Consider the following 72089-nt stretch of genomic DNA (forward strand, 5'->3'; position numbering starts at 1 on the left):
AATCTGAGCCTGTCACTTATCCAATAGATTGGCCAAAAGGCTATGTCGACAGTAAAGATGGAAAGCGTGGATTTCGGTTGGTTAATGACACATTATTAAGAGTATCTCCAATGAAAATGACGTTTATCCTCAACATAGTGAACAATCATTAGAATTTTAAAAGTCACATTTTTATCATCTATTCTAATTGAAATCGTCAATTATGGCAAGAAAAAAAAAAAGGCATGAATGCATCTAACTTATAATGTTGCCATGAACAGAACTAAACTATACTTTATTAAAAAAAAAAATAGATATGTCCAATAAAAGTCCTAAAACTTATCACAAATGTGAAATTGAATCTTAAAACTTATAAAATGTGCAATTAAGTCTTAAAACTAGTCAGATCGGTGTAATCAAGTTATTCCATTAACTTATTATAATTTGATTAAGGGAAAACGCTGACATGGCTAAAACACGAAACATAAAGCTAAAACAATATTATTTTGGTCTAAATATGATTTTTAGTACAAATTTAATTTAAATTAAATAAAAGGTACGCTAAAGTTTTTTATGAAAAAGAAAGAAAAAAAGAAGAAGTAGGTGGTGAGGGCTGCCCTTGCCGCCGCCACCGCCCACAATTGCCGGCTCATTAAACTTTGTTTACTTCATCGCTAATGGGTACGTCACTACGTTTCCGTTAAACTTTGTTTACTTTCTTTCGACAAAATCTTACTATGGGTAAAAGAAAGACATTATATCGTTACCATAATCATCCTGAACTCTTGGGCGTAAAAAAACCCAGACAACCTATGTTCAAATATTCGCTGTATGTCCATATGTTTACCCTAGGAAAGTGCATGTGATTTCTCGATGTGATTATATTTCTTGTTTTTGCTGTCAGCTGTGCATGCGTGACAGCATTGAATAGGAAAGCGCTGGGCAAGACATTAATTCATCTCAATGCTGAAATTTGAAGAGTCTATGAAAATTGAAAAGGATGTAAGTACCCAACATTAATTCGTTAGCAAAGATATACTTCTTTAAGCTAAATAAGGCCCGCACGGAATGAATAGGAAATCAATGGCCAATGTGGGAAATAAGTAAGGAATGCCTTGGGTTGATGAGAACTCCGTTGGCACAAATGATAAGGTACTTGGCTCCCTCAAGAGCATTATGTCGCAAATCGAATTTTTCGTATTTGTTTCCTTTGGCCATCCATAGGACTCACAAACTCGTGCAATGCTATAATTATTTGATGTGGTGGAGATAGGTAGATTGCCATATTTGGGGATAAATTGACCAATTGATGATCACTAAATTTAGAGTGTACATGCAATCTAATCGGTGGACGCGCTGAACTTTTAGTCTTTTTCTTTTGCAAATGATGCACTTTTACCGGAAACTGGCCAATTCTTGGTCCAAACACTGATATGGCGGATGTGTGGTGCCGTCATGGTGTCCAGCTTCGGCACCGCGTAAGCACAAAGAAAAATGCTTAAGAACGTGGGAGGAAAAAAGAAAAGAAAAAAGCTAGGAGGGCCATCCGTCCTCTACCGACATTTCCCCGAATTTGCTGACGGCGACATGACCCTCTGTAATTGCAAGCCGCTGTCCTTGAGGGTTTACCATGTTCGGACTAGTTTCCTATGTTCTCGGTCGGGTCGTGTCGGGTCGAGCCCGTATTCATTGTTTAGGTTTGAGCTGTTTACTATTTTGTGTCTACTGAATTTATTCGAGGGTTCTAGTTGCACTAAGAAGATATATTTTTTGTTTCTGAAATTTAATAAAAGGGAGCATCAAAGACCTCTTGCTACGGCCTCATCGATCCACGAGTGGAATTGGGCGCACGTTGTTCGTTGGTTCCATAGCGAGCCTTCAAGAAACTAACAGTCACGGTTGTAATATTTGAGATAGCTAGTATAAGCACCTAGAGGGGGGTGAATAGGTGCAAAAATAATTTCTCGAGATACGGAAGCGATTCTAGGCAGACGATAGAAAGGGAGTTTTCTTTTGATTAACAAAATGAAGTATGATCAAAGTAAAGTAAAGAGTAGGGAAGAGGAAATTGAACACAAGGTTTATAGTGATTCGGCTTATTCCAAGCCTACGTCCACTCTTCCGCACTGACAACCCACTGGCTGGATTTCACTATAAACAAAAGAGAAGTTACAGCACAGATTTTCCTTGATTCCACAATGTAGATGTTCTATCACACTTCCTCAAGGTTTCTCATAAATATAGACTCTCTTTTGCATACAAGATTTCACTCAAAGGAATTGACTAAACAACAAGGAGCTTCAAACTTTGGAATTCTTCTATCGCGCATACACTCGAACAACTGGAACGTCTTCCTTATATACTCCTTCATGCCATCATATCCGTTGGCACTTACCAAAAGAATTCCTCCAATCTATCCGTTGGACGGAATCAATTAGGAAGATCATTCAAGCTATTAAAGGAACATGTCGATAGCCTATCAATCATGTTCGTCCATACAATCGGGATCTCGGTTTCCATAAGTAGAACCTTTCAAGAATATTTTGCCAATCATCGGATCCTTAATCTTCGAATCAATCATGATCAAATAAAGGATTCCGTTATGTCTTATCCAGCCAAGAGATCTTCTCCAGTCGATAAGGTCATATCCTTAATGAAACATCCAGTTCTGGATAGCCTTTCTTCAACGGATTAGAAACTGTCAATGAGGATAGACTTTGAGTCTTGAGTCTGGCTGTCCGAAGGTCTTCAGACTTTAAATAGCAGAGTCTGGAAATCTTCAGACTAGATTGATGGAAACGTTTTGTTAGCATCAAAACACTTCACGAAGATTTCTCCAACAATCTCCCCATTTTTTATGGTGACAAAACTTTCCTGCAGATTTGGATAACTTTGACTTGCAAAATGTTACTCAAACAAATATAGATATCTTAAAATAAATGACTTGATGAATGATAACGCTAGAATCTGCAACCACAGAAAATAGGTTAGTCTAATATGCGATAAAGCCATCCATAAGATATCAATAGTAGTTAATATAAGCAGTCAAGTCCAAATCCAAATTCAGTCCACACATCCAGACAAAACTAAAGTCAAACATCAAAACAATCTTCAAACAACAAACCAATCAAAGGTTGTAAAGTCAAAGTTTTGCAAATCTCATCTCTCCCCCTTTTTGTCAGCATAAAAAAGGTCGAGATGAAAATGGAATAGATTCAATAATGCTTGGGAACTCGGACAAGCTGGAAATCTCCCATTGACTGAACGATGCCTTCCAGCCTTTTCAAGTCTTCCTTTAGTTGTGCAACTTCCTCACCCTTAGCATTAGCTTGAATCTGAAGAGAAAGGGCTTGGATCTGACCATTCAATGAACCCGAAGAAGCTTGACCTGCATTTTGCAAATTCTAAACTTCGCATCCCAAAGCATATATCTGACCTCGCATTTCCAAGAGAATATCCATAATTCTGCGAAAATCTGCTGAATTATCGGTCTGCATACTGGCTTCGGCACGATCTGATGGAGTAAAGGTAGATGATGGCAGATCAGCATAATCACGCAAAGTTGGCGATGAAACATCATGTCCTTCCTCAGGAAATTGAGAGGCATAAATGTCCTCTGGATCTGCTGGAGAGCGACTGACTCCCTCACTGGTAGCAGGATATGAGGGCATTCCTCTTTTCTCTTGATCTCCCCCTGTTTTCATGCCTTCAGGTGGAGATGAGTGTCCCTCAGGTTCTCCTTCTTCTTGATCTCCTTTCTCTTCTTCTTCTTTCTCAACTCTTTCCTTCTTAGCATCTCTTTCTTCTTCTTCCTTCTCCTCTCCTTCTTTCTCTTCTGCTTCTTTCGTCCTCTGTTCTGATTCTTTCTCTGGAACAGAACGACTCAGATTCTTCAAAGCCATTGTAGAAATGGTGATGTTTTCCTCATCATCTTCATCTTCAACGATGAGAGCTCTTCTTTTCTTTGATGGAGAAACCATGGGCTCCTTCCCTTTTCTTTTTGCTGCAGAAGAGCTTTGATGAGTTTTGACTGGAGTCTTCTCCTTGAATTTCTCCAACGCCTTGCTTAGTTCCTTCAGACGCATTTTAGTCACCATTTTCAGTCCTACCACCATATGATCGCACGATCAAGCACAAAGAATTTGCGGAGGCTGAATATTTAGATGTTTGAATAACTTCGTCACAAGACCTGGATAAGGAAGTTGACCTCTGTCCTTCACCACTGCTCTATACATGTGGAACATAACAGTGTGAGGAAGAGAAAACTTTTTCCCAGTGATGATGGCATACATCAGCTTTGCCTCTGAACTTAAAACATCAGTCTTGGAAGTTGATTTCGGTCTGAGGCAATTGATCACAATCTTGTGAAGCATAATGTTGAACGCACTCATCCTTAAGTAGGAAATATTTTCCTCTGTTCTCCTGTCCTTAACAAGTTCCAATGTGGCACGAGCAATAGAAACTTTGATCGGTTGATATCTTCCTCTCTCAACCCCTAACACATCTGCCAGCATATCCATATCCACTACAAAGTCTTGATCTTTGACACCGAAAGAGAATCTATTCGCATCCAGGAAACTAAGATTCGAATAGAAATAAGCAGTTAATTCAGCATGAGCTTCTGTGGTGTCAGAACAGAACTGCTCAAGTTGAAGAAAACTAAACTTTTCTCTTAAGTTGACATTTACAGCATCAAGAAAATCAAAATCCACACTCCTAGGGTTTATCACCCCACGCTTCAGCAATTTTGAGTATAGATCATTCTGTTCCTTCTATCTAAACAACTCTCCCATTTTTCCTCGATTTTCCGCTGCAACACCCATTCTCGGTTGAAATTGGCTGAACAGTTTATCATCATCATTCCCATCTACAGGATTAAATCCCCAATCACGAGGATGACTTGGGATATTCGCAAGGGTTTCTTCTGCCACCCCTTTACGAGTAATTCCCAAACTTTTCATTTTTCGCAAAAAGATATATTCATTTCCATATCCTTTGTCCTTAAGAAAATCATCGACATAGTTCAATGGAGTACCAGTTCCTTTTAAAGCATGATATAGCTTATAAATAAAATAGGGCCTTTGAACTCTTACAGGATTTGCGTCTTCGATAATTTCTTCCTCTTGTTGATGATCAATACCTTGAGGACTAGATGGAGGAGAATGACGCTGCTGAGAATGTTGTGGGCTCTACTGCTGATTTGGAGACACTTCTTCCTTGGTGAGATCGAAGTGCGTAGGCTCCTCACTCATCCGCCGTGGTCCTCTACTTGCGATCCTCGAAGACTTTTTTGAAGACGACATCTTTCTCACTCTTTGAAAGATTCCTTGCTTGACTTTCCCAAGAAAGATGACAACTTTTTCGAAGATTAAACAATAGAAGAAAACAGGAATGGTAGATCTGTGCTTTTTAGGGTTTTGAAGTTAAAACGAAGAGAAACCGACTGTATATAACTTAGTCAAAAGGGTGGAATACAAAACGTCGTAAAGGAAAGTGAAAAGATGCCTTTTAAAAAATAACTGCCTTTTTCGGAAAAATGGTCATTTCAAAATAACTCATTTTTCAAAAGGAAACGTTGCAATAGTCATGTCAATTAAATATAGCAATAATCAAACACGGTTGACGATCGTACCTTTTCAAGATGAGATTCGAGAGAGAGAATAACTTACAGTCAAGGTCTTGTATGTCTGAGTCTGAGAGTCTCTAGACTTTGATTTCCTCATACCTCAAAATGTTGAGTCTGGAACGGATGGTTTCAAATTGATTTTTCTCCAAAGGCTTTGTGAATATATTCGCCAGTTGGGTCTTTGAATCAACAAACTGAATTGAAATTTCTCCATTTTGTACATGATCTCTAATGAAGTGATGTCGTATCTCTATATGCTTTGCTCTTGAGTGAAGAATTGGATTTTTGGTGAGATTGATTGCGCTGGTGTTATCGCAGTTAATCTCCGTGCATGAATCTTCAATTCCAAAGTCTCTTAGCTGTTGTTTTATCCACAGGATTTGTGAACAACAACTTCGAGAGCTACATACTACGCTTCTCTGTCAGAGAGAGCTTTCGTACTCTGCTTCCTTGAAAACCAAGACACTATCTTGCCTCCAAGCAGTTGACAGGTACCCGAGGTGCTCTTTCTATCAACTCTGCATCTGGCAAGGTCTATGTCTGAGTATCCAAGAAGAGTAAAGTCTCCCATTTTTGGATACCAGAGACCAAAGCTTGAAGTTGATGAAATATATTTGATAATACGCTTTGCAGCATTTAAATGAGATTCTTTAGGGTCTGCTTGGAATCTGGCACAAATACAAACACTAAACAAAATGTCAGGTCTAGAAGCTGTAAGATAAAGAAGTGAGCCAATGATACTCCTGTATAACTTCTGATCGACTTTCTTTCCTCCTTCATCTTTGTCTATCTTCAAGGAACTTGACATTGGTATATCAGCCTTTTTGCAATTGTCCAGTCCAAACTTTTTGACAAGATCTTTAGCATACTTTTCTTGATGAATAAAAGTTCATTCCTTTAATTGCTTTACTTGAAGCCCGAGAAAGAAGGTTAACTCACCCATCATGCTCATTTCAAATTCATCCTGCATAGTCTTAGATAATTTCTTGCACAGACTTTCATTAGAGGATCCAAAAATAATATCATCGACGTATATTTGAACAAGCAGAAAACTCTTGCTTTCTCTTTTAATAAAAAGAGTAGTGTCTACTTTACCTTTAACAAAACCATTTTGAATTAAAAACTTACTCAACCTGTCGTACCAAGCTCGAGGTGCTTGTTTTAAGCCATACAAGGCCTTTTTGAGTTTGAATACTGAGTCTGGTTTCCTTGGGTCTTCAAACCCAAGTGGTTGTTCCACATAAACTTCCTCATGGATGAATCCATTTAGGAAGGCACTTTTGACATCCAAATAACCTGAAATTTTTATGACAAGCAAATGCAAGTAATAAACGAATTGCTTCTAACCTTGCTACCGGTGCGTAAGTCTCGTCATAGTCTATCCCTTCTTCTTGCGTGTATCCCTTGGCCACGAGTCTTGCCTTGTTTCTTATGACTTTTCCTTTCTCGTCCATCTTGTTCCTGAAAACCCATTTAGCTCCAATAATAGATTTACCTTTTGGTTTAGGAGTCAACTCCAAAACATCATTAATTCTGAATTTTCTGAGTTCTTCTTGCATAGCTTCAATCCAGCTTTCATCAGATAAGGCTTCATCTATGCTTTTGGGTTCTATTTCAGAAATAAGAGCCACAGCATTAGACTCTTCGCGCCTTTTGGATCTTGTGCGAATTCCTTCATTAATGTCGCCAATAATAAGATCTTTGGGATGTCTGGACTTATGCTTCCAGTTGCTGCTTGATTTGTTAGGTTGGTGATTACTTCCTTTATTTGAATCTTCAACAGTTACTTGTTGCTGGTCCTTCAAAGTCTGAGCTGCTTCTTGCAATTTAGACTTTGTAGGATTTGGAGCTGATTCAGGTTCTTCAAGATGAGTTTGAATAGATTCATTTTGCATAGAATCCTGGAATTTGACATTCATTGATTCTTCCACAGTTTGAGTCTTCTTGTTGTAGACTCTGTACGTTTTGCTTGTGGTTGAATATCCAAGGAAGATACCTCCATCTGACTTTTCTTCAAACTTACCAACTCGATAATTTGCATTTTTCAGTATAAAACATTTGCATCCGAATACATGAAAATATGAAACAATAGGCTTCTTTTCTTTGAATAGTTCATAGGGGGTCTTTTCTAGAATAGGCCTTAGAAAAACTCTATTGATAATATAACATGATGTTGAAACTACTTCAGCCCAAAATCGTGAAGAGATATTGCTTTCAATTAAAAGAGTTCTAGCTATTTCTTGAAGAGATCTATTCTTCCTTTCCAAAACTCCGTTTTGCTCTGGAGTATATGGAGAAGAGAACAAATGCTGAAAACTAGATTCATTACAAAATTTTGTAAAATCTTGATTTTCAAATTTACCTCTATGGTCTGTTTTTATACTTGAAATAACTTACCCCTTTTCATTTTGAACCTTCTTAGCAAAATTTTCAAAGTAAGAGATTCAAACTTACTTGCCAAGAAATATACCCAAGTAAATCGTGAGTAGTCATCCACAATTACTAGGCAGTATTTCTTACCTCCAATGCTCTGTGTTCTGGTTGGTTCAAAGAGGTCCATATGCAAAAGCTGCAGTACACGGTTAGTGGAAACTTGATTTATTGGTTTAAAGGAATTTCTTACCTGTTTTCCCAATATACATGGTGTACATAGATTAGACTTTTGATATGATAAATTGGGTAGACCACGAACAAGCTTCTTTGCTGAGATTTTGGCTATCTGCTTCATGTTAATGTGCCCAAGCTTTCTGTGCCATAAGTTTGCTTCGTCTTGGATTGAAATTAAGCATTGCGATTCATCTGGTTTCACATCCAAGAGGTAGATATTTCCATGTCTTCGACCCATGAATGATTGAGTAGAATCTTTACTAATTCCTGAGCATATTCCCTCTTGAAAGTTGATTTTGAAACTGGTATCACACAGCTGACTGACACTGAGTAGATTGTAGTTGAGTCCTTCAACTAAAGAAACATTGCTTATTATGAGATTTCCAATCTTTACAGTTCCAAATCCCACAATTCTTCCTTTGGTGTTTCCTCCAAATAAGACTTTTCCACCATTTACTCGTACAAGCTTTATGAAACAATTTGAATCTCCTATCATGTGTCTTGAGCATCCACTATCCAGATACCATTTTACCTTTTTCTTGATAGTGACCTGCATTTAAAAGAGAAACTCAAACTTTCTTTGGTACCCAAATTTTCTTGGGTTTATTGGTGTTAGTATGATATGCGGTTTTTGCCCAAACTTTATTGACAGGTTTCCAAACATAGGACATTCTTTTTCGAAATGATCTGCACTATTACACTTTGAACATCTGAGAGCATTGCGACCTACTGGTTTTACAAAGATTCTTTTAAAATGATTTTTGTAGGCATCTCTTGTGGGTCTTTGCTTAATTCTTTCTTTCACTTTTGGAAAATCAATTAAAGGAATGGTTTCAGCAGTCATTCCCAAACCAGATTTATTGAAATAAGGTTTTGAACGAAAGAATTTTTTCCGTTTTCTCGAGCCTATAGAAAATCTTTTAGAAATGTTTGAGATATCATTTTCAAGAATGCATTTTCTTTTGAAAGATTATCTTCACTTTCTCTAAGAGAAGAAACATTCGTGTCTAAACATTTCACCTTTTCTTTCAAAACATTTTCCTGTTGTTTTAGAGCAGAATTTTGCTTTTTGAGTTCAGAAATCTTTTTAAGCGAAGTTTTCAGATTAAAACACAATTCATCAATGTATATTGAAACTTTAATAGGGATTTTGAAGTTACTTACGTCAAATTCACTTGTCAGAATCTGATTATGTCTTGGAGTTTGAATCTGAATCAGATTGTGCCATTAGACATATGTTGGCATAATCATCATCACTTTCTTCACACTCTGTATCACTCCAGGTTTCTGCTTTGAGAGCCTTTCGATACTTTTCAGTTTTTCCTTTCTTCTTCCTCAGAAGAGGACAATTGGGTCTGATGTGTCTCTTTTTCTTACATTCAAAGCAGACTACATCTTTGTTTGATTCATCATCTTCAGCGGACTTGGTGCATGTTGCTTTTGAAAACTTTATTTCTTTGAATTGAATCTTCTTCATTTTCTGTTCAGCTTTCTGAATCTTCTTATCATGAGAGCAAGCTCCTCATCATCCATATCGTCTTGAATCAGTAACATCAGAATCATCATTAGATTTTAATGCAATGGATTTCTTACCTTTAGGATCTTCGTCTTCATTGATTCGTTCCATTTCATAAGACTGAAGAGTCCCAACCAACTCATCAACAGATAGAGGCATGATTCTTTGGGTCTCTTTGATTGAGGTCTTTATGTGATTCCAATCCTTGGAGAGTCCACGCAAGTAGCTTGTTTACTTTCATGGGATCGAAATTGGTTGACCTTGATTTTCAAGACCATTCACGATTTCTGTAAAACGACTAAACATATCAGTTATAGATTCTCCTGATTTCATTTTGAAGGCTTCATATTGATCGAGAAGAATGTTGATTCTAGTCTCTTTCACTCGATCGGTTCCTTCATAGGTAATATGTAATCTATCCCAGACTTCTTTAGCTGTAACACAAGAAAATATTCTGTTATATTCAGTAGGTGATAAAGCACAATATAAAGAAGAAATTGCTTTTGCATCAAGAGCTTGTCTCTTGATTATCTCTTCTTGAGTCATTTCACTAGACTCAACAGTATATTTTCCTCTTTCTGAGACCGGTGCAGCTTTAGGAATGATTCCTTTTTCTACAACGTTCCATTCCAGGGGATTCTTTGATCTTAGGAATGCCTTCATCTTGTTTTTCCATATATTGTAATCATTTCCATCAAAGTAAGGTGGTCTGGTGTTGCTTTGCCCTTCTACCAGCCTTGGAGCCAACATACTAGCCATGGATCTTTAACTCTGAAGTAAAACACTTTAAACAAGGTGAGTACACAGGCTCTGATACCAATTGAGATAGCTAGTATAAGCACCTAGAAGGGGGGTGAATAGGTGCAAAAATAATTTCTCAAGATATGGAAGCGATTCCAGGCAGACGATAGAAAGGGAGTTCTCTTTTGATTAACAAAATGAAGTATGATCAAAGTAAAGTAAAGAGTAGGGAAGAGAAAATTGAACACAAGGTTTATAGTGGTTCGGCTTATTCCAAGCCTACGTCCACTCTTCCGCACTGATAGTCCACCGGCTGGATTTCACTATGAACAAAAGAGAAGTTACAGCATAGCTTTTCCTTGATTCCACAGTGTAGATGTTCTACCACACTTCCTCAAGGTTTCTCACAAATATAGACTCTCTTTTGCGTACAAGATTTCACTCAAAGGAATTGACTAAACAACAAGGAGCTTCAGATTTTGGAATTCTTCTATCGCGCACACACTCGAACAACTGGAACGTCTTCCTTATATACTCCTTCATGCCATCATACCCGTTGGCACTTACCAAAGGAATTCCTCCAATCTATCCGTTGGACGGAATCAATTAGGAAGATCGTTCGAGCTATTAAAGGAACATGTCGATAGCCCATCAATCCTGTTCGGTCATACAATCAGGATCTCGGTTTCCATAAGTAGAACCTTCCAAGAATATTTTGCCAATCATCGGATCCTTAATCTTGAATCAATCATGATCAAATAAAGGATTCCGTTATGTCTTATCCAGCCAAGAGATCTTCTCCAGTCGATAAGGTCATATCCTTAATGAAACATCCAGTTCTGGATAGCCTTTCTTCAACGGATTAGAAACTGTCAATGAGGATAGACTTTGAGTCTTGAGTCTGGCTGTCTGGAGGTCTTCAGACTTTAAATAGCAGAGTCTGGAGATCTTTAGACTAGACTGATGGAAACATTTTGTTAGCATCAAAACACTTCACGAAGATTTCTCCAACAGTAATGATTATCAATCTGGCCAATCCGGATCCCTTGCTTATCGAATAGATTGGCCAAGCTCTATTATATTGAGCAGATGATAAAAAAATTCATGGAATTCATCACTTAGATTTTACTTTTTAGAAAGGTTACACACACAAAACTCTAAGAAACTATGTGGTATATTAGTACTGCGTTTGGTCCTCAGGAAGAGATGTCGAATAGAAAACATAATCCAAACATTTTAAAGAGATGTTATGGAGCATGAGTGATAGACACGGGTAGACACGGGCGGATATAATTTTCAATTTTTATGCGAAAAAGGCATCTGTTCTAATATAAATCGTAATTTGTGGCCAAAAAAATCGTCTCACACATCTAATTTAAAGTGTTTCCTTCAACATAACTAATAATCTAAATCTGATCAAAATAAACTACATTGGCCCCATTAATGTATCTAAATAATGAAAAGATTAACCTAAATTAAATATTGTCGAAATATCACAATTCATAATCAAAAGTATGAATCCCGAAAACGGTGACTTCTTAATATCGTGCATACATTGTCGGTGATAGCTTTGTAGGTCTCATATTTGGACGCAAAATTGAGTTTTATCTCTAAATTGCCATCGGACCAAAGATAAAGTTGGGTAACTAAATATTAAATATTTAATGAAACTTGATCGGGGACTAAGTAGTACCGACATGCAATATAATGTAACATGACACGACATTTGTATCGGTTCCCACACAACTAGGGTATAGGACCGGGACTGAATAGTCTGGTTTTAAAATGGGCAAGGTTGGTTCCTGGTTCCACGTATTAGGAACCGACCGTGTCCGGTCCAATTTTCATTTTAAAGATGGGATTGACCCACCCTAAAATTCATTAGCTGATTGAAAGGTTCCTCCACGTCACTAAAATGGAAGAACAGCCAGAGAAATTCAGCACAGCCGAAGTCGCTCACAGTGAAAAGTCAGAATTGACCGAGAAATGCTCTTCATGGCTGAATATTCCTCCCACGTACCAACCAAAAAAGACAAAAAAAAAAGAAAAAAGAAATCCTCCCTCGCAAGTGCGAGCATGAGCTCAAATCCTCCGGCTTTGGGTCCCAGATACAACTTTATTTTATATCACTTGTAAGATATGCAGAAACCTTATGATGATAATATGAAAGGATTGTAATAAATAATCCTACTAAATTGCAATACAAGTGTGACCCTCAAAATAATCTCACAGCCATTAAAATATATTTTCTCTGGGCGCACTCAAAACACTTAAAATCGAGAAAATATTGGGTACCCTCAAAGTGCCACGTAATCGGTGCTCTGAACCATTCGGAGCGTGAAACCCGGGACAGGTGTCAGTCCACGTCATCCACTTCTCCGTTTCAAACCAGCGCGCGGGAGATTCTCTCTCTCCTCTTTGTCTCTCTCCCTGTTCTCCGTTCCGTTGCGGGGAGAACAAAATTGCGACGGTTCAGAGGAAAACATAAAGTCCACTCTACTCTCTCTCTCCCCCCTTCGACGGCCCCGCACCTCCGCCTCCGTCGTTACTTCCGACGCCCCCGCTCTGCTCTCTCTCTCCCCCCTTCGACAGCCCTCCACCTCCCCCTCCGTTGGTTGCCTCCGATGCCCCCGCTCGCTCTCTCTCTCCCCCTTCGATGGCCCTCCACCTTCGCCTTCGTCGGTTGCTTCCGACGCCCCCGACTCGACTCCGACTCCGACTCCGACGCCGACTCCGACGCCGACGCAGCCTCCGCCTCCCTCTCGTGACCTCTGGTCCGCTTTCTCTCTCTATTTCGTCCTCAAAGTCGCGCCTCTCTTCCAGCAAACAGCGCGCCGACGCCCCTCCGCCGGTTGCCTCGTCGCCCCCAAGTCCGATGCCTACTTCTCTGCCTCCGCCTCCGCCTACGCGCCCAGCGCCAACGCCGACGCCGATGCCCCTTCGCCTCCCTCTCACAACCTACGCTCCGCTCTCTCCCTCTTTTCTCGTGGAGCGCCCTTACGGGCCAACCCCGACGCTGTCGCCTCCCGCCGTCGCCTTCCCAAGCCCCATCAATAGGCGCCCCATTGGCGACTCTTGTACGTCCGAAGGTTCATTTTTTTTTTTTTTATGTATTCTACTTAGTAGAATTCGGTGCCATGTTAATGTTGAAGTTTAAATTTACATCTGCATTAGGTACTGCTGTTGCTGACTTGCCATGTTATTCAGATAAGTGAAACGGCGGTATCTCTTGAAATTGTTTGCATATAGTCCTCCTAAGAGATTACAGGCTTATAAGCCTTAATTGGTCGCTCCATGCTTTTATTTTCTCCCAAAATCACGTGTACGTTGGAGAAGTTGATCCTTCCGTGCTTCTGAATAGTCATTTGCGTTGCAATTCCAAAGGTATAACTCAGTTGTGAAGGATAAGATCAAAATTTCTCTCTAAGATCTACCTTCTTGGTCCACTGATCTATCAGAAAGAGGGAGTTTACTTAGGCAAATTCATTGTAGCTTGGGCTGTTTAAACCAACAAGTACGTCTTATTTTGTTCATGTGCCAACGAGAGATATGGTGGGACATCCTCACAAGCATGGAGCTAGAAGCTTATCTCTCTATTTGCTTTGCGAGAGAACCACTGAAAATTGCAGGTTTCTTGTGTTTAGCTGAATTTGACATACAGAGACTGACCAATTTGTGAAGATGAATAATTTCACATTTCTCCCTGTCTTTTGATGCATCTCCGTTCATAATCAAGTTTGGTGAAGTTGGATTGCTACATGAGGGTATTCTTCTTGGTGTATTGATGGACACGCAACCTCTACCCATTGTGCATCCTTTTGGGGAGTAAAATTGGTACTTCCCATCAAGCAAATGCAAATTGTGCAAATGGAGGAAGAGGCTTTAATTTTTACTGGTAGGATAGCGTGCCTTTTGGATGTCTAGGGAAAAAGATATCTGATTTCTAATCAACTGGGGTATAGAGTTAACAGTTATATTTCCTTCTCGGACCTTGAATCCCTGGCCTGCCATACAAATTAGGATGGAGTGTAAAATATGTTCTCTGCGATTATGTGTGCATTCTTAGAGTGCTGTTTTCTCACATTATTGCTATTGGTGGTTTGAAATTTTAGTTTGATGAAAGAGTTCCTTTCTAATTCCATTTTCTAGTATGTTCACATTAATAAGAATAATTGATTTTGCAATTGTTGATTTTTTGGTTGGATGACTTGGGCAGAAAAATATTTAAAGACTAAAAAAATCCGAGAAGCAGAAGAGGCAGCACGGCGCTCAAGAATAACAAAGGTGATTTAATATCTACTCTACTAGTGCCCCTTATGATTTTGTTTTCGATGCTCAATTTTTTCGTGTAGCTTGTAATCTCGATATATATCTTGTGTTATATTGGTTTCTTGTGCAACATACCCCTAAAATTCCTCTGCTTTGTGATGCAGACTGTTATAAGGGTATGGTTTCCTGATAATCATATGCTAGAGGCTACATTTCATCCGTCAGAGAAAATAGAGAGTTTGATTGTTCTCCTCGAGAGAGTGGTAGCTAAACCTGAACTGCCATTTTATATATGTACGGTTGCTCATGTGATGTAACTAATTTGCAATATTTCTATGATTTTGATATTCATGTCTCGAGAATGTGTTTTTGGAAGCTAAAGCATAACGCAAATATCTGATCATGTTTCATATACTGCTATGACATCCCGATTTTCCAATTCTGGTTTCAATTAAATAAGTCGGGCATTTCATCTTCGCGTCTATAGCTTTCTTCTCTGAGTTGGCCACTCACGAGATAACTAGTCTATCAGGTGAAGCCGTTAAGGAATCTAAACGCAATAGACTTGAGAATTCGACCAGGAAACGATTGCTCGACCGTACTAATCTGCAAGGGTCATTACGGCACAGACCGATTAGAGACCGGAGATAGGTCGATTCAACAGAACCATGTAATTCAGTATGGGTGATTCCACCTAATTGCACAATTCTTGTTGATCGGCACTAGATCGATTTCTCTGTCGTTTTGGTACCCTGTGTCCGTATTTGAAACCTTGAGATTTCTATGACAACCAAGAGTCGTCAATGTGTCGAAGATGCACTTTGTGGCTTGAGAATAATCAACCACGGGTCAATTGCACAGAAAATTCCTAAAAGCTACCCGGTAGATTAGGACGCGCTAAAGTCGCGCCAGATTGAATTTAACCGTGAAATTGAACCAGATTACAGAAATTGGAAGTTCTGTCAAGTCACAATTCATTTTAGGAATGTCGACTCATCTCCAGAAGATTTTTCTACAAACCGAGATTTTTGGCGGAAAAGCAAAGTAATGCCGTTTTTGTTCGGGATTGTCAGAGGGCCGTTTTTAATTGAATCTTCGGGATGCAAGTTGGATCATTTGATGGGAAAAAGTCATGAGACGGACGAGGATACCTTGATGGATTTAATTGGGCTTCAATTGGATGTGTTTGGTTGAGAATTGGATGAAATTGATTGAGATTGAAGAGGGAAATGTAACAAATTCGTATGCCATGGGGGAGAGCTATTTTGCACCTATTGGCAAGGTTGTGGAGGAAGCTTGAGGAGAGAGAGTGGCTGAGGTCATGTGATGTCATGGTGGGGGCAAAGCCAATGAGAGAATGGCAAGTGTTGAGCTCTAAAGAGCCCAAGGAGACCCCCTTGCTCAGCAGCCTTCTTCTCCCTTAATTTGTGGCTTTCTCCATTATTTTTGAAGGAGAGAAGCTCAGCAAAAACCAGAGAAACCGAGCAGCAACAGCCCTCCACCGTCGCATGCCCATCGGACTCCATTTCTTCCTCTGTTTTCTCCTCGTTTCAGTTTCTGCTCCAGCTGACCTTTCGCCAGAGATTCGAGTTAAAAGTCGACTTCCCGGATGAATCAGCGAACGCTCCACCCACTTCCGTGACGAGGACATCCAGCCCGTTCCGGAGCATTCCGCCGCTTTCCGGAAAGATTCTACGGTTGTCCCGAAATCCTGAGAGAAGCTGCCGCTCGCCGGACCGTCTGGTTCCACCCTGCTCCGCCTGTTCTGCGTTTTCTTGCTGTTTCGCCCCTTTCCGACCCTTCCTTTGCCCATCCCAACCTCCTACAAGATCCCCAAGACCCCCGGGAGCCATTGGTTGCCAACCACCCGCTTGCCGGAGCTCCAATCGACCCGTTTTCGCCGTTGAAGTTGCTGGTTTCTTCTCTGCAGTTCAGTCCAGATCATAAGCAGAAGACAGCAAGGTTTTGGAGACTTTGTGGCCCGTTTTCAAGCCCTTCCCGGCCTCCGTTGGTGTCACCGCTTTGGGGTTTATCGACCGCCTTGGCGTCGTGGTCGCCGTGAACTCACCGGCGCGCAAAACCGGTGAGTTTATCCTCTAATTCTTGCTTAGTGAGTTAATGATGCTTAAGGGGTGTTTAGATTAGTCTAATTAGGTTTAGGTGGTTAGATTAGATTATTTTAATGTAAATTAGATTAGTTGTGTGATTAGTTTAATGGATGTTTAATTAGGGCTAATTGTATGTTTAAATTAGTGTAATCTAGTTTAAGCCCTAATTAATTATTTTTAATTAAATAATTATTTCGAATTTATAAATATTATTTTATTAAATTATATTATTATAAAATAATATTTAATTATTAAATTTTCGGAATTAAATTTAATTATTTAATAATTTCGAAAATTATGCCGGGATGGCCGGTCGTTAGAATTTCGCGATCGCAGCGGTGCGATCGGTTTGTGTTAATTGTATGTTTAAATTGAGAAATTGAGTGATTGATGATTATGGTGAATAATTCCAAAAGTGTGGAATTGTGTGAAATTCATGAAGTTGTGGTATTTAACTTGAAAATACCCGGTGTTAGCTTTTAGCACCGTAATTGGTTTGTATGACCGTTTGAATCGATTGGATTGATTGATTGATTGAATTGAGATAGGAATTGGTTTATATATATGTATCAGCTTGGGCGAGCAATTATGATGTACACATATACATACATACACATATATATATATATATATATATATATATATATATATGGCGCTTACGGTGAGCTAAGATCGTTTTATCAGCTTGTGCGAGCACGATCTATATATATATATATCAGCTTGTGAGAGCAATGATCGTTTATCAGCTTGTGAGAGCAACGATCCATATATCAGCTTGTGCGAGCTATCATCTATGTATATATCAGCTTGTGCGAGCTACCATCTATATCAGCTTATGAGAGCATTGCATCCATTTCAGCTTGTGCGAGCCATAATTGTATTGATGGATGAATAGATGGTATGGTTTAATAGATGATATGAATTGATAGATGTGTGGATCGTATGATATCAATTGGATTGACTGAATTGATAGACCGATGGGTATGTCGGTAGTTTCAGCTTGTGCGAGCATTGTTGAATATGAATTGTGCGACGTGCGGGAAAGGGGCGAGGCGAGGTAAGCCCACTATCCTATTTGTGTGGCTAGAGCGCCCGAGGCGTATTTTCTCCCTAATTGAGTTTTAGAGGGTAGGACTCGGCGAGACGTAGTCTCATCCCGGTTGTGGGATAATATTTCAGGTCCCTAGATGATGGTCGTGGAGGACCGGAAGTCCTGGAGTTCGGAAGGTGGAGGCTGAAGAATCGGCGAACGTGTCTGACAAGTTGGTCATAGGACAGTTCCCTAGTTGTTGAGCCTATCTATTTTGTAGACCATCCAGTGTTGTATATAAACCTATGTGTTTATAGAAAGCTTGTTTGGTTGTGATTGATTGCCTGCTTTTCTATCCCAAGTTAATTGTTGTCGGGGATTTGTTTCGCTTCCGCATGCATAATAAAAATTGAATGGGTCGGCGACGTGTCCTGGGAAGTCGCATTTGTATCGACCAGAGTGGGATGTTCGCGCGCTCGGAGGATCGGGGCGTGACAACTGCTCCACCCAAGAAGCAAATAAAAGACTTGTCTTAGGTCATTACAAATGGTATCGCCGACTCTCAACCGCATGTGGGGCCACAGCGAGGACGCTGTTCCTTAAGGGGGGGGGGAGAATGTGACGACCCAGACCTAGGGCAGTACGGAGGTAGTCCTGGAGCTAGTTTATAAGACTTAGGTCCCTCTAATCTGTATAACGCATTTTAAAACTGTGAGGACTCAGTGTCCAAAGCGAACAATATTATACAGTGGGACCCAGGTCATTACAAGAAGGCCAACTTTGCACTAATGGAGTTTGTAAATTTTTTCCCAAATATCCAAATATTGGCCAAATGGGTTTTGGGTGTCCAAAGTCCATTCCTAGTGCAAATCCCAAATTTAGCCTTAACCTGTTGTGTACAAGCATTTAGGAAACACTTGAATTCATTCGGGTTTTGAAATATAGGAAAATTTTATGTATTGCTAAAAGAGAGAAATTGAGTAAATTTTACGCAATTCTGTAAGGAAATTTTTGCTAACTCGAAATTGTGTGTGAGTGTGTGGTTTCTTTCTTTATTTATTTTATTTTAAATTGCATATAACATAGACATTAGTGCTTGATTGATAAAATTTGGGATTTTGATGGTGCTGGCAAAGTGTTAGTAGAGTCATAGATAAGTGCTATCATGACCAAATCTGAGTTATAATTTTCTCGAAGCACTTCTTTTGAAGAATGATTCGCTTCCTCTGCTTAAAATATAATTGATTCTAATTATTCCCTTATGCAAATTTTTTTCATTTCATATTATCCATGAGGATGCTTAACTGGAAGAACAATTGCTTCAACCAACCCATATGTTCTCTTTAGAAAATTCCTTAGGTTTAGCTATCTCAGTCCCTTATCAATTCTTTTCATGGTAAATCATTAGTATTTTTTTTTGATCAACTGCTATATTTTCTTCACAAGATTCCCTAGCTATCTTGGATTCCTTAAACAGATTTACATGTCAAACTTGACCAAGTGCAAAATATCAATCAAATTCATTATGTCTGGAAAAATCATGTTATGATTTTATGTTATGTTCATTCAAGCGTCAGAATATAGCAATTGAGGCCCAAAATGTATGTGAAGTTCAAGTCGAGGCACCGGACCAAGGTAAGTGCACACAAGCCCCCCAAACAATCACTGTGTAGATAGGTTTTTTGATGGTTCACATTCCTTGACCCCAATCGGAAGAAAGATCTCGATATGGTCCACAAAACACGTATGATGGTCAAGCCATGATGTAGATAGGTTTTTTGATGGTTCACATTCCTTGACCCCAATCGAAAGAAAGATCTCGAGATGGTCCACAAAACACGTATGATGGTCAAGCCATGATGTAGACAAAGCAAAGTGGGTCCCCCCTTTTCATAATCCCCATTAATTCTTTGCTTACATTGCTTTTCCAACGCGTGTTTGTACTCCATCCATGCGAGCCACAGACCGAGCTTCCATGGACATTGCGCGTCAGCCCATCCATATGAATGCATTACACATTTTCGCAATGACTCCAAATAGCAAATCTCATGAAAGCTTCCAATAATTTCAGTAGTAGTGCCATATTGCTACTATTGCATCACGCGTCACTTTCAAAAACAATCTTGAGAGGATATAACAATTTTATCAACTTAATCATATAAACGTTTATGGGAAATATCAATGTAACCTTTGTGGCCAATTTCTATTGAGAATTATTGTTGCGGCGACTTAATTATCTTGGATTGTCCAGTGGTTTCCATAAAAAATTGGTCACAAAAACTATATTAAAATATTGCATAAAGGTTTAGAAAAGTAAGTAAGAACATGATTGTCTGATAGTTATGTTTATTATCTTTTGTCATTTGCTGAACTTCATAAGTTAATTAAAAGTAAATTTTGTTGATGTGCTTGGAGAGAGAGAGAGAGAGAGAGAGAGAGAGAGAGAGAGAGAGAGAGAGAGAGAGAGAGAGAGAGAGAGAGAGAGAGAGAGAGAGAGAGAGAGAGAGAGAGCATAATTTCTTAGAGATGTGAATTAAGCTTACAAAATTAAATATGTTTCATACATAAATCTAAAATAGATACATTGGATATGTCTTATTAGATAAATGTAAAAGTAATTCTCCAGATACTTACTTTCAATGGGTAATTAATAGGCGACACTTTCCATGAGGGATGTCTATCTTAACTTATTTTTGAACGATTTTCCTTTTATTTTTCCACTTTAATCAAACTAAATATTTTTTTGGCCTCTATTCAATTAACACTTGGTGATCAACAATTTCATGCCAAAGAACAATTTTGTTGCAGCCGGTGACTATTTCAACCTTGGCAAGGGTTTGCCTCATCAATTTCAAATTTGGGTTTGTTTCTCTTGCGTAAATTCAATCTTTCCAAGATCCCCCTTCCCTTTTGCAATGCCAATGGCTCCTTTCAATAATCCATAGTTTGGAGACACCCACTCACACTCTGGCCATTCTCATCGACACAGCTCTTCTCCTTAATCGACACCCCATCTTGACATTGATCATTAGTCGTATCTGACATCATTAACTGTAGAAACTATTGTACTTCGTTGCCCCATTGCTGCCATTGACAAGTCCTATTTGAGCTCTCGACCTCATCGACCACTACCCCTAATAGAAAATCTAGCATCGTCGTCGTTAGATGGAGGTCAATCTGAGCTTTAGGCTAAGCACAAGCAAGCCGAGATTTGATGCATCTTGAGGAACTGAGGATTTTAGCATCCGAAAAGGTGACCGGTAGCAAATAACTCCAATCCGACTTCCTGTCACTAGGACCAACTACGTGATGACATGAAGCTCACGAGGTCATTGGTAGGGGCCCTGATTATGATGTTGAAGGAGGCAATGGAGAGCGAAGGAAGAGGTGTGAGGAAGATGAAGAAAGAAAAAAAATTAAAGAAAAAATGTTCTTGGACAAAACTACCCCAAGATATAAATAAGATTGAAAGTTTGGGTCCTTATTTGAGACAAAATTAGGCACTTTAGGTCTTTATTTGATACAATGTCCACTTTGAGTCCTTTTTTGAAAAAATGAACCCACTTCAGGCCCTTATTTGAGATTTTCCCAAGATAAATCATATTTCTTGAATAATTTATTCTTGTGATCACGGTAATATAATTATAGTGGCAACACAGCTAGTATGTTCTTTTCTTTCATTTTTTTTTTATATATATAATAGGGGTGGTTGTTAAGGCCAGTAGGGAGCAGACGTTAAGGGCGAGGAGTAAGGAGACCACAAGAATTGCTTTTAGTCAATTAATAATTAAATTTTTTAGTCAAAATTAGAACGCGTCTCTGGATCCCAATATGAACACATGAAGTATATGAAACGGCAATGCTGCTTCGTCTTCCTGCTTTGCCTCCTGCTTTGCCTCCTTCCTCTTCACTGGCTCGAGTACGCTTCCCAGCTCAGGCCCTACCAGCCGAACGGAGGCATCTTCTCGGTTGACATTCTTCCAGTACCTCAAAAACTATCCACAACAGTTGAGTTTCACAGAGAGAGAGAGAGAGAGAGAGAGAGAGAGAGAGAGAGAGAGAGAGAGAGAGAGAGAGAGAGAGAGACAGAGAGAGAGCTGCAATGGAAGATCATTGCTCAAAGCAACAGTTGAGTCTCAGCGAGAGCGAATCGCCTCATCTTCTTCCCTCTTCGGACTCTTTGGAGAAGATCGATGTGCCGTTGGCGTCCGGATCGAATTCTGACCCATCTGCTTCATCCACCCCTGTGAATAGAAACAATTACTATGTATTCTTGAGCTTTAGAGGCCTTGATACTCGCAAAGGCTTCGTTGATCACCTCTACCGTCAACTCGCACGTGGGCCTACATCATCCAAACTTCGTGTTTAGAGATGATGAGAACCTCCGCTTTGGCGAGCCAATTGCTGAAAATCTTCTCAATGCAATCAAGTGCTCTAAGGTTTCAATCCCAGTCATCTCGGAAAATTATGCTGCTAGCGAATGGTGCCTTCGCAAACTCATTCATATTATGGAGTGCAAGGAAACTGGAGGACAAATAGTCTTGCCTGTGCTGTACAAGGTGAAACCCAAGGATGTGAAACACATGCCAGGGAAATTTGGAGAGGCCTTCAAATCTGGTATGCATCGTTTCAAGGAGGATGTCAAGCAACAAGGGCCGGAAGCGCTCAAAAAAGCACTTACTCTTCGAGTATACGAATCAGAGGTGTTTGCTAGTGGGTATGTCGTTTAACTTGTTTGAAGAGATCCTTGTCAAAAGAAGAATTTTTTCTATTTATCATCTATAATCCTTGTTTTGTGAGCCATGAATAAGTTCTCATGTGTTGTGTTGTTTGATAGGCATGAAGGGGAATTGGTAAATGAACTCGTAGAAACAATATTGTGTGAGCAGCAATATGATCTCCAACCACATCTTCCCATAAACTTGGTTGCAATCAAGGATCGTGTGGCTGAGGTTATGGAATTGGTGGATCTTGCTTGCCCGGACACTCGAATTATTGGGATTTGGGGGATGGGCGGCATCGGTAAGACAACCCTAGCTACGATCATCTATAAAAAGCTTTTTGACAAGTTTTGGTACTGCAGCTCTCTCAAGGATATTAGAGAAGAAATTAATCGCAAGGGTGTCGAGCATGTCCAATCTCTACTCATCTCAGAGATAACAACAAACCCTCTCCGTAGCGTGCATAAGTTTGATATAGGGATTGCAATGATTCAATTAAGTTGTGAAAATAAGAAAGTACTTATTCTTCTTGATGATGTGGGTCATCAAGACCACCTCGATAAATGATTAGAGGTTGTAATTTTGGGTTAGGAAGTCGAATCATTATTACATGTCAAGATAAGGCCCTCTGGAAGTCTGAATATAAAAGGTACGAACTCAAAGCTCTGAATCCCGAGGACTCTTTGATTCTATTTAATAGGTGTGCATTTGAAGGGGAACAATGTCCCACAGGACTCACAGATCTTTCTCGTGATATTGTTGCCACCACGGGAGGACTTCCCTTAGCTCTCAAGGTTATAGGTTCACTTCTCAATGGAGAAAAAGATCAAATGGTGTGGAGAGAGAGGCTGGAGAAATTGAGGAATGTACCTACTGAGGATGTACAAGAAAAGTTGAGGATAAGTTATGATACATTAAAGCATGAAGAGAAACGGATGTTTCTAGATATTGCATGTTTTTTCATTGGAACTGACAAAAGAATTGCCACCTACTTTTGGGCAGATCTCAAATTCTTCCCAAGAATTGGATTGCAAATATTGATTAACCGATCATTAATAAAAATTGATGATATGAATCGGTTTACAATGCATGATCAACTAAGAGATTTAGGTAGGGCTCTCACCTATCCAGTAGAGAAGAAGCCTTGGGAATGGAGCAGACTACGGGATGAGGAAGTCATGAGAGTTCTACGACGCAAGGTAACAATGATGTCTACTTTTGGCCTCTCACATGTTCTCCAATGGTAGTCCCTTAAATTATTATGATTATTGTTCTTTTGCTCTGACTCATTGATCATTCTCAACATGTTGTTAGCATTTTCTTGGTAAAAGATACATCCAATTTTGGCCTTTTGTTCATAAAAACTTTGCACTTGTGACTATAAGGCTAAAAAAATATTCACATCTTTTTTTAGCAAATATGTTACTGCTTCTACCATATTACTTGTTGAAGCACATAGGTTCGAAACACCTTGAAATATATCAATTTTCGGAATAATCTAGAAATGCATAATTAGGTTAGTTGATTTCCTAAAACAACACTACAAAATTTGATGACTCTTACTAGATAATTATTAGAAAATCATTACTTATCTTGTCAGTTAAAGCACTAGTAAAATTTTAAAAAAATTAAATTCAAATTTTTCAGTTGTGGATTTAGCTTTTCTTCTAGTGTCACTTTTAGTCAAATTAACAAATTATATAAATTAAGGATGGAAGATTGTTCAAGATACATTAATTTATAAAGGATGTGGCATAGTTGAGGATTTTTTAGTTTTGTTATGAGCTCTACGAGTGTATCATGGAACAATCATGTTCTGATACATGATGTAAAAACATAAGGCTATTCTACCCAATATTCATAATGATATCCTAGTGTTCATACTGGTACTATGCATGGATCTAGTTATAGGTATTTTGGGCACATAATTCAACATTGTGCAAATCTAAGGAACGGTAAATTACAACAAAAGAAACTAAGTAATTACTGACATATGATTTTGTACATATTCTTACAAAGTAATTTTCAACCAAAAACTGAAAAGCAAGATTGAATTCAAGAAAATAAATGATTGTAGGAAATAAGTGACAGAATAGTGAAAGGTGAAAGAAATAGTATTCTCCTCAATATATTTGCCTTTGGTGTAATACAATATCCACCTCTATTCTGTAATGAGCAAGCCTTTCCTGGTAGGGATTAGTTGAGCCTTAACGCACCCACACAAACCAAGAGGAGAATAAAATCTATCATTAGGTATTAGCAGAGAAAAAATAGATAATTAATCTATCAAATAAGATAACTAGAGGAGCAAGAAATAAATGATGGAATGCAAAAAGAGGAAAATGATAATATTCCCTATCCTTTATTTACTAATTCATATATTTTTATATGAATGGGCAAATGCAAAAATGCACCAACAAATTCTTAAGACGAGGTCGAATTTTATGACTAAATAGGGCAAATTCAATGATGACTAATTGAGTAGTGAGCTCATCTTAGAGGAAAACTATCCAATCAATCCCAAATCTACCATATGGATGTCAATTCAGTGATAAATTTACCGATTTAGTTCTAAATCTTGGCACGAAATTCCAATGTAGTCATTCTGATTGATTTTTGTCGCAAATCGTTGGAATTGAGGCCCAATCATTTTCGGCTATCTTACATGGCACACCGCCACTTCAAAGATTTCATGCGAAAATTGATCAGAATGACTATATTGAAATTTCATGCAAATTTCTAAAACTAAATCAACGAAATTGATAAGTTTTGGGTTGATTAGACAATTTCTCCCTTGTCTTAGGATTAGTTGTTGAGCTTTGAGCTTGAATATCCAAAAATGAGAAGTCAAGTTCAATAGACCAAATTCTTGTTTCCATCCAGCCATATGCCAAAACCAAAAATTTATGAATAGGAAGGGAATGAGTTGTTCTCCTTTATGAATGCAAAAGTCTGATTAGGTATTTTTGTTTTTGAAATGTACGACATTTCTCATATATGTCAAACGGACATCGGTTGTCAATACTATGTATGTTACAAAATTTAATTTCAAAATCTATAAGAAAACTACACTAATTTTATATAGGAGTTTCACATAAAACATAAAAAATTAGGGCATATGAGTGAAGATCGACGTATTATATGATCATGTAATTGTAAAATATCAGATATATTTCTATTTTTCCATAAGTGTAGACAAAATGCATCAGCCACAATATCATGCAAAGTATACTAACAAAAGGAGGTTGGATGGTATTTACAATCCTCAATTTTATTTTATATTTTTGTAGGAGGAAAATGAAAATATTGAGGCGCTATGTCTAGACCAAAGGGGCTCGAGAGAGTTCATGGAGCAAAAAAGCTTCAAAAAAATGCCTAACTTGAAGTTTCTTAATGTGAAGGATGTGGATTTTGATGGAGATTTCAAAGGATCATTCGTTGAATTAAGATGGTTAAAGTGGGAGGGATGTCGTGACTCTTTTGAGGCGACTGACTTTCATTTGGAGAAATTAGTCGTACTTGATTTATCAGATGATCATTCTTATTATAGTGGGAACAATATTAGTGAAAATTGGAGAGGATGGAGTTCAATTAAGGTAAAGATGAAAAAGGCTTTTTCTTTTATTACATTTGATTTTAAATCATTATATTTCTAATTGCTAATCTTGGAACATGTTTCTTTCTTGTAGATGGAGAACTTGAAAGTTCTCAATCTTTCGCGGTGCACAGAATTAAAGAGCACCCCTAATCTCTCTGTATTTAAAAATTTAGAGATGCTAATCCTCAAAAGCTGTGTTTGTTTGGAGGAAATTGACCCTTCCATTAGAGATGTCAAGCGCCTCATTTCCTTGAACTTGAGTCGCTGTGACAGATTTAAGAAATTACTTGAACAACTTGGCGAACTAGAAAATTTGGAGGAACTTGTCGTAGATTACATTTCGATAAAAGAAATCCCTTCATGTATAGGATCTCTGAAGCAACTGAAGAGGTTTAGTGCTGGTGGATTTTCGCCACTTACTGAAGTTCCCATGTTAGGGGATTATGACAAGTTGCCACCAATCCCTCCTTCAATTGGGAAGTTGGGAGAGTTGGTTGTGTTGAAGTTGCTAAATGCATCGATTACGGGATTGCCCGAATCTATTGGGGAATTAAACAAATTGAAAATTTTGTGGCTTCATGGTAGCAAGATAGAAAGGTCACCGAGCTCTATTGGAAAATTGCAAAGCCTCGAAGAGCTGGATGCCTCCCATTGCTATAACCTTGAAGGACAAATTCATGTCGATAAAGGTGGATTGTCTTCTCTAAAGACCCTAAATTTATTCAGAATAAATATTTCTGGCTTGCCGGAAAACTTAGACCAACTTTCTTCTCTCGAGCGCCTCAATTCAAGTGGCTGTGAAGAGCTTGAGTCACTCCCAAAACCTCCTTGTAGCTTATCATCCCTCTATCTCACCTGTCAGAGCAATGAGCTGGCATCGCTCTCTCACCTCAAGCATCTACAGGTGCTCTTTATTGAAAAATGCATGTCTCTTCAAAGCATCCCAAAGCTTCCCTCCTGCATACGGAGGCTTAGCGTTTGGGTATGTCCCAAATTGGAAAGGTTGCCAAAGCTTTTTGATTTGGAATTTTTGTCGTATTTACGGCTCGAGGATTGCTATGGACAGAAGAAATTGGATGGACTGGAAGCTTTAAAATCCCTAAGAGAGTTGAACCTATCCATACACCCAGAGTCCTCCGCCGGCTACGGCGTTGATGTAGAGGATGCAAAGGTAGATAATCTCCATGCGATACGAGGCCTCGAAAAATTGGGATCCCTTGAAGTTGTAAATATCTCTGGGCGCAAGCACATTCAAGTACTGGACCTTTCAAAGTCGGAGCATCTGAAGGAGTTGATTGTTAATTATTGCGAAAGCTTAGTTGAAATTCGCTACCCTAGTAAATTCCTGAAGACCTTTTATAGGTCTGGGCGCAAGTCACTCGAGAAATTACCGGACTTTTTACCACACAAAGAGCTATGGTCGGATCTTGATGAAGAAGATGACTGAGGTTTGCAGGAGTATAGTCGGATTTTCATGAGGAAGCCAACGAGGTTGCGGAAGACTTGGTGCGATTCTGGGCATTGGGGTAAGAAGCAAAGGAGGGTGGAAATCGAGCACAGAGAGAAGAGGAAGAGATTGAGGGGTCCACCATCATCTGGTGGTCTGTTTCTGTCCTACTTCCGGTGGATGACGATGGGATTGACTGATTCGAAAGTGAGATTCATGCTCACATTCTTTGCTAGCTGAGAACTGGAATTCGACTTCTAACCTCATTGAGTCATTGATTGCTTTGACCCTTGTGCTCCAGCTTGAATGGAAGCATCTTCATGTTGGGTCTTCATTGCTTCCGGTTGCCATATCTTTGGAGTCCAGGTGATTAGACCCCTTTTCTTAACGTTAATCCATTCTTGTCGCCGATCGATCGGTTTATTCATTGGTTAATTCTTGGCGTGATCGATGCATGCGCATTCTGGTGATTCGAGGTCTTGAGTCGCTATTGTTGGTCTGATTTTGGACGTTCAATGTCTGCACACAGAGGAAATGAAATGAAACTAATTCGAGCTTTTCTACATGTTCAGCGAATAATGTTTAGTTCTCCTGTTATATTTATCAACTTGCGATTCCTGTTAGGTGCAGAGATCTGCTCGGTTATTCTCTTTTACCAGTCAGATAACTCTAGCAGCTTTTGATTAGGTTTCATTTCAATGGTAGTGAATTTTCCTTATGTTATCTTAGCAGTCATAGAGCATGTATAGTAGGATTATCAAAATTTATGAGCCTATTACAGGTTTATGTTGATTTTATCACCTTGTCTAGGTAGTGTGGAAATTGACTGCAGAGTTGTTGGAACTAATGTGAACTAACTTCAGGTTGCACAAGAAGATTACCTTGATTGATGAGGTTCTACTTTCATAGCCATTTCTTTCCCATTCTCGGATTTTGAAGCACCATGAGGGGTGATGAGAAGTGACAAGATGAACAATCTCCTTTGAACCATTTGTTTGTACACATGATCCAAAGTAGCATTTTCTCCATGAGTATGTGGAAATTCCTTATCATAAGGTTCTTCGAGGATGTCCTCACTCATACCAGTTGGCTAATAATGTAGTACAATGGTGTTGAAGGCTACTAATTTCACACAGAAAAGGATGCTAGTGTTCGAATTGTTGTGATGATGATATGGCTTGTTCATTTTCTCGTTACTTTTTCTTTGCTAGCTTTTAGTTGAATGGAATTGCTCCTTATCTCCTTTTGACTCTGGGAAAATGTAAAAGCTTGAGCTGCGATAATAGAAGTCCATTGATTTCTTCTTTCACTGGGAGTTGTCAGGCTCTGACATTGTGGTGTGTTTGGAAGAACTTTTGCTTTAAACTTTCATCTATACTATTGTTTTTAGCTTTTGCAACATGTCTTTTGTTCTATACTCAGTGCTTCAAACCTTTGAAAAACATAAAACTTTGCATTTTATGGCAAATTATAGCAAAATAATTCATGTCTTGCCGACATTAGGAAGTACATTTTGATTTCTAATGTTGAAACAAATGCGCCACTAAATTTGTTTCCATTTCCATGGTTAGTGTTCATTCTGTCATCCTCTATATGAATCCTCCGTAATGTGATGGTCTTGCTTTTTGAAGATTACAAACTCTATACTAGTTGACTGTTGCCCCCACCGATGTGAAATTCAAAGTACAGAGCTGACTGAGTCTGATAGTAAGTGGCTTTTCTTTTAAGTTACTTGAAGATTTCAGCTCACAAAAATGTGTGGAAGAATGACGTTGAGTCATGCTTGAGAAATATCTGGTCGTTGGCTGGTTCAACTATGAATTTGGGGATTGCATCTCTAGGGGGTATGGGTTATGTTTGATGCAGGGGTGGAGACTGCTTTGGTCAACTTATTGTCTGTTCCCTAGCCTTTCAACGTTTTTCTTTTCTCATGTTAGGCAAGAAGGTTGGTCCACGATTGAGCCGTGCCCTCAATCGCTAGTGCTGCATTGTTCCGTCATGGAGTCTCTCCCCGATTTGCCTGCTAAAACTCCATATGTGCTGTTTGGGAAGCTTTATTGTGGAATAAGGAAGAAGATCAATCTTTGGAGCTTAGTTTGGAGGCTTTAGACGTTGCCACCATAAAATAAGCGACATTTGTTTTGTCCAATTTGATTGTTGCAGAGAATTATGTGTCACTGTTCAAATCCGCTTTTGTTGAACCAGTGTACTCTATTTTTACATTAATACAAAAAAGGTTGTTTGGGGTGTTCATCAGCACGTTTAAAAGTTGAAGCACGCGGGTTGGTAGATGAGTTACTGATTTGATGTTAACTTTTATCCCTAGTAGTTTGGTGCAATATGTTGTGATTGACTTAACATGATGAAGTTACTGTAATATTTGAGATTTGGCCCAGTATAAAAGAAATCTTGGGGCCCATTTAAAGAGAGAGAGAGAGAGAGAGAGAGAGAGAGAGAGAGAGAGAGAGAAGGTTGAAAAGCCAACTAAACAAGGGAAGTGGACGTCGGCTTAAGGGGAGAAAAAGAGACGCTCGGCTCCCTCTTAAATTGAAAGCTCATATAGAAAGAAAATGGAGGCAAGGGAGAAAGAAAAAGATCGACTGGAGATCGCTAACATCTCCTACTAAACAAAAAATATAACAGGCATAGTGCCGTTTTCTGTAAGATTACCTGCTTTCATTAGTATTTTCAGTTTGGATAGGGCTTTTCTTTGACACGTTATAATCTTCTTGTCTTAATTCTAAAAACTGGAGGAAGTTGTTTGAGCAAAGTAATTGTAATGCTTCAGTTTTATCTAGCTTGTGATCATGATATGAATGAAAAATATCATATTACCTCCAAAAGGATATTTGATGTCTTCAGTCAAATAGCATGAGATTCTTCATTCTCGACGTGGTATCAGTCTGCACTTGTTTAAATAATGTAATACTTTTCTCCACCTTTTATAAAATAGAGAAATTCACTATCTGATGGATTCTGGAAACTGCTCACACATATGTGATCTTGATTGCATTTTATTAATTCGTTCTTTGGCCATGGAAGTAGGCAGTGAAGGTACCATAAACGTGTTCTGCATTTTCTCAAAGCCAGGGCACTAATATCAAGATGATAATCTCCATGGATCTAACTCAAACTTCGTTCATCGCTTAATATGCCAATGTGAAGATTGCTCTCTCTGAAGGCAGATATATGGCCTTGATCAGGCTGAAAGTATTATCATCAACGGTGGAATCCCAGTACAAATCATGTCGCCACTCTTTCCATGTTTTACTTCATGCCTTTATTAATCATCTCCCAAATTCGTACCTTAACATCATTCGCAATTTATTACTTTCAGTTTGGTCATTGTTTGGTGATGACAATGTCTACACTCCAGAGGCTTAAAAGGAACAGAGGATTTCCGCCGTATTGTGGATAATAGGGTGAGATCCAAACCAGAAGTATGGAGGAAGTCCTTAAATCAACCATATTGCTTTCGTGTTTTTTGGATAAATATGACAAGTAATCAATGGGTAGCTAGAAATGTGATTTGCTTTAAGTCCTTTAATGTTTGAGAGTTGATCTAGACCTCTTAATGCTATCTTTTATTGAACTATAGCTCAAATCAGAATGTTTTGTTACAGCTGCCACAGAACGGAATTGGAAAGCAGCCTGCAATAACTGTGATTTCAGCCATAAATTTGCACCATTTTTGGCTAGGTTGATGACAGGAACAAAAAATCTGCAGAGCTTGGTATAACCTAGCTATTCATGGCACTGAAAGGAAGTGGGAGGAGCTATGCATATGATCGTTAATTTTCTAGACAGCTTAGTTGGTACTGCATCAGAAGCGAGGACTTCCAACTATAACTGTAATCTTGACATTGGAATAGCTCTTTGGCAATATTAGGAGTGCAAATTGACTTGGAAGATACTAGTCATGTTCTTTTATTGTCATTTTCACAACAGTTTGATGCATGTCTCTGAATCCTTATGAAAGAAATCATGTTCTTTCATTATCATTTACGCAAAAAGAATTCGAGAATGATGGAGAACACATATGCCCCATGTAGAATCATGAAGAATATTTGCATGACAGCAGCACAACAGAGAGCTGGTTTTGGAGATCATCTGTGTTTCCTAGTAATTGTAAATAGAGCAGGTAAAGTATCATATTCTGTTAAGAGTACCTACTTCACATTAGTAATTTCAGCTTGGCATGGGGTTGCGTCAATGTCTTATTGTTTCCCATGTTATTTTAAGTAATCTCGCGGTTGACTAAGTGAATGCAATGCTTCAACATCATCTGGCTTGTGATCCTAGTAGGATGAAAATAGATAAGAATGCCTTTGAAGCACATTGGATGTCATTATACGTCATCAGTCACAGAGTAAGACTCTTTATCCTTGACATGACATGAATATGTTCTTATACGAACATAGAATATTACATTTTTTCAAGTTATGTTAAAGTTGGTTTCCTAGAGCATAGAATGTTTATTATGCGATTCTTTCATTTATTCATGCATAATAAAACAAAACTTCATTCATTGATGGCAAAAGTTCCACCCAAAAGCTTAAAGTATTAGTTAGAGGTAGACCGGATGTATGTAACCCCTATTGATACCCTTTATTCAACCAATGTGGAATGACACTTCTAAGGATTGATTGATCATAGCAAGTACTCATGTTTATGTGGTTTGGATTGCATTTTTAGTGGCTTATGTCCACTTATTCTGTCATGGTTTAATAAGCCATTGGAGGTACCATCATAAGATTATTACTTTTCTCTAATACGGGACACCGATGTTGAGATGATGAATATCCATGGATCTATATTCCACTTTGTTTGTCAATTGAAGTGCTAATAGATTGCTTAATCTGATGATGGATTCATGGCCTTAATCCAAAAGTAACATCTTGTATGGTGGAAAAACTGGTAGGAATCATGTTGCACTCTTTCTTGTATTTCATCAATGCCTCTATCCGTCTCACATGTTCGGACCATCAGTCAGTGTCTTTAATGTATTCGTTCTTTATTTGGTGATGACAATTTCCCATGCCCTTGAAGCTTTAAATGACCAGGAGCTTCACTGTAATTTTGGCAATGATGCGAGATCCGAACCAAACATTTGGGGTATGGATGCAACAAAGACATTCTTTAAGCTGATTGCATTGTGTCATGTTTTATGAATGGGAGTTGTCCGTCATAGTAATTAAAACAGGTGCTTTACTTTACTCCAGGAAGGTTTGAGAGCTGATCTAGATCCATGAATGTCTATTTTTCTTGAATTTAGTAACTTAGGCCTTGTTTAGTAACCATCCAGACAGGGCTAAATTCTGATTTTTTGTTTCTAGAATCAGTTTGGGCCCATAATTGCATTTGGTAAAATTTTTGTTCCTGGGAACAAATTGGGAGTAGAATCAAGGATAAAAAAAAAAAAAAAAATGTGATTCTTGTTCCAGAATCAGAAAAAAGAATCAAAACTAACTATTTTCTTCTCTTTTCTTCTTCTTCAATCGCGTGGTTGCCGTCCGCCACCGTCCGCTACCATCGCCCTTGGTCACCACCGCCGATCGCCGGCAATCGGTCCGGCGTGCTCGCCAAAGGCTTGCTAAGCCAGGGCGAAGTCTGACGAGCTCGCCGATGGCCAGGCGAGCCTCGCCGGGGCTAGGTGAGCCCTACCTAGCCCTGGCAAGGCTCGCCCAACCCTGCCGGTGGCCAGGTGGGCCTCGCCTAGCCCCGGCGAGGCTCAGCCTTGCCAGGAGTGCACCGCACTGACCGATTGACCAATGGGGGAGAGGGGGAATTTGGCAAGGTCGAGCCTCGACGGGGTTGGGTGAGCCTCGCCCAACTACCGGCGAGGCTCCGCCGACGAGGGCCAACCTCACAAGGGTGGGTGACGCTCCGGTGAGGTCATCGGCCCTCGTCTGGCCGGTCGCCGGTCTGGCGACTGGCCTGAAGAAGAAGAAGAATAGGAGAAAAAAGACAAAAAAGGAAAAAATGTATAAAAATTATTCAAAAATTAAAAGAAATTAATTTGGAGCAGAATCAATTAGCATGGTACCAAATGCAATTCTATTCCAAAATCAGAAATTTTAGACAATTATGAAACGACTTAAAATGCTTAGAATCTATTCCCCGAAACAGAATAAAAAAATAATCATTTCTGATCAAAATCTATTTCCGGGAACATAATCATTACCAAACATGCCGTTAGTAACTACTTTCTCTCTTCTTCTTTTTTTGGACAATAATTTTCCCTTAATATTTACACTGAAAATACTTCTTCTGTACATGGTAGTGAAAGAAAAAGGATTATTGTGCCTATGAATGAGGTGCTAATGATTGATCTCGTTGGGTATATATGGTTGACTGAGGAGGATTAGGATCTTAAGGAACATTACAAACAGGTATTCTTAGTTGTACAGGAGATTGATTGCAATCTTTATATGAATGTTTATAAATAAATTTAAGTACAATTTAAGAGTCAAAATCATGATATTTATGGAAAATCTATAAGTAACTGGTAGGGTTGCTCGTCCTTCAGGTGACCCATATTCCTATCCGATGACAAAGTATATTCTTTGATCGGGGAGAACAGGGTACTAGATAGCCGCCTTGATCGAAGCATCGATATGGGAATAAGAACTTGAAGCATCAAAATCAGTAGACAAAAGACTGCTGCTCCTGCCGCTCGGTTCACAGGGTTTTTAGCCTACCGAGAACTTGCCTGCTCCTCCTGCCGCTCACCAAGCGGGTGGAGCATTTGTTATCCTTATTGTTTTCTCTGCTGGGGCCCACTCCTTTTGCTTTAGCCATAAGCTATGGCAACTCCAGCTCGCAACCACAAGGGTTCGCCCTTCGAGGCCAAAGTGGGCTCCTCAGTTAGTCCTCATTTAAATTACGTTAGGGGCTCTTTGGCTTTTGCTAGATCTAGAGAGATACTACGAGTCCTCCGCTTTATTAAAAGCGAGGATCACTACAGGAGGTCAAATCAAGGACCTATGGAAGTTAGAGCCCCGGTCAATATTGGATCAAACAATAGGGGGCCGTAGCATTGACCTCTTTTTTTATTGATTAAATGTCTTTGAGTAGTTCCAAGGAATGGAGATGCTGGTTGTGGAAGTTGGCCAAGATGCTTCAGAGGGGTATCAAGCTTTGGACCATGGGGCAGGTAATAGTAACTTTACAAGGAAAAGTAGAAGAATTTAGTAATGTTTTAATAAATCAATAGATCACCAATATTTTTCAATTTTTATAAGTGTGATTAGTGAAATACAAACCTTAAAATGAATTTTACCAATGTCTCATAAATTAGTTAGGGACCAACTTTTCTCAAAATTTGTAGGTGTTGCACTATAATATATTTACAGAAATATTAATAAAATTAGTAAGTTACAAGCTTCTTTCCTTACGAAATATATTTTCGTCAACTGAAAATTTTCTATTGTTAGTATATTGACAATTTGATATTAGCAACATACGTAGGAGGGGGTTTAATATTTAATCACTGAATAAAAAAAATGGATTATTAGTTAAAAAATGTACAAAATGATGGATTGAAAACGTTAGTTTTACAAAGCACGCATATTTTCAACAAAACGAAAGAGAAATATTTTTCTTTACACGGAAACTTTTTAATGAACCGGGTTTGCTAGTTCTTTTCTTTCATGTGTATGTTTTATTTTGGGCCTGTAATTACCTAATATCCCAATTTTCAAATTTTCTGATGAAAGAGGTTAGGAAAAGGCCAATTACATTTTTCTTTCCGTCTCCTTTCCTTTTACGTAAAATAATTAGGTCAAATTTAATCATATTCAATGACACAAGAACGGGAAGTTGGTCCAAGGTTTTGACGTAATGCTTCAGAGAAATCATTCTATTGATAACTTTCCCATGCAAATGTGATAAGCTATCAATGACTTTCCCATGCAAATGTGAGTTATAAAATTATTCTATCCTGTCTTGAGAGAGGTGAGAGTCGACTCGATTTCTTTAGCTCTTGCTTTTGTTGGACCTGAATGAGTTGTTTTTTTGTTGATTCCAAATGTTGCTCGTTGATTAATTTTGAGTTTGGGTGTGCTCTCGAGTTCCGAACAGGTCAATATTTGCTCCCCAACTCACTCCTCACCATGTGTTCAAAGAAATGCTTGAACCAGATTTCACTTAGGCCTCCTCTGATTTTGGGCTGATTCTGGGCGTTTGTTGGTCCTTAGACGCGGCTTATAGTTTTTCTCTGACTCGTTGCGTGATGTGTCTTTTCTATGTGCGGATTGTGTCTTTTCCGTAAAATGCGATTACTGGCTGGAGCGACGACAGCCGTCAGGAGTAGATTTGCTTTTGCAATGGCAAGTCGAGGTGGAGGCTGGCCGGGACGTGGGACGTTGGTTGCTGATTTTCTATGGGTGTTAATCGGCTGGCGTTAGAGGCAAAAAATTGATGGTCAATCGGTCTGGCGATGGGCGCATAATGATTCATTCACTGTGAAGCTTGGCGCTTGTATTCTAGCGCTTCAGTTTTCGGTCTTGACTAAACTTTCTCTCAAATTTATTGTGCTCCTCTGATGCCTTGGTGTGATGTGAAGGGATCCCGCTGTTGATGTTCCGGCATGGTGAGCTTCGGTCATGTTTGAGCGTGCTCTCTCTCTTCCATCGTTATGCTGAAAAAGAAGAGAGAAGGGGTGAGGGAGGATAACGTAGGCTTAAGTGGGCTTGCTATGAATTGGGCTTGGTTTAGGTCAAATGACCACTGGCTTATGTCAGTTTGGGCTGGGTTTGGATTTTTAACTGGTTTATTTGGGGTTGAGAACCCAATTTTGTGTCCATGGCCCAACCCGAAGACCCTATTTTCTGAAAAATATTTTTTTGCAAAAGAAATACTTTAAAATTTTCAAAATTGCGACAAATTCTATTTTGTTCTCAAAATTAGGAAAAACGCTTAAAAATTAGTCTTCAGTTATCTCAGTTCCTTAACGATTCTTTTCATGTTAAATCATTAACATGTTTTTGATACATAGATATACTTCTTCACAAGATTCCCCCGCCATTTTGAATTCCTTGATCAAATTGACATGTCAAATTTGACCAAGGGCTAAAATGTTGATCAAATTCATCCTATCTAGAAAAATTATCTTCTGATTTTATGTTATGTTCATTCAAGCATCGGATTTTCACACCATGAAAGGTGTTGGTGCTTGTTCTGGACCTTTGAAATGGCAAGACACACTATATCATGCTAACTAGAATAAAAGAAGGGATGGCATTTTGATATGGAGCATTTAAACTAAAGAGAACCACATGTGCATGTGGTTTTGATGTAAGATATGAATGAAGTGACCGTGTAAAATGGACAATTTGTTTTGTCACTAGGATGATTGTAGAGTTGGACGTTTTGATTGCTTTGTGAGAGTTTTGGTGTCAAGACAACTCTGGAAAGATGGAGATTCCTCACTGGCACATTATGGCATGATTCGGTACTAATTGACTCAATGGACAACAAAGTCGATCTAATGATGTAGCATTGATATGCAGGAGCTGTTAATGCCTTTCTTAGTGATGGTTTTTCAATTTGTTGAAGCAACATTTTGAATTGATGCAATTCATGAAGGTTGCAATTCCGTAATGTTTGTTCTTGACAATTCAGGCAGCTTGAGACTCTGTAATTATATTTATCCAACTCCTGATTTGTTGAATGATTGGCACTTCATATCATAGCAATTTTCTTATGAACTTGAGGAAAATATCAACATAAATTATGTGATTCCTTACATCAAAAATTGAACATTGTTACACAAGAAACAGAGGGCACACTTGCGGAGTTTCAGGATTTGGCGTAAACTAAGTCCATATTCAATGATTTTGAAATTCTCTTGTTCTAGAGAGAATGTATTTGATAGCTACTATAGCAAAAAGCTATTTGTCATCGGTTCAAAGGTCTTTTCTCATCACCCTTATGATGAAATTAAATTCCTTCACCTTAATCGTGAGATTGTTAGCATTAGTTAATTAAGTACAAAAGTATAGACTAGTATGTTTAATTTGCATTATTTGGCATTCTAAATTTGTGCGCGGGTCTTTAGTTTTGAAGTTGGTGGCCACTTTAGGTTCTTGTTTTTGCAATTTAAATAGAACTCCGTGCTCAGTGTCCATTGCTCTTCCAATTCTATAGGAAAGGAAAACAAAGGCGCTTTACATTTTTCTTTTTACTGTTTCCCATTTGTTGCAATAGAATTAAAACAGATAGACCAACAGGTGGAAGGGAAAAAAATCAAAGAAGAAAGGGATGATCACGAAGTGAATGCAGGGATCCGAGTTGACATGTCCGTTGAACGTGGACAGAGAGATTCAGGGCTTGTGGAGGTATCTCCCGGCAAGCAACGCAGCTTCCATGACAACAGAGAGGACGTCGATGACATCCTCAACTTGGCATTTGCTTCCTTTAAATGTTCTCCCTCTGGAGTTTTTGAAGTTCGTCATGCGGTTCAGTAAGTTTTGGCTGCACTCCTGGCTCAAGTAGTCATCTGCACAACACCCTGTCAGGTCTCAGTGTCACAATTCTCATATTTCTATGTGGACGACATGACCTGCTCTATGAATAAAAGATCAAATTGAACAATCACACGATATGATTTCATCAACGTCACTTAGCACATTTGACGAGCCAGTGTATTAGTTGAAGTTATTGTCCCAAACCGGTCCATGAGAAAGAGAAAATCTAGACATGCACTTTTTGTAATAAAAGCAAATGTTGATGTCATTGCCCTCACAAGAGCATTTACTCCCTCACATTCTCCTCCCCCAGACCTCAAAATAATGATTAAAGTTAGCTCATGAATGAGAGATAGTTTAGTGACATTGTGGAACAATAGAGCCCTCACAACCACGTTAATCTTAGTCATGTCTCTTCTTTCTTTTGACCCATTAGTCCCCTACGCCATTTTTTCTATCTCCGCTCCATAATATACTTTTACAGGAACATGAATCCATGCATGTATAGACGAGTAAAGCTGTTGTTCAACAATGAAAATGGCTTCCACAATCGTCCTCATAAAATTCGTCCATGCAAACACGTGGGCCAACGACTAGTTATATCAGTCAATTCGATGAAGAAAAGTTGAAGGAATCGATGCTGAAACTCACTATTTTGACTAGAATGCAGGCCTCGTGCTTCACACAGCAAGCGTCGAGGTCGTCGCAGGGCCTCTCCTCCGGACATCTACTGTACAGGAGCCTACAATACCTGCCCACTGGAATTTATGAATGCATGTTTCCAAAATCAGCCTATGACCCAGAAAAGTGAGACTCATCATCTTCCCCCATCAAAGAAATGCCATAACTCCCAAGATGGCATGGATAGTTGATCAGATCTTAAGAGGGGCGAATTATGTCAACATGATTTTAACTGAAACATTCTTGTCCTTTAATCGTCTTAAAGACAACTCGGAGAAAATCATGCGAGCCTCTCCTGAAATTTTACAAGTCTGGTTCTTTTATCACCTAAGCGAATTTAAAGACAACTCGGAGAAAATCATGCGAGCCTCTCCTGAAATTTTACAAGTCTGGTTCTTTTCTCACCTAAGCGAATTTCGAAACTTTATGCGATCATCTGAAACAAATGCTTTTGAAAATCCATTACAAAAATTTATGGTTTTAGGACCGTACATTCCCAATCAAAGCTGTTTAAATTAGGTAAGCTCCTTAAGAGACCCAGCTCCTGAGGCATTCCAATGGTGTGCTGGTTGGTTCCATGAAAAGAGAGCTCTCTTCGCTTATAAGCGTGATCTCCCAATTCCGTTGCTTGGCCTCACCTGCGCCATTCTCTATCACCCTTATCGGGTGGCACGACAATATGGAGCCCTTCAGGAGATCCCATCGCCTTCCATCAAGGAGATCTCTTCAGTTCTTTTCAATACAAGCCATGACTACGCATTCGAAGTTTCTACCGCTCAGAAACCCGGGACAAGTGCCATCGCAAAGGATCGTGGTACTGAAGGGCTTGAGGGAGAAGAAAATCCCACCACGCCTCCATGTCCTACATCCACAACCATGGTATCCCGACAAAATGGAAGCCATCAGTCCCTCACTCAATCAGAGAGAGCAGCCCGCACGAGCAAGCAGAGCTCATGGAGAGGGATTTGGGAATGGACTGGATGCACACCTCAGAGCCAGCCCAAGGAAGCAGGCATCCTCGCAAGAACAAGGCACCCCATCGCATATAAATTAGCAATCATGTGCCCCTTAGTGTTAATCTTGTGAAAGTTTTGTCCCATTGTTTAGGGACTTTTGTTTAATGTCTAGTATTTCATTCTGTCTTTTCAATTGCAAGTTCTAGATGTCAGAAGTCTGCGGTCTATAAAATCCTCTTTTGATAAATAAGAAAGCAGTTAGACCATTGCCATGGGTCAATCTTTATTTACTTTCATGCTCATTCATTGTTTTCACCACGAACAGGTAATTATGAATCGCCGGCCACCAATAGCTCGCGAATGGCCTCATGCACTAGGGCTCGATCAGAATGATGTACAAAATCGCCTCATTAACATTGAAGATGGCGTAGGACAGATGTCCATTGTCCTTCAACAACTCTCAAGACAAATGAAATTCACTCAAGCTGAGCCCAACTCTATGGTTACCTCAAACACCGTCATGACACCTGCAAATTTGCCAGAAAATAGCCAGTACCATAGACAGTTTGAAAGGATCATGAAAAAGTTAAGCCAGCTACAGGAGTAGAATCCCATTGACCTATCCAATTACACCGGCATTGAGATTCCTGAAGAGCTCAAAGCACTTGAATGCGAAAGGTATGCTGATACCTCCCGCCCAGAGACCTACTTGCAGGCCTACCTGGTCCGAAGGATGATTCAATCATACCAATCGAGCTTGACCGGCCCTGCCTTGCGATGGTACATTGTCAGGAAGATTAGTCCCCTTAAAACCTGGAGGGAACTAATTCATGTTTTTCCACCAAGAATATGATATTAACATCAGCCCTGACATAGCCTTGCCCTACTAAGAACTGATGATCGCGGAGCACGAGGAACCGTTAGTCGCCGAGATAGGAGAAGAGCATGTCAATGAAGCCTTACATGATAAATGGGCAGCCGAGCAACACCCTGTTAATGGAAAATTTCCCACTATAAAAGGTAAGGAGCCTTTGTACGAGATCAAAGACACAGAGCCTGTTCAAGACCGGGGCACGACTGGACAACTCCCTAAGCTTACTCCAAGAGCTAGGGTCCAAAGAATACCGACCCCTATCAACTTGGAAAGCGAATCAGACAGTTAAACTCTAATGTCTCTCACTTCCCTTGACAGAATTGAGCTGGCAAAACGAAGGGCCTTACTCAAAAGATCTGGACCAGGGGCTAAGAAAAGAAAGCCTAAGCAGATCAATGCAAAGCATTCGCCGGAACCACCACACCAAAGCTTCGAGCATTCCCAAGAATACAGCTTTGAAGGCTACCATCCCCTAGATACAACCCCGAAGACTTCCCGGCTCCGAATATAATCCCAAGGACTTCCAGCGTTATTTCGATAATGAAACTGACGATTCATCGTATAACTGTTTCCTACTCTCATCCGGGGATGAAGGCCCGTCAGAAGAGGAAGCATACGTCTTTATTCGCTACGATCCTAACAAAGTACTAAGCCCGTCCTTTGACCATGAGGATAGCTTCAATACTTCATCCTCATTCGGAAATTTTGACCAAGAAGAAAGCAATGGGGTAATCTCGGTAGAATCCAACTTCCCTAAAACAGAAAAATTCACCACTACAGCAGATATGCAGTGGGAAAACCAGTGGCCTAACCAAGACATACTAGGCTCGTCTTGCCCTCGTAGGATCATGACCCCCATAGAAGTGTGGATACCCAATCTCCGCAAGTATAACGGCACGACTTGCCCCGTGGCCCACTTGCAGTATCTCCATGCTGAAATGAGTCGGTACTATGGCCTGATGTCATTCACAACTTAGGCCTTCCAAGAAAGTCTTACGGGGTCTGCATTACAATGGTTCATCACAGCAGATATCTACCTCATGAGAGATTGGAATGAGCTGTCTTCTGCATTCCTACTTCAGTATCAAAGCTAGATTGGGACTGAAGTGCCTTGTCAGAACTTGGTTCACTTCAGAAGAAGACCAATGGAGGATTTTCAAGCGTACGCAAGGAGGTGGGAGGCTTTTATGATGCAAACTTACCCTCAGCTGGCCGAAGAAGAAATGATAAAGCTATTCATAGGGGCTTTACCTCGCAAGCATCGTTGTTGGTTGCATGGGTTGTATTTCCATAGCTTCAATGAAGTGGTCCTCTCATGCGAATACTTCGAGTCTACTATCAAAGCACGATTTACACAGGAGTTTTCATGGGCTTTACTTGTTTCATGTTTCTTATCTTGTCTAGTGTACTACTGTTGTATTTTCCATTCCAAGTACTCTATTGTACAGTTTTAATATTTTGTTTTGAGAGCATGAGGCGGTACTCCAAACCTGCCGGTGATGCTATCCAACCATGAAAAAATTATCATCCAAGAAGAATACTGAAGGCCGGGCTTCCTCATGCTTCCCCCCCAAAAGATATATACTTTTGAAAACAAAAAATGTTTTATTGCCAAAAGCTTTTGTCAAAACAAAATTATTAAATCATGTTTGTCTTTCTAACTCACTCACTTCATGTCTCAGAAGATCATTCCCATCCCCTTTGACTTAGTGTGACAGGGGGGCATTTGAAACAAGTGCATCATGTGGGCTCGCCAAATTCACATTGCCAAGAAAACAGGGACAAACAGAAAGAATCATCCCATTTCAAAAATGGTGAGTCTTATCCTCTGAATATAATTTTGGAAATGATGTCCTCTCTCTTCTATTTACAGGAAACGAAAGATAGGATGTAATATGTACAGGCATACGGTTGAAATCAAGCCGTCCCTAGGAGCTCTGTGCACTCCATCTCGCTCCTGCCCAGCTCTTTCTCAAGCCGGAGCAGTATCTTCTTCCCTCAACGTGCTCGAGCAACTAAATGCTACGACGCATGCTCTCCCAAGAAGTAATTGCCATAAGAGAATTGGAGGTTTTGATTGTCCATCTCAGATTCCATAGAAGCTTGATGTACATGACTTTTGCCCAATGATGCTATAGTTGAAGACAGAAGGAGAAATTCCACAGAAGGAAGGCATTGAAGATGAATCAACGACCAGCAATCATACATACATGGTCACAAGTGAGGAAGGGCAATCGAAAGAAATGTCAATTTATGCCAAGACGAAAAGGCTATCATCGACATTCAAACATCATCAGGAGTCAGAAAATATAAACTTTGGAGAAGAGTAATTTGGTATCGTTTCCAATACTCCCCCCTCTTTGAATTCACTTTTGACATATTCCCCCTATTGGTAGGAAGCATCAGGATTCAAGAGCCAACTTGATGGTTAGGTTTGGCAAATCAATATTGGCCAAGCTAGTACGTGGAAATGACCCACATCAAATTCACCTGGCTTCGTGTAAAAAGACATGTCATCCAGGGGCCAATTCAGAGAATAATTGACCTAACGAAGCAAGGGACATAGGACTTCGTGTCCCCCTCTCACTTCAGGTTCACCCAATCATCTGCAAACCAGTGAAGGGTAAAGTTGTATTGATTCCAGTTATTCGACTCTTGAAAGAGTTCATGACTAACACATTCCCTCTTGATTATTGCAGGAGCACCTAACTGTCAAAAGCAATGATAACAAATCAATGAGAGGCATGACAAACTCTCCTAAACGAAATGACGTCCTGAGTAATCGCCAAAGCAAATGACAGAAAATCTTCAGGCCTCAACTCACATTTGATTTTGGCTAGACTAATTGATCTACTTGTACATCTTCTCTTCTACAGGGGCAAAAGCAGAGATGCCCGATCAAATTCCTAATCCTTGGCTGATCATTCATATGTCATATCCCTAATCAATAGGGACGACCACTGACACCCATTTGTGAACACCCCTTTGTGAATAGCCCTTTTGATACCCAAGATTTAACATATTTGGAAACACCATTATGCTAATCCTTAAAGCTGTCAACAAGGTCCTTTTGAGCAAAAACCATTCATTTGTTTTGAGAGTACAAACTCCCCCATGTTTAAAATGCTGCATGCCTTTTCCAAATGGATTTTTGCATGATGATTTTGTCTGTCTAAATCTCTGATTCCATTGAGAATTATTAGAATAGACAGTTAAATGAAGAATACAAGATTAATCGAGCATGCTGGATGAGGCGCGTCAGAATGATGAAAGGCAAGCCATATCCTACACACAATCCCCCCCATCTATACACTTATGAGATGAGTGCAAAAGATTACATGGCTGCAGGGTAAAGAGTTCTCTCGCAAATGGTACGATAACCAAAATAGTGAGAGGCATTCCATCGCTTAGCCCATTGAGCCCCATACATTGGTGAAGCTTCTCTCATACCCTCGTCAAGAACCACCCCACATTGGGGCAGAGCGAAGGCAAAGCAACATTACAAGGTGAGAAGAGAGATATAAATTTTCTTGCTCACACTTGCATCAATCTTCGGGTGTCTTTATTGCATATGAACACTCGCATTAATTTAAGTGACCTAGAATGACGAAGAGCAATTCTTTCTCTATGCACTTGTATTCATTGTACAACCCAATTGAGTCTGTAATTTCACCCTCACATGGAGGCAAAGCAGAAGCTACTGCCGTTTGAGCAGCATAATCAAAAGCGCCGGCAAAAGATGAAGACTCAATAGTCTAACAAAGGCGTTTGCTTGAACTTGTCAAGATCAGCTCTCAAGCAACAAGAATGAAAAAACATGGGCATAAAAAAGCAGTGTACCTGGTAAAAGTAAGGTCAATGCCCATAAATGAAGAACTTGAATAAAATAGGGGCATGAAAAAGCAGTATGCTTGGTAAAAGCAAGGCCAATCTCCCTCAGTAAAAAATACAACCATGAAAATGTTGCTGTTGTGGTCCATAGAACCTCCATTTGGCAGTGAGAAGAAAAACTGGTGACAAATGCCAAGGCAATCACCAGCTCTCACCTTTTTACACACGAATCAAGCCTACATTGTATCCCATTGTAAAAGTCTCTTCAGACTAAGGGCACTTCAATTAACGTAAGATTTCATATGTGCATAAGCATCACTCGAAGAAGTACGAGCAAGATTACTCTATCTCTTTTCACAGGGTTCTTGACTTGTAAACCCGGAGATGATCGTGCGGCACTTCATTCATAAGCCTTGACCTCGACGGTCCCATTTGATGAGCCACTGACCAAGACTTCATCACAGTTTCAACAAAAACCTCTCACATTGGTAAAGTCGTACCGTTTGCGAGAATACTCAAACCCCTGTTGATATGATGATAGTGAGAAGAGTGGTCCTTATAAATCCTGCATCAATGGTCAGGATAGCCTTTTCCATGAGAGTGAGCGAAAAGTCCTTTCAGACTGAAAGTCCCTCATCTGGCATGCTCAAGACATCTACATTCTAAATGAAGATTGTCTTTCAAAATCTTCCCCGGTGAAAATCAGATGATGTAAAACTGACAAAATTATCATGCATGAATCTCATTTGAACTCATGAATTTACAATGTATACAATCATGTGTGCATATTGTGCAAATAGCAGACATACTCTCAGAGATCAGAGATATTGCCAGGTAAGCATATCTCTATCCCCATTTGTCTTAAAGTACCTACCACTGTCCAGGTGCTCTCTTCTTAACACTCGACCTATTCGAGTCGTCCCTTGAGTTTGGGTGCTTGCAACTGTCTAAGTATCCCCTTGTCTTTGAGTATCCACCACTTGTCGGATACTCTCCTCTTGACACTCGACTTATTTGAGTCGTCCCTTGAGTTTGGGTGCTTGCGGCTGTCTAAGTATCCCATTGTCTTTGAGTACCGGCCACCGTTCGGATACTCCATTTTTCTAACACTCGACCTATCCGAGTTGTCCCCAGAGTATTGATACTTGTGACTGACTAAGTATCTCTTGGAATACCTACTGCTGTCTAGGTATCCCCATATCGTCAAGTACCCACCGTTGTCCAGGTACTTCCTTTTCATGACACTCAACATGCCCGAGTTGTCCCCAAATAATATAGCAGCTGTTCAAGCATTCCATTGCTTGGCTTGGCACCGCCGCCCAGGTATGCTTTCTTACACTTGGACCTGCTGAGTGGTCCCAAATCATGTCATTAAATACTTGTGTTCATCCAAGTATTCCGATACTTTGTACTCCTGCGGCTACTCAGGTGTTTCAGCCCTTTTGAGTGCCTGCGGCCATCCAGGTAAGCCTTGTGCTACATTCAAGTTTATGTTGCCAGGAGGTGGGAGACCTTCACGAATATGCGAGGCACGCCCTCGATATTCCCAATTACCAGGAGGTAAGAGACCTTCATGAATATCCAAGGTACATCCTTGATATTCCAACTACCAGCAGGTGAGAGACCTTCACGTATATGCAAGACCCATCCTCGATATTTCCACACGAACATCTCAGGTATGCCTCGATTCTTCCTTTAGATTTTGTACCTGTGATCGTCCAGGTACCCCTTCGATGCTTGTGATCATCTAGGTATCCCCAAAAAGTTTGTACCTGTGATCGTCCAGGTACCCTTTCGATACTTATGATCATTCAGGTATCCCCCAAAGAGTTTGTACCTGTGATTGTCCAGGTACCCCTTCGATACTTGTGATCATCCAGGTATCCCCAAAGAGTTTGTACTGTGATCGTCCAGTACCCCTTTGATACTTGTGATCATCCGGTATCCCCCAAGAGTTTGTACTTGTGATCGTCCAGGTACCCCTTTCGATACTTGTGATCATCTAGGCATCCCCAAAGAGTTTGTACCTGTGATCGTCCAGGTACCCCTTCGATACTTGCAAACGTCCAGGTATCCTCCAAGAGTTTGCACTTGTGATCATCCAAGTACCCGTCCATTGCCTATGATCAGCCAAATGCCCCTTTTTGATGCCGGCAAAGGCCCAAATATCATTCGGGTTAGTACTTGTGAATATCCAGGTACTCATTGATATGCCTGTGAATGTCTAGGTATCTTCCAGAATCGATGCCCTGAGATAGGTCGGCGCATCCTCCCGAGAAAGGTCGGGTTCCAACTGGTGTCTTCGACAGAAGTCAGACACCCCATAAATCGATGCCCTGAGAAAGGTCGGCGCATCCTCTCGAGAAAGGTCTGGTTCCAACGGGTGTCTTCGATGAAGTCGACACCCCACAAATTGATGCCCCGAGAAAGGTCGGCGCATCCTCCCGAGAAAGGTCGGGTTCCAACCGGTGTCTTCAACAAAAGTCGACACCCCACAAATCGATGCCCCGAGAAAGGTCGGCGCATCCTCCCGAGAAAGGTCGGGTTCCAACCGGTGTCTTCGCGTAAGTCGACACCCCACAAATCGATGCCCTGAGAAAGGTCGGCGCATCCTCCCGAGAAAGGTCGAGTTCCAACTGGTGTCTTCGACATAAGTCAGACCCCCAACAAACAGATGCCCTGAGAAAGGTCGGCGCATCTCCCGTCAAGGCGACCGAAGAAAGGTTCCGGTCCTAGACAAGCAAGGCGATTGCTCTAACAGCGACCGAAGAACGGTTCGGGTCCTGGAAGAGCAATTTCCCGTCGGGGCGACCGAAGAAAGGTTCGGGTCCTAGACAAATCATGGTTTGTTTTAACGGGTGACCGAATAATGGTTCGAGCCCCGGAAAAGCAACCTCCTCATATCACCAGGTAAGATGACGCCTTGATACTTGCCAAACTCGGGGTTCACACCCTATCTCACTCATTCTCGGTAAGTAACTAAGGTGTATCTTCTTATCTCGTCTTAGTATATGTAATGTTATATTACTCTTTTTTTGCATAGGACAATAAGTCCCAAATAAAAAATAATCTGCTGCGCATGCTGGATAAAATTTAGGCATCAGTTTATCTTTGAATGCAACCTCTGTGAGTTTACCTTCAAAGAGGGGCAGCTATTGACGCCTTAATTTTATTTAGGCTTATTTTATTAATTAAGTTTTTAATTCATTTTATTTTGTCTTTTCGGATAAATAGATAATAAAAAAAGAGAAAACGAGCAAAAACAAAACAAAAGAAAACAAGAAAAATAAACCAGCCCGACCCCTATTTTTCCTTTCCACGCAGGCCCAAGACCCAGCCATTTTTCACCCCCCGGCCTAGCCCCTTTCTCTCTTCTTCTTCCTCCTTCCTTTTCCTTCGCCGCTGCAACTCACGCGCGCAAGGGAGGCCGACGAGCGAAGGACGGCCTACGGCCGAGGAGAGTAGGCCAACGTTGGCCGAAGAGGATAAGATCTCAGGCGCCATTAATGCTGAACGAGCTTCGCTAGAAAGCTCGATGGGACGCCGGTTCAGCCGAGCGGAACCGGTGGGCAAGTCGGAGGCCAGCGGTCGAGGCCCTCCGTCGACCGGATTTCCTTCGCCTATAAATAGGTGGCCGCAAGCATCGTCGGAGGGTGTGGCAAGCTAAGAGATCTTTCACCGAGAGACATCGGAAAAGATCGAAGGGCGAGCGCAGAGAGAACTCGGTTGCGAGCTCAGCCCGCCCTTCACCGAGAGACTTCGGGGGAAGGCCCGGCGAGCGACTTCGAGAAGGTCGATCGGCGGTGGAGGCTCGAATCTGGCTCGAGTGAGAGAATCGAGGCTAAGGAAGCTCCGGCCACCACAGATCCGGGAGTTCTTGCCGCCGTTGTTCCCGAAGTGGTTGCCGTGACCGATCCGCCGACGCCACACCGGATCCGAGAGTCGAGAAGCCGCCGCCACTACCCTATCGTCGTCACCACCACCATTCACCGCCACTGTGTATCCACCACCTCCGGTTGCGTAGCCGTTGTTGCCCCCCTCTCTCAAAACCCCTCCATCTCCAAATCTCGACCTCGGTGAATCAAGGTCTTCGTCGCGTCTCCTACCGCCGTGCCACGAGCCCCGTCGCCGATCCGGTTGAGTGGGCGGCCCTTTGTCTTCACCGTCGCCGCAGCCGCCGTAGCCGTCGTTGCCACCGCCACCGCCGCCGCCGCCGCGCACCTCATCCTTTCCCCCTCGGCGCCACGGATTCGCAAACCCTAGGGTTTGCGATTTTCCGGTCGTCAAGTTGGATCGGTGGTCTCGAACCGAGTAGGGTCTCGCGAGATTCGGGGGGCGGCGGGAGTCGGGTCGCAATTTGGGTCGGATTCGGGTAGGGTTTTGGGAGTCGAGTTGCGGAGCGGGCTGTCGGGCCGGGTTGTCGGGTCAGGCCGGTGTCCCCGAATGCCCAGCCACGGCGTCGTTTTTAAAAAAAAAAGTAGGGCGCGCGTAGCGGCCCGTCTCCGCGTTTTAGGGTGACCGGGTGGGACCCAACCCGCGGATCCAACCCGGTCGATTTTATCTTGTTTTATTATTTTAATATAAAATAATATTCTAATAAATAAATAAATAATAATTTTATTTAAAAAAATCAAAAATGTTTTATTTTCCAAAAATATTAAAAAATATTTTATTCTCCGAAAAATCAAAAATCAAAAATATTTCATATATTCCAAAAAATGCCAAAACTCCAAAAAAAAAAAAAAAAAAGCCAAAAATTCAGAAAAAGCCAAAAAGACTTGTATTTTTCCAAAAATACCAAAAAAGGTCCAAAAATCCCTTTTGTGTCCAAAAATTAGAAAATCTCAAAAATGTTTTTCCTCCCAAAATGCATGGAAAATCCCCGAACATCCAAAAGCCTTAGGTTTAAATAAGATTAGGTACCGAAAGGGCATTAGTGATTAACTAGTGTAATCAAGTCCCCGATCCTAATTTCTCTGGTTGCACAGGAGCGAGTATTTCTCCCGATACTTCGCTTAGGTTTCTAATCGACCCACCCCAAACCGATTAGTGGCGACTCCGTTTTCGAAAAGTTTTCACCTTTCTTGTGAAACAAGCTTGGAATCTCTTAAAGACTGTGAAAAATGTCGTCTCAAAGAAAGTCTTCGAGAGTCGCGAACAGGGGACCATAGCAAATGTGTGAGGGACCTACGCACTTTGATCTCACCGAGGAAGAAGAATCTCCTAGACAGCAACAGAGCCCAAAACATTCTCAGTAGCGTCCATCTCCTTCATCTAGACCTCCGAATGTTGCACATCGAGAAGAGGAAGAAATTATCGAAGATGCAGAACCCGTAAGAACTCTTAAGCCCGCTTTTACCTTTAAGCTATACTGTGCTTTGAAGAGGAGTGGTACTCCATTGAACTATATTGATGAATTTCTGAAAGACAAAGGGTATAGAAATGAAACATACTTTTTACGCACAAAGGAACGATTGGGAATTGCCCCTGCGGGGTCGGCAGAAGAAGCGTTGGCAAGTATCCCAAGCGATCCACGTGTTAGAGGGCTGAGTCAACCTGATAAGAATGATGATGATGATAGGATGTATAATCAGTTTAAACCTAGAATGGGTGTTGCGGCGAAAATCCGAAGCAAAAGGACATATTTGTTTCGCTCAGAGGAACATAAGTAATTGTACTCTAAGTTGCTAAAGCGTGGAGTGATTAACCCTAAAAGTGTGGACTTTGATTTTCTTGACTCTTTGAATGTTAATCTGCGAGAGAAATTCAATCTTCTTCAACTCGAATGGTTTTGTTCTGAAACAACAGAGGCTCATGCTGAACTTACTGCTTACTTCTATTCGAATCTCAGTTTCTTGGATGTGAATAGATTCTCTTTCAGTGTTCAAGATCAAGACTATGAGGTTAACATGGATATATTGGTTGATGTGATTGGGGTTGAAAGAGGGAAGTATCAACCAATCAGTGTGTCCATTGGTCGTGCGACGATAAAGCTTGTTCGGGATAGAACGACGGAAGGAAAGATTTCATATTTGAGGATGAATGCCTCAAATATTTTACTTCACAAGATAGTGATCAATTGCTCAGACCCAAATCAACTTCGAAAATCGATGTTTCAAACTCGGAGGCAAAGCTAATGTATGCCATTAACGCTGGCAAGAAGTTCTCTCTTCCACACACTATTATGTTCCACATGTACAGAACGATGGTGAATGACAAGGGTCAACTTCCTTACTCAGCACTTGTCACCAAGTTATTCAGACATTTGAATATTCAGCCTCCCCGGATTCTTTGTGTTCGAACATGCGATCAAATGGTGGTGGGACTGAAAATGGTCTTTAAAATGCGTCTGAAGGAACTTAACAAGGCTTTGGAGCAATTCAAGGTTAAAACTCCTGTCAAGACTCACTCAGTCTCTTTAGCTGCAAAGCGGAAAGGGAAGGAGCCCATGGTTGCTCCATCTAAGAAAAGAAGAGCACTCATCTTGGATAATGAAGAGGATAAGGATGATATCACAATTTCTGCTCTTGCTTTGAAAAACTTGAGTCGTTCTATTCTAGAGATAGAGGTGAGACAAGAACAAGATAGAGAAGAGATCGAACAAAGGAGTGGGGAGAGAGAATCAATGGAGAAAGAAGTAGAGGAGGAAAGGATTGAGGAAGAAGAAGAAGAGGGCAGAGGAGAACAAGAAGAAGCAGAGCATGAGGAATACTTCTCACCACCTGAAGGCATTGAAACAGGGGGAGATCCTGAGAAAAGAGGTACATCCTCAATTGCTGCCACTAGTGAAGGAGTAAGTTGTTCTCCAGCAGATCCAGATGATCTACGCTTCTCAATTTCTTGAGGAAGGTCATGAGGTTTCATCGCTAAATCTGAATGATCGTGCTGACCTGCCATCATCTGTCAATACACCTACTGATTGTGCAGAAGCCAGTACTCAAACTGATAATTCAGCAAACTTTCGCAGAGTGCTTGATGTTCTCTTGGAGATGCGAGGACAAATTTATGCTCTGAGATGCGAAGTTCAGAACTTGCAGAATGCAAGTCAAGCCTCTTTAGTTTCTTTGCATGATCAAATTCACGCCCTTACGCTTCAAGTTCAAGCAAATGCCAAGGGTGAAGATGTTGCTCAACTGAAGAAAGATTTGAAAAAGCTAGAAGGGATTGTCTAGTCAATGGGAGATTTCCAACTTATTCGTGTTCCCAAGTAATCATAATTCTATTCTCTTTTCATCTCTACCTTTTTAATGCCGACAAAAAGGGGAGAGATGTGGTGCAGATTTGAGATTTATTGAGATTTAAACTCTTGAACTCTTGACTTTTGTGTTTGATTGACTTTACTTTTGTGTGGATTGGATTTGGATTTGATTTTTTAAACGGTTGTTTATCTTAAGCACTACTGGTATTTCATGGCAAAGATAGTTGCTCATTTACAAGACTAACTTACTTTCTGTGGATGTGGATTTTAATGTTATCTTTACTAAGCCAATTATCTTTTTTGAGATATCTGTGTTTGCTTGAGTATTGTTTTGCAGGTCAAAGTTATCCAAATCTGCAGGAAAGTTTTGTCACCATCAAAAAGGGGGAGATTGTTGGAGAAAATTTCATTGAGTGTTTTGAAGTTGACAAAACGTTTCCATCAGTCTAGTCTAAAGACTTGCAGACTCTTCCATCAAAGTCTGAAGACCTTCGGACTGCTAAACTCAATACCCAAAGTCTATCCTCATTGACAGTTTCTAGACCGTCGAAGAAGGCTTATCCAGAACTGAGTATTTCGTTGAGGATTTGATTCTATCGACTGAAGAAGATCTCTTGACTGGATACAACATGTCGGAATCCATCATTCAAATTAAGATTGATTTAGGGATTTTGAATTCGTTGATTGGCAAAGTATATTTGGAAGATTCTACTTATTGAAACCTAGATCCCGATTGTATAGGCGAGTAGGATTGGTGGGCAATTGTCATATTCCTTAAATAACTCAAAATCTTCCTAATTGATTCTGTCCAACAGGTAGATTAGAAGAATTCATTTGGTAAGTGCCAACGGGTGTGATGGCATGAAGGAGTATATAAGGAAGACGTTTTAGTTGTTCGAGTGTGTGTGCGATAGAAGAATTCCAAAGTCTGAAGCTCCTTGTTCTTAGTCAATTCATTTGTTGAGCGAAATCTTGTACTCAAAAGAGAGTTAATATCTTTGTGAGACCTTGAGAAAGTGTAGCAGAGTCTCTACACTACGGAATCAAGGAAGAGCTTTACTGTAACAACTCTTTTAATTCATAGTGAAATCTAGCCGGAGGGCTGTTAGTGCGGAATGGCTTGGATTAAGCCGAACCACTATAAACTCTGTGTTCTTATTCTCTTCCCTACACTCTTTTACTTTGATTGTAACTTAATTTGTTTACAAGAGCATAATTTCATTTTCATAATCTATTGTTGATTAGTTTTGCACACTTCTCTCGGAAAATTTGTTTTTGCACCTATTCACCCCCCTCTAGGTGCTCATACTAGCTTTCACACTTGCAACTGATTGAACAAGTCATCAATCATCGGGAGTGGATACTTGTTCTTAATCATCACTTGATTGAGCTAACGATAGTTGATGCACAAGCACAACGAACCATCTTTCTTCTTTACGAACAGAATTAGTGCTCCCTAAGGTGATGCACTGGGACGTATGAATCCCTTATCTAACAACTCTTGCATTTGCACCTTCAATTCTTTTAACTTAGACAACGCCATCCGATAAGGAGCCTTAAAGATTGGCTCTATCCCGGGTGCTAGTTCAATCACAAACTCGATCTCTCTCTCTCTCTCTCTCTCTCTCTCTCTCTCTCTCTCTCTCTCTTTAGCGGTAACCCTGGCAATTCCTTCGGAAAAACATCTGGAAATTCTTATACCACTGCGATGTCTTCCATTTTCAGCTCCTCAACTGTCATATCAACTACAGTTGTCATGTAACCTTGGCAACCCTCGTCTAACAAACGGGTTGCCTAAGGCGATGAGATCAAGGTAATCGAGGGTCCCCTCAATTCCCGACAAACTCAAAGCTCTCACCCTCTAATGGGTCAAACTGAATCACTTTACTATAACAGTCCATCTTAGCTTGTTGCTTGGTGAGCCAGTCCATGCCAATTATCAAATCAAAGTCATACATGGCTAGGACTAATAAGTCTATTTTCCCCTCTCGCTCACCAATCGCTAAGTTGCAACCAGAACAACCAAAAACAGTTAACACCTTATCCTTTAATGGTGTAGATATGCTAACCACTGACTCCAACAATACATGACTTAATCCTATCAGCTTAAGATACTGCTTGACAATAAAAGAATGAGTTTCTCCTGGGTCGAATAAAGCGTACAGGATGGTTGTTCAACGAAACCATACCTGTAATCACATCGGGCGCAGCCTCTACTTGACCTTGGGTGATGGCATACACCATTCCTTGAATTGGGGGTCTGAGCTGTCCGCCTTGCGGTGCGTTCTCAGGCACGTACCCTCTAATTTGTCCCAATGGTGGCGACGGCGGCAACTGTGGTTGTCCTTTTGGTTGTTTAGGACAATCTCTGGCCAAATGACCTTGTTGGCCACACTCGAAACAAGCACCCGTCCTTCGAGGGCATAGGGTTGTACTGTGTCACCTTCCGCAGAAGTGACACAAGCCATTCTGACTAGGCCTTGTCTTCCTAATCCCACCCTTCCTGTTGGGCGGGACTTGAAATCTTCCTTCGGTCATGGGCCTCTTCCCATGTCGATTCCCATCTCGATTCGAACTAAACCACAATCTAGATGCGGCGGATCTTTCATTTTGATCTCTCTCAATTATTTGGACCCGCTCATACAGGTCATTATAATCTCTCAGATTCAGCAATATCAGTGGGCTCCTCAACTCCAGCCTGAGTCCGTCTCTGAATCTTCTCACCTGGTTTGCTGGATTCTCAACTAGTTCAGGGGCATATTGTGACAGTTCAGCGAACTTCGCCTCATATTAATCTACAGTCATCGAGCCTTGGCGAAGGCACCGAAACTCGCCATCTTTAATTCTCCAGAGTCTCGAAAAAGTACTTATTATTGAAGGCTTCAACAAGGCTTTCCATTCCAGGGCTACACCTTTAGGGAAAATCATTCCTTGGGTGGTCCTCCACCACGTACTTGCAATGCCCTGCAGCTGGTAGGTGGCAAGGACAAATTTTTCTACCTCTATGCACATCAGAAGTGCAAAGGCTTTTTCCAAGCCTTGAATCCATAAGGCTGCGGCCGCAGGGTCTCTTGCCCTAGAAAACTTCAGTGGATTCAATCTCATAAATTGTTCCACCAACTTGTGTATTGGTCTCCCAGCAACCACGTTCCCTGGTGGAACCTCAACAGGAGTGGCGACAGGTGCGGTGGCAGCAACAGCATTGGTAGCGGCAATAGTGGCTGCTACAACGGCAACAGTAAAGGTGGCAGCTTGGTTTTAGGCCTGCTGCCCCATCATCTCTCTTATTGCATCCAAAGCTTGTGTGATCCCTACGGTTCCTGGATCACTAGGGGCTGCGACTCCAGCACCAACGAGAGGTGGTGCTACTCCACTGGCGCTAGCTTGTGCTGGCGCCTTACCTCTGCCTCCTCGGGTACTGACTCTCATCGACATCCTACCCCGAGTTGCAGGTCTAACGGTTCTCTTACTATGAGTCATCTGCTCCTGATCACTCATAATGTAGTCTACCTACAAAATATGTTCCCAATTCTAAGCAAAATTAGAAACTGAGTGATCCACACAACAAACAATTCTATCAAAACGGCTATCACAGACATGCACCAGCATGAATTAAAGACCATTCTTACTAACTATCCCATGGACCATCGCACCTTATCACTCCAATTCTACACCATACTCTGATACCACTAAACGGGGATGCCACGCCCCGATCCTTCGAGCGCGTGCCCATCCTGGCTTGGTCGATAAAATAGCGACGTCCTAGGACGCATCACCGACCCATTCATTTTAATGCACATGCGGAAGCGAATAATAATTCCTAGACAATAACACAATGGGATAGAAAAGTAGGGTCATAATTTTCCAAACCAATAACACACTTATATATATATATATATATATATATATATATATATATATATATATAAAGGAAACTATATTGTAGATATTATAATCTGAAAAATAAAAGTCAGGTCCTACACAAAACCAATTCATAAAGCAAAGTCTGCAAAACAAATGTGGGGGTTTCATAAAGCTATGGCTCCTCATCCTCCTCATCATCTCCCTCCACACTCCAACTAGAGCCTACAACGAAATACACGAGAGATCCTGGATCTTCAAGCTCAGGGTCCACCAGGTCTACCACCAAACCTCCTCTAAGGTCTGCAGCGCCCTTCCTAAACACAACCTCTAGCACATACAGAGGTACCTCAGATTCCCGTGTGGGGGGGCCTCTCTCAATCTGTTACGATCTTGGCGATACCATGATCTTACTGATGGGGCACCTTTTTAGGCAAGCCCGCATCAACCTAGCCTAGATCACGGACTGCACCAGTTCACATGAACCCAGCCCAGATCACAGATTGCACCTTTTTGTGTAAGCCTGCATCTCCTCTGCTCTTTGCAATTTTTTTGAAGCTTGAAGAGGATGAGGAAAGGGGCTGCTCGACCGGATAGGGGAAGGAGAAGAGAGGGGTGACAAATTGGCTTGGAGGGGGCCTACCACGGTCTCTTCCTATCCCTTTTGTTCCCTTGACTTAGCCCCACCACCAGCTTGCTTCCTCTGCCCATTGTCAAGACCAAAGGCTCCTTCTAGAAGCCTTGAAGAGGTCCATAAGTTGTGTCCATGGGGGGCATACGAATTTCAATTGATTTCCCTCAAATTAGACACCAAATGCTTCTTGAATCAATGCAAATCGGCCTCTAAAAATTCAACCGTCATACCCTCAATCAAATTAGTATTTTTCCTCACCAATTGAACCTACTTGCATCCCAATTTTGCGATAAAAAAACGGTCCTTTGAATTTTTTTGACAAAAACGACCCTACCTTGATTTTTTCCCAAAAAGTCTCGGTTTGCAGAAAAATCTTCGGAGGCTGAGTCGACGTTCCGAAAATTACTCGTGACATGACAGAACTTTCAATTTCTGAAATTGGATTTAAATTCACGGTTAATTTCAATTCGACTTGATTTTAGCGTGACCTAGGCTACCGGGTAGCTTTCAAAAATATTTAGTGCAAATGAATCGTGGTCAATTTTCTTCGAGCCACAGCGAATCCATTCAACACATTGGCGACTCTCGGTGGTCGTGAGAATCTCGAGGTTTCGGTTACGGACATAGGGTACCAAAACAACAGAAAAAATCAGTCTAATACCGGTCGACGAGAATTTTTCAATTTAGTGGAATCACCCACGTTTAGCCACACATCTCAGTTGAACCGACCTATCTCTGATCTCTAATCGATTTTTAATTGTGCCGTAATGACCTCTACAGATGAGTACAGTCGAGTAGCCGATTCCCGGTCGAATTCTCAAGTCTAATGCATTAAAATTCCTTAATGGCTTCTCTGGATGGTCTAGTTATCTTACAAGTGATCAGCTCTGAGAATAGCACTATAGGCGCATCAATGAAAGGACTGATTAATTTAATTGAAAGCAGAATTGAAGAATTCAGGATGTCACAGATCCTCTAAGCATTCAAGTCTTCAACTGAATACTCCGGGGACCCTGGATCCGACAACTCAGGTCCACCACTGAACCACCAGGAGGGTAAGCCGTACCCTCACCAAAAGCTATCTCCAGCACTGACCAAGGAATCTCAGACTCCAAAAGGCGGCCTTCTCTAGGTCCATTTCACCCGTAATGATACCACGATCTGAATTGATGGGGCACCTTATGCGGGTAAACCCTCACCAACCCAGACAATGGATCTTACGAGTTCGTAGACCTAGGCTCCTTGACTCCCAGGGAGAGGAATCTGAGTGTGCTGCTCGGTGACCTTCTTTGGCTGGTCAAAATGTTCAGGAGGTACAGCCATCTAAGGACTTGTAAATGTTATCCCACAATAGGGTGAGACAATGTCTCAATAAGTTCACCCCCTGAGTCCCGACTAGGAAGGAAATATGCCCAAAGGCTATCTAGTCACGCACGAGATAGAGGACTTACTTTTGCCTTAGTCTCTTCTTACAAGTCAGTACAATTCAACCACTCAACTAGTCATTTCAACTCAAATCAAATCATTCAACCCAATTCACTGCTATCTATCAATCAATACTATCTATCAACCAATACTATCTATCAAGTTGTTTCCTTGAAACAATCATTGCTCACCTAAGCTAATGTAAATGAATGCTCGCCTAAGCTGATAACGATAGATAGTATAGCTCACCAAAGTTGATATATGCTCACCGAAGCTGATTTAAGTATATTATACTCATCCACTAACAATTTCACAGTTTTCATAATACCCGGTAAAATAATTATGTGTGAGTATACGGTAGGTCTCAAAGCAAAAAATATAACATCTTTATTTTATAAAATCTCACTAATTATATAGTCGATAAAAAAAAAATTAGCCCTGTAAACCGACACCAAGTAATTTTCTAATTAAATACTAAAATTATTAAATTTTGGGATAAATACCCAAAATATCTACTAACACACAATTTGCATAATCCAAAGACTCAATTAAATAAACCAATCATACCATTGCGATCAGCACAAAATTCCGGTCACCGACTATCCCGGGTCTAATTTCCGAAAAATAATAATCAATTAAATAATTACCAAAATTAACTAAATAAATACCAATAAATGCTATAAATGCAAACTTAGGTCGAAAAAGCCTAATTACATACCGAAACGGGCTCAGAAAACTAACGAACCTATCTAGATAAATACTACAGCTTATCTAGTCTCTAATTGCACTACTCTAACCACCTAACATGCATAAACGAATAATTTGTTTGTTAATCCGTTCTAACTAACCACCTAATCCATACTTAACCTAAACTAATCAGCCTTTAAGCATAATTAACTCTTTAAGTGGAGATTAGTAAGCAAACTCACTGGATTTGTGAGTCGGTGAGTTCACTATGACAAGGACGCGAAGGCGAGTCACAAACTCCAAAGAAGGGGCACCAAGCGAGGTTCGGAAGCAGTCCAAAGCAGACCTCGAAGTCCACAAGACTTGCTGGGTTTCAGATTTTGGACAGTGGGCAAAGAGAGCTGCTTGGGCTCGGCTTGGGCTAGAAACGGCGAAGGCAACTGGGGATGTGCTGCAACATGTCGGGCAGAGGCGGACGGCGACGTACGGCGGTCCAGGCAGCAGGAACAACTTGCGACGATGGCTGGGCAGGCTCAAGGGATGGGCTGGAGGTGGAAAGAGGCGGAACGGCGCACGGGACTGACACGGTTTGCGCGGGGGCTCGTGGTGGCTGTGACGGACGCTCGGCAACTTCAACAAGTGGCAGGGGGCGTCGACGGTGGAGGGGGAGCTGTTGGTTAACTTCTCTAGTTCTAGGAAGCTTCAAGGTTGCGGGAAAATGGGGAAAGCATATGCAGAGGAAGAAGAAGAGGACAACCAAGCTTGGAGGATCCCAAATGGCTTCAACTTCACCCCTCTGTCCCCTTGACCATGGCCCACCGGTTTGCTGGCTTCCTTTGCAATTTTTCCAAGCACAAAGCTTCCTTTAGAAGCTATTGAGATGGTCCAAAGGTGGAGGGACCATGGGGCTACAAATTTTGAAGCAAATTTCCCCCAATCCTCTTCAATTCTCTCTTGAATTGATGCAATTCAGCCTGTATAAATTCCCCTATCGGGTCCACGATCAAATTGAAATTTTTCCTTACTAATAGAACTAACTTGCATCCCAAAAACGCGATAAAAAATGGTCCCCTGAATTTTCCGGACAAAAACGACCTCACCTTAAAATTTTGCCAAAAATCTCGATTTATAGAAAAATCTTTGGAGGATGAGTCGACGTTCCTAAAATGACTCGTGACATGGCAAAACTTTCAATTTCTGAAATCTGATTTAAATTCGCGGTTAATTTCAATCTGACGCGATTCTAGCGTGACCTTGCCTACCAAGTAGCTTTTAGAAATTTTTGGTGCAATTGACCAGTGATTGATTTATTTCGAGTCACAATGTACATCTTCGATACATTGGCGATCCTCAATTGTCATGAAAATCTCAAGACTTTAAATACGGACATATGGTATCAAAACGACAGAAAAATCGGCATAGTGCCGATCAACGAAAATTTTGCAATCTGGTGGAATCACCCACACTTTGATCACTTATCTCAGTCAAAACAACCTATCTTTGATCTCTGATCGATTTTTAACTGTGTCGTAATGATCTCTGCAGATGAGCACGGTCGAGTAGTCGATTTCTGGTCGAATTCTCAAGTCTTTTGCATTAAGATCCTTTAATGGCTTTCCCAAATAGTCAGTTATCTCATGAGTGATCAGCTCAAAAAACAGCACTATAGATGCATCGATGAAAGGCCCAATTTATTTAATTGAAAACAAGACTAAAATTTCAGGATGTCACAGTAGTCAAGGGCTTCGGGACGCCGGGTTGGCACGCGAGCGACGGCATGGACGCGGGGCTCGGGCACGACAGCGAGCGGGACGGCATGTGGGCGTGCGGCTTCGGTGACGAAAGGTGGTCAGTGGCAAGGGGGTTGGCTTGGTTTTCTTCTGGTCGGTGGCAAGGGGGCTTGGCTCGGTTTTCTTCCGGTAGGTGGCAAGGCGGGTTGGCTCGTTTTCTTGGTCTTGGCTCTCAAAACAGCAACAATGGAGGAATTGCTGAGGAAGAAGAAGTTCCGTTGGCTTGAGGGGGACAAAGGCCACCAAAGTCTTCAAGAAATATCCTAAACCATCATCACTTGGCGCCCACCAGCTTTAGCCTCATCCACAGCCCATTTTCCCTCACCAATCTTCTCCAAGAAGCCAAGGATTAAGCTAAAATGTTGCAGCCCCCCCCGCCCCCATGGCTACGAATTTCACTCAATTCCCCTCCAATTTCCACTCAATTCCTATTCAATTCAATCCAATTGGTGCCCAAAAATTCCAGCTAAGATATCCACATCAATTTCATGATTTTCCTCACAATTGATCCATCTTGGAGGCCAAAAATCCACCTAAAAACGGTCCTCCAAATTTCCCAGTCCAAAATAGGCCAACTTTGATTTTTCGCCGAAAATCCCGGACTTGCCAAAAATTCTCTAGAAGATGAGTCAACATTTCTAATATAAAAATCATGACATGCCAAAACTTTCAATTTCTAAAATTGGGTTCAATTTCGTGGTTAATTTCAACCGGATGCGATTTTAGCGCGACCTAACTTATCGGGTAACTTTTAGGAATTTTTAGCACATTTGACCTATGGTCGATTATTTTCGAGGCACATTGTGCATCTTTGACACATTGGCTACTCTCGATTGTTGTGAAAATCTCGAGGTTTCAAATACAGACACAGGGTACAAAAACGACAAAAAAATTGATCTAGTGCCGTTCGACATGAATTTTGCAATTAGGTGGAATCACCCACGCTTTAATTACATGCCTCTGTCGAATCGACCTATCTCTGGTCTCTGATCAATTTTGATGGTGCCATATTGACCCTTGCAGATTCGCACGGTCGAGCAGTCGATTTCTGGTCGAATTCTCAAGTCGGTCGCGTTTAAATTCGTTAATGGCTTCACCTGTTAGACTAGTTAACTCGTGAGTGATCAGCTCAAAGAGAATAACTATAGGCGCGTTGATGAAAAGCCCAATTCATTCAATTGAAAACAGACTCGAAAATCAGACTGTCACAGATGGTAGGGACAAAAAATCTTCAAAGCTTGGCCACCGAAATGAAGTGGGAGCAGCTGTGCGTATGATTTTTTTTTTATTTTGTGAAGAGCTTAATAGGTACCGCATCAAAAGTGAGGACTTCCAACTGTAAGTGTAATTTAATTTCCACATCAGGTTGATGCATGTCTCTGAATCCGATGAGAGAAATCATGTTCTTTCATTATAATTCATACAAAGAGAATGCCAAAATGATGGAGAACACATATGCCCCCTGTAGAATCTGAAGAATATTCACATGACAGCAACACAACAGAGATCGGGTTTTGGAGATCATATGTGTTTCCTAGTAATTGTAAATACAGCAGGCAAAGCATTGTATTCAGTTAAGAGTACCTACTTCACATTAGTAATTTCAGTTTGGCATGGGGTTGCGTTGATGTCTTATTGTTCGGGGAAATTGCTCGACTAAGTGAATGCAATGCTTCAGCATTATCTAGCTTGTGATCCTGGTGGGAATGAAATGAGATAATAATGCCTTCGAAGTAGATTGCATGTCATTATGCATCATTAGTCACAAAAAAGGATTCTTCATCCTTGACATGACATGAATATGTTCTTATGCAAATAGAGAGTATTACCTTTTTCCAAGTTTCTATTGAGGTTCGTTTCCTAGAACAGAGGATGTTTTCTGTGTGTTTTTTTAATTCATTCATGCATAATAAAAAAGAAATTCATTACTTGTTAGCAATAGTTCCACCCAAAAGCTTAAATTATTAGTTAGAGGTAGACTCAATGTATATAACCCCTCTTGAAACTCTTTATTTAACCAATGTGGAATAACACTTTCAACAATTGATTGATCATGGCAACTACTTATGTCCATGTAGTTTTGATTGCATTTTCAGTAGCTTATGCTAATTTATTCTGTCGTGGATTAATAAGCCACTGGAGGCACCATCATAACATTTTTACTTTTATCAAATCCAGGTCACCAATGTTGACATGATGAATTTCCATGGATCTATATGCAACTTTGTTTGTCAATTGACATGCTACTAATAGATCGCTTAATCTGATGATGGATTTGTGGCCTTGATCCTGTCGAAAGTAACATCCTGTGCGGTCTAAAAACTGGTAGGAACCATGTTGTGCTCTTTCTTATTTTTTGTCATGCCTATATCCATCTCACATGTTCATACGGTTACTCAATGTCTTTATGTATCGATTATGCATCATTTTGTTCGTTCTTTACTAGGTGATGACAATTTCTCATGCCCCTGATGCTTTAAATGACCAGGAGCTTCACTGTAATTTTGGCGATGGTGTGAGATCCGAACCAATATCTGGGATATGGACGCAACAAGGACATTCTTTAAGCCGATTGTATTGCGTCGTGCTTTATGAATGGGAGTTGTCCATCATAGTAATGAAAACAGGTGCTTTACTTCACTCTTGGAAGGTTTGAGAGCTGATCGGGATCCATGATTGTCTATTTTTCTTGGACTTAGTAACTTCCCTTTTTAAAGGACGGTAATTTTCCTCAAATTTTTGGTTATGTTACTTATAAATTTTCATAAATATCATGATTTTGGCTCTTAAATTGTACTTAATTTTATCTATAAACATTCATATAAAGATTGCAATTAATCTCTTGCCTCCTCAATCAGCCATGTATGCCCAACGATAATCCTTTTCTCTTCTGCCGATCGTTGCCATGTGCAGAAGTAAATATTTTCAGTGTAAATATTCAGGGAAATTTACTTTAAAAAGTAAAAAAGAAAACGAAAGAGGGAGTAGAAAGAGGCATTGAAAGCTAGTATTCCCTATGTGCGGTCAATAAATTAGCCAACCTAGTCATTTTCATGAGTCTCACGCGCTCTGTTCTAAAGTCCAAAACTCAATAGATGCAGGGGAAGGCAGAGAGATTTGCAGAGCAAACTACTTGGAGCAAACTGCTTCAGGATCGAAGCACTCTCTTTGGGGTAATCGAGGCTTTCTAGAAATGGCTTTAACTCATTGACAATGAAACTTTGTAATTGTCGCGATGGATTTGTTTACTCGGAAATAAACCGTTACGTGCGGAACGTGGACATTGCTGTCCAAATGACGACTTATTTAAGTGTTTGAAGAGTTTTGAACATCCCCTCTTAACAATAAATACATATTGAGCACTCGACTTCGTTAAGGAGATATATATCATTACCACAGAGTTGGGTCCCTATGAAAATCTCACACGGCGCTTTCCTCAAAATGAGTTGTGCGATGAAGGTCGAGATGAATAACACCATTCAATATCTAAATCTCGTGGCAAATTGTACATCATCTATAATACGTGTAATATCACCGATACACGAAAATACTTCTGGGCACAACCCGAGGGCATTTTCCTAAAAAAATAGTTAAATTGGATAGAAAGCATAGGTGAGTCGGGCAATGCTCTCGCCCATGAGGTTGTTAATGGTTTCTTTGGAGTTTAATTCGTTCGAAAAATATACATCACTTATAATTCATTGTTGCTAGGTATAGAAGCATGGTGGTGAGGACATGAGAAATTATAGTGGGCAATTTGGAATATACATTTATGAAAAATGAGGTACAAATATAACACATGAATAAATAAATAAAATCTGTCACACAGACTATTGTACACATTATTTATAAGTAGTAAAAGCTCACCCTTACCATTATTACAATAGCTTTTCTCACACAACACACAAAAACACGTAGAGCAAATAAGGTCATAAAAATACACTCTCAGCTTGCATTATGAGGCTTTCCAATGCCCTACTTACAAAGTAGGGGCGTCAGAACTAAGCCTGAATTGGAACTGATTCAAATTGAACCGAACCGAATTCTCGTACATTTTTTATTTGATTTGGGTTTCAGTTTGGATAATGAAAAGAATAACCACTTCTTTTATTCAGGTTTGGTGAACAAAAATCGCATCTCTTCTTAATATTAAAATTTACCCAATGTCTTTTCTTTTCCACCAAACCTTTTTATAATATTTCAAAAAAGAAAATTGAAATCTGAACCGATTGTGAGTCAATGTGAATTGGGGGAGAAGAATATTAGAAGTGTCAAAACTTTTGTACGACACTCACTTGAGTGTCAAAACTTTTTTTTTTTTGCTTACTTGAGTGCTATATCGGAATAAAATCGCTTACTTAAGTGCCACTTCTGGGCAAACGTTCTACGTGGAATTTTTTTAGTTTTTATTTTATTTTAGCTTTTTTTTTTCTTTAGGGCCAACAAGGGTAGAGTCACCAGTAACCCCTATTGGTTGCAAAACCCTTGCTAAACCGCCTCGCCCTCAACAATGAAGGCACTGGGTAAGGCCGGCGAGGCTACAAGGGCCCTCTCTTGCTTTGGGTAGCCATAGGCAAGGGCCCCCGCAGCTTCACCCATAGCTGGCAAGGTCACAATGCCCTCACCAACTTTGGGTGGTGTCACCTGCGGTTGGTGAGGTCGCGATGCCCTCACCTAGGACCTTCACAGTGAGGGCGAGCTAGTAGGGGTGAGTGGTTCCTTGTTCTTTAAAGGTTCCATCTGGAACCTATAATCTACCATCGGGTTCAGGTTCCTCATTTTTTGGAACCTGGAATCTACCCGTCGGAACCAAAAACCTGGAATCTACCCTATCACAGATTCCAACAGGTTCTTTTTTTTTTCCTTTTTTGGTCTCATGTTTTTGAGGTAAACTATGCAACAATTGCTCAGTCTCACCATTGGGTAAGATCTTAAGGAAAAGTTGAGTCTGATGTTATAACCCAGCATTGTGATATTCCAAACCACTCTTAAGTTTACATGCAAACTTAGTTTTGCTATATCAGATTTAAATTATAAAAAAAAAAAGAAGTACCAACAGCATACGACATAATAAAATTGAATTCTCTATGAACTTTATGAACCTATGACAACATCCATCATAGTCTCCTGCACACTGCAAAGGCTAAAAACCTCTTAATATCTTTTTTTTGGTAAAAGGTAAGAAAAAACCTCTTAATATCTAGGCTTGATATGTAAGCAGACGAACGAGCTACATCATGATGACCGTTTACATGACAGAATCAACAAGGCAAATAGAAGCTAATACTGAGGTCGTTTAAAATTATGAAGTTGCCATTCAAACTAAACAACAGAAACTTCATAAAAATGTTTGCAAAATTAGAACTTGGTGTAGTTGTTGACTCATCTAAATCATCTTCCTGTCAAATAAAATACGATGAAAAGAATTAGCAAAACAATGATGGAAAGAACAGGGCAAAAAGTATAGCGCCTGTAAAAGAAAAAGAGCATGATCTACCAACCTACCTTGAATGAGGCACTTCTTCTTCCAATAGTCAAACATTGGTTTGGAGAACTCCAGGGCATTCTCGCAAATCCACAATCTTTGCCTTGTTCGAGTAATTGCGACATACAATTGTTTCAATTCGGAGCATAATATATTGTGCTTCGCATCATCAAAACTTGGGGAAGACCATTGAGAGTTGTCATCAAGCAAAGCTTGCTCCTTCATGTATCCATAAATGAGCCTCCATTGATGTTTCAGAGGTGATGTGCCAAAGAAGTTGTACAATAAGACATCCTACACAGTACACAATGTCACGGAAAAAAGGTTTTAGGCAAAAACATCTTATTTAAGACCAAAATGACAGATTTCAAGTTTCATGAACACATGAACAGATCGAAAAAATTTAGGAAAAGACCAGTAAATTCGATACAGAGCTCAAACTCACATGCAAAGAATTCCCCCACCTTCTCTTTCAGTTTCTCTTACATCAAGCAATGAAGCAGACATTTCAGGATCAAATTGAAAGCTACACTAATTTAAGGAAAAAAATTCATAAATTTCTTCTCTGATTCTATCAATCATGTCAGGCAACAAAAAAAGAGAATTAGTTTGCTCATGATCCAAAAGTACCCGAACAGGAATTACTCTCTCAGAAGCAATTTTGACTTCAGTTACCATGGATTGAAACCGCAGCACAAGGACCAAAGTTCAAAACTTTAATTTACCCAGCAAAGAAAAGCTCCAATAATTTCTCTCAAGCTCTCAAGAAATGCATAAGAAAATAAAGGGTCCTGTCCATCTTCCACACGAGATTTCCGATTTCACCCAATAACGGATTAAACCCAAGGACCAACTAACAAAGTGAGAAAGAGAGAGAAAGAGAGAAGGTAATCATACCTCGAATGAGCACGAGAGGCGTGATCAAGTGGGCCGAGTTCGTAGCGATGAGATGAGAGAGCATGGTGGAGAAGACGCCCGACCAGTACCTAACCGTGCTCTAGCTCTTGTGGATGAACTCCAGCTCCTGCCTAAAAAAAAAAAAAAAAAACATCCGTTAAGTCCAGACACGACAGCATAAACTTGAATGCGAAGATTTGATGAGATTAGCGGCAAGGCGAGCGAGGACCGACGGCATCCAGGCATCGAGGGCCAACGGCTGAGCGGCGAGGCAAGTGAGGGGTGACAGCGTCCAGCAATGGGACGAGTGGCGTCCGGCGGCGGCATTGAGGGTCAGCAGCATTCGGCGGCGGCATCAAGGGCGAGCAACATCTGGCGGTGGCGTCAAGGGTGAGCAACGTCAACGATGAGGTAGAGGTAGAGAACGGGAGAAGACTCAAAGGAGAACTAAATTAAGGGAGGTAAACAATGAAATTGATTTGGGGTTTTATTGGAATCCTAACCGGTTCCGGTTCTAGTTCTAGTTCCGTTCTCATAAGAACTAGAATCGGGAACCACCGATTCCTAGAAAAAAGGAATCAAGAACCGGAACCGGTCTCTTTAGAACTGGGAACCGAACCGAACCCTGCGATTTAGTTCTCCGATTCTCGGTTTTACCTAGGAACTACACTCACCCCTACGAGGTAGTGCTTGCACAAATCTAGCCGCGAAGGCCATAGGCAAGGGCATGACAACCTCACCAACCCTGGGCAAGGTGAAGCCAAAGCTAGCAAGGACCCTCATGGCCTTGCCAGCGACTGACAAGGCCCTGACGACCTTGCCTAGGGCCTTCATGGTCAAGGGCGAGGTGCCCCTCACCCAATCCAGGTAGGGGTTTCATAGTCGGTGAGAGCCGTCGATGACCCTCACTAGCTCTAAAGAAAAATAAAACCATAATAATAATAACAACAACAACAACAACAACTATCATGTAAGTTGGTAACCCTATATAAATTATGCTAGATGTATTTGAAAAGTAAGTTTGTTTTCAAATACATCTAGCATAATTTATAAATGGTTAACCAACTATCATGTAAGTTGGTAACCCTATATAAATTATGCTAGATGTATTTGAAAACAAACTTACTTTGTAACCAGGGGTACAAGGTAAGAAATCTTGAGGCTTGAAAGGATGAGGGTTTACAAGAGGGAGTGAGGAAGAAAAGAGAAGTTGAAAGAGCTAGTATGAGCACTTAGAGGGGGTGAATAGGTGCAAAGGCAAATTTTGCAAGATATAGTATACAACTTTTTCTTTTAACTAGAGTCCGGTTGACAATAGACTTTACAAAAGGAATCATACTTTAACAATTAAATAGACTTACAAACAAAGTAAAAAGTTCAGGGAAGAGAATAAGAACACAAGGTTTATAGTGGTTCGGCTTAATCCAAGCCTACATCCACTCTCCCGCATTGACAGCCCACCGGCTGGATTTCACTATGAATCAAAAGAGTCGTTACAGTATCACGTCCTTGATTCCACAGTGTAGAGACTTTGTTACACTTCCTCAAGATCCCACAAGAATCTAAACTCTCTTTTGAGTACAAGTTTACGCACAACAATTGAATCAACAAAGAAGAAGGAGCTTCAGACTTTGGAATTTCTCTATCTCGCACACACTTGAATAACTAGAGCATCTTCCTTATATACTCCTCCATGCCTTCATAACCGTTGGCACCTTCCAAAAGAGTTCTTCTAATCTACCCATTGGATAGAATCAATTAGAGAGATCTCGAGTTACTTAAGGAATGTGAAGATAGCCCACCAATCATGCTCGCCCATACAATCAGGATCTAGGTTTCCATAAATAGAACCTTCCATATATACTTCGCCAATCAACGAATCCAAATTACTCGAATTTTTTCCAATACGAATAATAGATCTTTAGATGCTATCTCCAGCCGTGACATCTTCTTTAGCCGCTCAAATCAAATCCTTAAAGAAATACTCGATTCTGGATAAGTCTTCTTCAACAGTCTAGAAATTGTCAATGAGGGCAGACTTTAAATCTTGAGTCCGGTGGTCTAGTGTCTTCAGACGTTGATGAAAGAGTCTGCAAATCTTTAGACTAAATTGATGGAAACGTTTTGTCAGCTTCAAAACAAATAAGGAAGTTTTCTCCAACAGAAGTGAGATATGAAAATTCGAGTGCCCCCTTTCTGTGTCAAATAAGTGTATTTATAAAGGGTGCTATAGTGAAAATGCTACAATGTTGAACAGTGTAAAGTGAACAGTACTGGGTAAACAGTGTTGAGTGAATAGTACTGAGTGAACAGTGTATGCCTATCTTGCTACAATGTATAGCCCTTGCGTCGCTGCAACAGTATTGGCATGTGATATCCTATCTTAATTTCGGGCTAGACTAATCCCGTAGCAGTTGTCTTCATTGGTATTTTCACTATGATGTAACTGTGAGGATCCATCTTAACTGTCTTATGATTTGGAAGATCCACATTGTGATTGTTCCGCTTCTGAGAGCATTCTTCGAGGACATTGTAGTATTCCTTTCTACTCGCACTACAACAAGTGCTACACTTGCCATGGATTTTTCTTGTAAAAATGATGTATTTGATGGAACTGTAGTTATCTGAGTTTTTTGGCTATTTAGCCAAGTTTTAGCCGCAGTTTCAAATCCCTGTTCATGGTATTTGAATCCATCCGACCATTTTGTCTTGTATTTTTGGACAAGTAAAGGTACACCGGGTTTGGTAAACGTATTATATTTGAATTCCCATGCTATTACCTATGAGATTTTTAATATTATAAAAAAATACATAAGGCATGGAAACCTTGTATCATTTGGTGTTGGTATGAAGTATTGATGAAATATTTGATATCCTTGTTTGACTGTGGGATGTAGTATTATCTCTAGAAAACCAAAAAGATCCCACCAGGAGTCAAACCAGTTTGATAGGTTTTGTCTTGGGAAGTTGTTTTTGAAAAATAATAGCCAAGTGTGTTGGAGGTTAGTATTTTGTCGGAAGAAGACATTCCACCAAACTTGTTGGTAGTCCCAATATGTGTATGAGGAGGAATATGGTAGGTTTTGGGTAATTCGAGCTTGGAAATTTTTGGATGTATGAGGTGAGGCTCCCCAAAGTGAGAGGTGTATGACTTTATTGATGGATATAGTGAAGTATAGGATATTTTTTGTGTTATTTTTATCAACAAAGTGAGTGAATCTTACTGATTCTGTCTCTACTAAAATTTGCTCATAATAAGCAATGGTTTTATTTGTATTGTGTATTTTGAAAAACCAATTTTTTTGGAAAGATGTTTTTTGCAAATTTGATTGGATCTTCGTCGAAGAATCCATCCTCTACAGTCAAGATTTTTTGAAATGATGTCTTTGGAAAGAATTTTGATTTTTTTGAATGAGGGGTTGCATGTGGCCTAATGACCACCTCATTCGAAATTCTTTTATATTCCGCTTGTCTTTGTGCAGCAAGTGGGGAGGGATTGTTGCTTACCTCAATGGCACTAGATGGCTCATTCTTTACTATTTTTTGTAAAGATTGGGCAAGTAATTCTAGTGTTTCTTTGGGTAGTATGTTGGCTAGTTAGGCTAGGGTTGGTATGGATTTCTCTTTTGAAAGGGTATTTGGTGTTGGGTGCTTTGTTGTAGGAATGATTGGTTTTCTTTAGCTATCTGAAGCCATGATTTGATTGGTGTCAAGCCTATTGGCTTTGGTGGTGTATTGGAGGTTTCGACAATGGCTTTGTCTTTATCTTTGTCTTTTTTGGGTCTTGGCATATTGGTGTCCCCTATGAAAATTATCTTGTGAGAAAATCAGATAATGAATTTGAAGAACCATTTATAAATTCAATGTCGAAATCAAATACTAAAAGTATGGCTTGCCATATGGCAAAAATCTATTTTGATGCAATGTTTAATACGTCTTTTTGTAAAATGTCTTTGGCTGATTTGCAATCAATTCTTAAGAGAAATTTTTGGTTTAACAAATCTCCTTGGAATTTTGATATAGACAAAACTATAGCAAGTATTTCTTTTTTGATTGTTGAATAGTTTTGTTGGGTAGAATTCCAATGTTTTGAGATAAACTAAACCACTTGTTCTTTGTTATTTTTGACTTGTTTAAGGATGCCACTATATCCTATCTCTGAGGCATCTGTTTCAACTATTTTGAAAGTAGATGGGTCAGCTAGATGTAAGCATGGTATTTCTTTAACATGAGTCTTTATTTGTTTGACGATGTTTGTATGGATTGAAGTCCATGGCGGAGGATTCTTTTGTAGCCTTTGGTGTAAGGGTTTGCAAAAGATGTTTATATTAGGAAAGAAGTCTATAATATAATTGAGACTGCCTAAGAACCTTTGTAATTGTGTTTTGTCTTTAATCTCATTTGGGAATTTGTCAGTAAATGAGATAGATCTTTCTATGGGAATTATAGTGCCTAAATGGATATAATGACCTAGGAATCTAATTTTTGTCTGGAAGAGTGCAATTTTAGTAGGAGAAACTACTAAACCATTTTGTATGATTATTTTTATAAAAGTAGAAAGATGTTTGAAATGCTGTTCTATATTAGAAGAGAAAACTAGAACATCGTCTATATAAACTATAATGTATTTTGAATAAGGATTAAAGATTTCATTCATGATTCTCTGGAATTCTGAAGGGGCATTTTTGAGACCAAATGGCATAACATTCCATTCGTATTGACCGAAAGGAACAGTAAAAGCTGTCTTGTATTTATCCTTTTCACTTAATTGTATTTGCCAAAATCCTGACTTCATATCAAATTTTGAAAATATTTTTGATCTACATAATCTGTTAAGCAAATATTTTTTATTGGGTATTGGATATTTTATCCATCTAAGGGCTGTATTTAGAGGTTTATAATTAATAACTAATTTGGGAATTCCTCTTTCTAGTTCAGCATTTTAATTAACATAAAAAGCATAATAGCTCCATGGTGATTGGCTTTTTCTTATGAGTTTTTTGTTCAAGAGATCTTGTATTTCTATTTGGCAAAATTTCAGAACTTCTTGATTCATTTGTGTAGGGCGAGCTTTTGTAGGTATTTTGTTTTCGGAAAAATCTTGTTCATTAGGTAAATCAACAATATGCTTCTTTCTTTCCCAAAAAGCATTGGGTAAAGTAGAGCGTATAGTTTTTTTTTATGTGTTTTTGTAGGGAAGCTATTTTTTCTGTGATATTCAGTTTTATAAGATTTTCTTCTATTCTCTTGAATTCTAAATCTTCTTTTAAGAATTCAAGCTGGTTGTCTTTGTCTTTTATTTGGCAATTTATTTCTGAAATAGAGTGTTCTTGTAAAATATTTAAGCTTCTCTTCTATGGTTTTGTTATCAAGTTAAAAGTGATTTTTCTATTTAGAGCATGAGTTTCAATACCTTCATTAGACCGACCAAAAAAAAAAATACCTTCATTAGTAACTGTAAAAGGTTGGATTAATTGTATGAAAGGCGTTCCAAGAATTACTTGTTGCCTCTTATTTTTAACTAAAAGAAAAGATGTTTTATAAGACATTTGATCTTTTACTATCAAGGCTTTTGGCAATTTGTATTGGATATTTAATTTGTCTCCGAGACCGATTTTAGAATTCAAAATTTTTATCAAAGTATCTTGTTGGAACAAGG

General features: G+C 40.2%; 1 protein-coding gene across 1 annotated transcript; it reads left to right on the forward strand.

The window, feature by feature from the left end:
* The first annotated feature begins 21190 nt into the window (after window positions 1-21190).
* On the forward strand, window positions 21191-29751 carry LOC120291574 (disease resistance protein RPV1-like). Its single transcript, XM_039309226.1, has 8 exons — window positions 21191-21263; window positions 22161-22593; window positions 22714-22950; window positions 23298-23796; window positions 26287-27492; window positions 27652-27849; window positions 27944-28008; window positions 29580-29751. Exons 1-8 carry the CDS (start codon window positions 21191-21193, stop codon window positions 29749-29751), a joined length of 2883 nt encoding a protein of 960 aa, XP_039165160.1.
* The last annotated feature ends 42338 nt before the right edge of the window (window positions 29752-72089 follow it).

The sequence above is a fragment of the Eucalyptus grandis genome, chromosome 3 (genome assembly GCF_016545825.1).
Source record: "Eucalyptus grandis isolate ANBG69807.140 chromosome 3, ASM1654582v1, whole genome shotgun sequence".
Lineage (NCBI taxonomy): Eukaryota > Viridiplantae > Streptophyta > Magnoliopsida > Myrtales > Myrtaceae > Eucalyptus > Eucalyptus grandis.

Bases quoted from the DNA above. Each gene is read 5' to 3' on its own strand.
- LOC120291574 (XM_039309226.1), top strand. From the start codon at position 21,191: ATGAAGCTCACGAGGTCATTGGTAGGGGCCCTGATTATGATGTTGAAG. The intron at 22,594-22,713 runs GTATGTCGTTTA...GTTGTTTGATAG, and splicing joins TCAGAGGTGTTTGCTAGTGG to GCATGAAGGGGAATTGGTAA. The intron at 23,797-26,286 runs GTAACAATGATG...TCTTTCTTGTAG, and splicing joins TGAGAGTTCTACGACGCAAG to ATGGAGAACTTGAAAGTTCT.